The sequence below is a fragment of the Salvelinus fontinalis genome, chromosome 21 (assembly GCF_029448725.1).
Source record: "Salvelinus fontinalis isolate EN_2023a chromosome 21, ASM2944872v1, whole genome shotgun sequence".
In the NCBI taxonomy this organism is placed as follows: domain Eukaryota; kingdom Metazoa; phylum Chordata; class Actinopteri; order Salmoniformes; family Salmonidae; genus Salvelinus; species Salvelinus fontinalis.
The window spans coordinates 37,228,195-37,289,142 of NC_074685.1; the positions used below are offsets into that span (position 1 = coordinate 37,228,195).

At 43.4% G+C, this 60,948-nt stretch overlaps 4 protein-coding genes across 4 annotated transcripts in view; 3 read left to right on the forward strand and 1 right to left on the reverse strand.

The window, feature by feature from the left end:
• The window catches only part of LOC129818820 (integrin alpha-1-like), a 72,283-nt gene extending 67,673 nt beyond the window's left edge, over positions 1-4,610 (forward strand). The window contains exons 25-30 of the mRNA XM_055875079.1: positions 1,645-1,758; positions 1,973-2,077; positions 2,177-2,281; positions 2,385-2,480; positions 2,586-2,699; positions 2,901-4,610. Of these exons, the coding sequence (XP_055731054.1) occupies positions 1,645-1,758; positions 1,973-2,077; positions 2,177-2,281; positions 2,385-2,480; positions 2,586-2,699; positions 2,901-2,960 (594 nt within the window). The 3' untranslated portion in view covers positions 2,961-4,610. The remainder of the gene's footprint in view (positions 1-1,644; positions 1,759-1,972; positions 2,078-2,176; positions 2,282-2,384; positions 2,481-2,585; positions 2,700-2,900) is intronic.
• A 5,699-nt stretch (positions 4,611-10,309) lies between these two features.
• On the forward strand, positions 10,310-44,508 carry LOC129818822 (integrin alpha-2-like). The gene is made up of 29 exons (XM_055875081.1): positions 10,310-10,576; positions 17,256-17,379; positions 23,520-23,629; positions 24,524-24,615; positions 24,930-25,044; positions 25,864-25,991; positions 26,240-26,388; positions 27,213-27,363; positions 27,614-27,779; positions 27,927-28,000; positions 28,152-28,290; positions 28,551-28,696; positions 29,039-29,182; positions 29,901-30,104; positions 30,620-30,750; positions 31,436-31,599; positions 33,264-33,412; positions 34,967-35,077; positions 38,229-38,314; positions 39,577-39,718; positions 39,823-39,915; positions 40,024-40,100; positions 40,210-40,396; positions 40,553-40,663; positions 42,433-42,543; positions 42,654-42,767; positions 42,870-42,959; positions 43,170-43,286; positions 43,486-44,508. Exons 1-29 carry the CDS (start codon positions 10,528-10,530, stop codon positions 43,576-43,578), a joined length of 3,567 nt encoding a protein of 1,188 aa, XP_055731056.1. The 5' UTR covers positions 10,310-10,527; the 3' UTR covers positions 43,579-44,508.
• A 95-nt stretch (positions 44,509-44,603) lies between these two features.
• Positions 44,604-48,715, reverse strand: LOC129818823 (molybdopterin synthase catalytic subunit). Its single transcript, XM_055875082.1, has 5 exons — positions 48,626-48,715; positions 48,294-48,441; positions 46,245-46,398; positions 45,919-46,042; positions 44,604-45,046 (listed from the first exon to the last, which is right to left on the reverse strand). Exons 2-5 carry the CDS (start codon positions 48,412-48,414, stop codon positions 44,978-44,980), a joined length of 468 nt encoding a protein of 155 aa, XP_055731057.1. The 5' UTR covers positions 48,415-48,441; positions 48,626-48,715; the 3' UTR covers positions 44,604-44,977.
• Positions 48,716-51,400: 2,685 nt separating this feature from the next.
• Positions 51,401-59,026, forward strand: LOC129818824 (follistatin-A-like). The gene is made up of 6 exons (XM_055875083.1): positions 51,401-51,865; positions 52,787-52,978; positions 53,250-53,468; positions 54,325-54,549; positions 56,306-56,536; positions 57,394-59,026. The coding sequence occupies exons 1-6, from the start codon at positions 51,772-51,774 to the stop codon at positions 57,408-57,410; spliced, it is 978 nt and encodes a 325-aa protein (XP_055731058.1). The 5' UTR covers positions 51,401-51,771; the 3' UTR covers positions 57,411-59,026.
• The last annotated feature ends 1,922 nt before the right edge of the window (positions 59,027-60,948 follow it).

Consider the following 60,948-nt stretch of genomic DNA (forward strand, 5'->3'; position numbering starts at 1 on the left):
TGAGTCGGGTGAGAGACTAAGACCAGGTTAGTCGGAGCGCCCTGAGTCTGGTGAGAGACTAAGACCAGGTTAGTCGGAGCGCCCTGAGTCTGGTGAGAGACTAAGACCAGGTTAGTCGGAGCGCCCTGACTCTGGTGAGAGACTAAGACCAGGTTAGCCGGAGCGCCCTGAGTCTGGTGAGAGACTAAGACCAGGTTAGTCGGAGCGCCCTGAGTCTGGTGAGAGACTAAGACCAGGTTAGTCGAAGCGTCCTGAGTCTGGTGAGAGACTAAGACCAGGTTAGCCGGAGCGCCCTGAGTCTGGTGAGAGACTAAGACCAGGTTAGCCGGAGCGCCCTGAGTCTGGTGAGAGACTAAGACCAGGTCAGTCGGAGCGCCCTGAGTCGGGTGAGAGACTAAGACCAGGTCAGTCGGAGCGCCCTGAGTCTGGTGAGAGACTAAGACCAGGTTAGCCGGAGCGCCCTGAGTCTGGTGAGAGACTAAGAACAGGTTAGTCGGAGCGCCCTGAGTCTGGTGAGAGACTAAGACCAGGTTAGTCGGAGCACCCTGAGTCTGGTGAGAGACAAAGACCAGGTCAGCCGGAGCGCCCTGAGTCTGGTGAGAGACTAAGACCAGGTTAGTCGAAGCGTCCTGAGTCTGGTGAGAGACTAAGACCAGGTTAGCCGGAGCGCCCTGAGTCTGGTGAGAGACTAAGACCAGGTTAGCCGGAGCGCCCTGAGTCTGGTGAGAGACTAAGACCAGGTCAGTCGGAGCGCCCTGAGTCGGGTGAGAGACTAAGACCAGGTTAGTCGGAGCGCCCTGAGTCTGGTGAGAGACTAAGACCAGGTTAGCCGGAGCGCCCTGAGTCTGGTGAGAGACTAAGACCAGGTTAAATATGGCCAAGTGGTGTGCCCAAAAGTAAGACACGTATTCTGAGTTGCCTCAGCTTTTGAAGAAACTAAAATGTGACTTAAATTGTGACTGAAAGACCTGTGACTTTACTGATTCTCTCTGACTAGGGTTTAATATTTTTCCAGAGAATTTAGCAATTTTCTTTCCCGAGAAAATTGCATGAAATTACTGGGCATCCCGGTATTCCTGTTCAAACCGGAAGTGCTACTTAAAAGCATAGCCTATTATCCCAGTGGAAAAAATCGAACATGATTGTACCACTGTAAATGGAGAAATATACACGTGAATATAACATTTTCTTTTTGTACTTGTTGCAATTGAATCAACTCAAAGTTCTCTCGAAGTCACCACACTATTTTGTTGAGGAAGTTTAGTTATAGGCTATGGCCATCCTTTTTGGAGCGACGATCTGTATAGCCAGTAGGCCTACTTGCTGTTTGCATGGTGTGGTCGCATGCAGCACTTTGGATTCATGCCGACTTTGTGCAAGTAAATAGGCTACAACAGCACACACACTCACAACCACACACTTGAGTGTTGAGGACTGATCATGCAGATATCAGAGCAGAGAAGACAGATTTAGACTTTACGTATCATTTAACAGCTCCATTTCACGTCACGCTGCTCATAGAAATCATTCATTATAATTGACCAGTTTCTCAACATTATTTATCCCCTGAAACGAGAATGAGTTTGGGTGGGGAAATCTGGGTGAACCCGTCTCCCGCTATTAAACCGTATCTCTAACCTCCAGATTAATAGGGATGTGGATATGGCGACTCCTCCTCTGAAGCTAAGGGTGAAGTACCCGTACCTCTCACCCAGAGAGAACATCCTGCTTTACCTGACTCACGTCACCTCCTCACAGGTAAGGTCTCTCTCTCTCTCCCTGTGGTACATGTGCTGTAACATAGAGGTAGACTTTCTATCTGTACTCTGCACAGGGTCCTCTGCCGGTCAACAGATAATCACACTGTGAAGTCAACCAGACTGCAGAATTTTAGTGGTGTGGATCAACTCGATCCAATGTGATGGATTGACTGATGATTGATTTGTTGACGGATCTTGTCTGTCTCCCACAGGATGTGACATGCCATGCCGGCCATCTGATTAACCCTTTAAAGATCAACCACAACAATGTCCACACTCTCAACCTTAAAAAAGAGACCCTCAGTGACTTCCTGGTGGTGAGTCAACAATGTGTGTGTGTGTGTGTGTGTGTGTGTGTGGGTGTGGGTGTGTGTGGGTGTGCGTGTGTCTCACAGTGTGTATCCTCTTCTTTGCAGGGCTGTAAGGACCACCCATGTAAGTCATTTGACTGCTCCATCCCCCACGTCAACAACAGCCAGGTCACTGTTACCTTCAGGGTGTGGAAGCCCACCTTTATCAAAGTGAGTTTTAATGGAGCGATCGATTGATTGAATGAAACATTGAATGATTGTGTTTTTTGACTGATTCCGATTCACTCATCTGATTCAATTCTTTGCTGAGCAGGCAGAGTTCACCAGTCTTCATATGATAGTTCATGCCACCCTGGAGAACCAGAACCCCGATCTCTTCATGTTGAGTACCGCTAATAGCGCCAGAGATGTGAGAGCAGTGACCTATACGTTTTCATGTGATGTCATTTGATGTGTTTGCTTGTTGTCTTTTGCTGGTTTTCTGGGCCATGTGACACTCTCGTTTCTATCTCAGGTGAAGATCCAGGTGTCTAAAGAGGCTTTGGGAGGTATACCGCTGTGGATCATTATAGTCAGTATCCTAATAGGACTTCTCATTCTGGCCCTGGTCATCTTCGCCCTATGGAAGGTACGTGGGAGTTCACAACCTTCTGTCCGCTTGTGTCAATCGGGAAGAGATAACATAGCACCGGCTTGCATTATAGAGAGGTTCAACGTGTGTGGCCGTGTATGCGACACACTTTCAAATCCATTCAACTTACAAATCAAACTTCAGACTTGGATTGAATTGTATTGTATTCCATGTTTTCTTCTTTGCTCCGTTTACCAGGCTGGATTTTTCAAAAGAAAATCCATGGAGGACATGGAGAAGGAGGACATGAAGAATTAACCCTTCCACCACCCTGTAGGTCTGTCTGTGCCCCACTGTCTTTAGGTGTGTTATCAGGTCAGTCAGAGGAGACACCGTAGGAAATACCACAACAACTCATTCACCTGAATGCCATCAGGTCAGAGGAAAAGCCAGAGTTTATCTATGGTTCTGCACCAACCCATTCACCTGAAAGTGATGTGGCTCATCTATATGAACAACATGGTCTACCAGTCTTAATAACAACTTGGTTCGGTTCAGTGGAAAGAGAAGCCTTGGGAAACATTGAACTTGTACACTGTGGTCTTCCGTCTATCCAACTTGGGTACCAAGACCTGGACCTTAAGGACCTAAGCTAGAAGAGACTTCAGAAGACCTAGATGTATGGCATCCTGACTCAGAACTGATCATATGATGCCACAACCTCATCCGCTTTATACAACAGAACAAAACATTCTCAGGTTTACTTATAACATCCCAACACCACTAAAAACACCCCAGACTATGGCATTAAACCAAACTTGCCCAAGTACATGTGAACTCTGGTGGGTTTGCACAGACAATCTGCGATGGGTTCGAATCCTGTGTCCTAGTTGTTTGATACTTTTAACGAAACACTGTCAATCTATGGTATATCATAAAACGTGTTATTAATTCTATTTTGGCACATTCCTCATCTTCTAAGCAGAATGTTTGCTTTTGACACACTGACATTTTCAAAATGTTCTTGTCTTACAAGCTCAATCTGTAAGTTCGATTTTTTTTTTGTATGTTTAACAAAAATGTTCCTCCGAGTAATAAAGAGGTGTATGTGTGTGTACCCACCAAAAGAATATATTCTGTATAAAAGAAGAGGAGGAATAGATGCTATCGACATAAATACTTTTATTAATCTTGTCACGACATGGGGGTAGAGAATTTACAGATTGCACATTTACAGTATTAGGAAAACATTTGATTGTGGTGTTAATGTAAGTGAATGTAACGCTTGTACATAAAGTTGTTTGCAATAATTCCTAGAATTGAAGATAAAATGGACATAAATGCAGCATGTACTGTATCAACAAGGCACTGCACTCTTAGGAAAAAAGGGTTCCAAAAGGGTGCTTTGCAGAGGGATAGGGTTTTTACCAAGAACCATTTTTGATCAGAAGAACCCTTTTCGGAAGACAAGGGTTATTTGTAAGGCAAAGGTTTCTACCTAGAACCTTTAACATGCTAAGAACCGTTTTTGGAAGAAAGGCAAGAAGTGTTGTACATATAGCCATATATAGTATTTCCCAGCATGCAGGGAGATTTTCATTTTTTTTTTTACTGTAATATCCCTGTTTTTGCATGTACATTGATTGGCTAATACATTTTATACCACACAGAGATAAATAACATAGCGTTTTCTAAACTAATCCAATCTGTTGGATTTATTGCACCCGTTACTTGGATGGTTGTTCCAGTTTAGATGATGGCAGTCATTCTGAATGTAGGTTGGGGCTGATTAATAATTCCACTTGTTGGCTATCCTAACTCTGGCTGGATTCCAATAGGAATTACACATCCCTTTGCAAGCCAGCATAATGTGACTTGCAGGCCTGATGTGGCCTGTAAACCAGGAGATTCCTATCACCACTGTGTTCCGGTATAACTAAAGAAATAAAGGCCTTATGATATATGTAATATATTGTCATAAATAATTAAAGGTGAAGGCAAATAAGGCTGGTGGAACCATTCATAAAGGGTACTAGGAAGAACCCTCCAAAGATGAAAGGATTCTTGGTAGAACCATTCATAGATGTTCTAGGAAGAACCTTTAGATGATAAAAATGGTTATTGGTAGAACCATATACAGGGGGTTCTTGGCAAAGGGTTCTACCCAGCACCAAAAGGGGTTCCCCTATGGGGACAAACTGAAGAACCTGTATGGTTCTACTTAGCACCTTTTTATCTAAGACTGTATATGTCAATATTAGAGAGAAAATAACTAATTTGCTCCAACGTTTCTCAGGTGCTACGTACTGTATATAGTATAATGAGTATGTTCAGCCTTAATAATATGGAGTATATGGAGCTTTGACATCATCTGAATTAGATAAAACAAACAAACATAGTATTTTAAAATAAAAATATTGGTATTATATTTTGATCAAAATCAAAATGTCCAACAAATGTGTATTGGAACCAGATTAATTTAGCATCCATTCGCTAAGGTTTTAGTTTTTTGGCTCCTCTTGATTTCTTTTCTGTCTTTTCTATTCTGGGAGATTGATTCGTGAGGTAGACTACAGTCACATACAGTAATCCAGAAAGCCTCTCAGTGGAGTGTAACTTGATTCCCGATGTCTTAATTTGACAGTAGCACCGAAAACAAAAAAGACATTTGTCATGAAGATGGTCAAAATCTGGAAACTAGGCGATTGACGGTCACATACCGGGGATGATATGACAGTCTATGATGGACCGGTAGAGGTTTGAAATCACCCTCACCATGTGACACTCGTGAATGTGAGTTGCACCCCCCCCCCCCCCCCCCTTTGATATTTATGCACCTTGGCTTATTCTCCTGAATCTATCTGCATTTTGTTTCCATATTTTGTATACGTTGTATTGTATATAAGAGACACTCATCAGCTCACTCATCACTTTTGAAAGCACAAGTGATAAAGATCAAATGTCTGTCAAATGTGTAAGATCATGTTAACACAGCGATCCTCCATCCTGTCCCCTCCTGGAGAACTTATTTGTCACAGCTCGGCAGTGACGGAGTCAGCCGATGAAGGTGTTGAAGAGTTGATTACAGAATGAGTTGAATCAGTACCCGTACTCTTGAACCCAGAACCAAATTTGCGTGTGCTGACCAGCATCTCGATTGGACATTTAATAACATTCATGTTAACAGTCTGTCTCAAGAGATTGTCGTGTCAGGTGTGACGGCGCTAAGGTTGGATAACAACCCGCATTACTTTGAGTCTCCAGGAGCAGGTTTGAGGATCACTGATCTATCGTCTCAGTCCACTTTAACGGAGGGAGGGAGGGGGGGGGGGGGGGGCTGAGACTGCATCTGACTGATATGGTCCAGTCATACACACTGCTGTGAAATGTCCACTTAATGCACTGGTTTGTCATACTGTATGTACTCTCATTAGCACAGATTTGAAATCATTTAGAAAGCATTGCACATGTTGTCAAGGATCTTATGCACAAAAAAAATAAAGCCTTGTTTTTTTAATGTTGGACATCAATGACCTAAGTCATGCCATAAGACTGAATTAGTATAATTGCAGGCCATAGCAGGTGAGTTAGTTGTGTGCGTGCATACGTGCATACGTGCATACGCGCTGCATGTTCGTGTGTATGTTTGCGTGAGTTATTGTTGTGTGCTAAAAAAGTCTACGTTTTCTCTCTGAAGGGCAGGCAGCAAGCCAGCTATTTTGTTGCAGACAGGTTGCTCATGCGTTTGGGATTACTGTACACATCAGTTAATCCTTTCAGCTCGATCTTGTTCACAGTCAGTGGGCAGTCCGGGCAATGCAGGCATACTGACCCCATTACACACACAGGATGGGCTTCATGGTTTCAGATTGAAAGGAAAGGGGCAAGGCAGCTTCCATTATGATTATGCTTGTGTGTTCTAGGTGTTTGTGTCTTATAAAGAACAATAACTACGGATGGACGGACGGACGGACGGACGGACGGACGGACAGACAGACAGACAGACGAACACCCACAGTTTGTGTTTTCATCCTCCAGGAATATATGACAATATTATTGTGAAACCTGCCACTTTACTGTAAATGCGGAGAGCTGTGGTTCTGTTTAATTTATCTCAGTCTCGGGTCAGGTATATAACACCACATCTGTGGTGTGAGACAGAGAGGGAGAGAGAAAGAGAGAGATAGAATCCTGACTACTGCTCTGCCTCGGGGCTCCAGTAGTACTGTTTACTATGTCTCTCATCCTCTTTGGATGTGAAGTGGGAAGACCAACAGTTTGTTCAATGAATAATATCTTAAACACATTGTAAACAACACCCGTATTATCTCAGAAGGGTAGCTCCAAGGGTACAGTATCAGTCACTGTCCTAAGATCAAACGTATGGGTCAGAATGTTACTGTAGTGCGGCTGGTATTGTCTCATGGTATGTCAGTTGCTGTAGAGGATCTGTAACGAACACACCCTGATACTCAGGTCCAAACAGGTTTGGAGAAACATGTTCAAATTTACTACCTGACCGAATAGTTGGAGACTTTTTGAGAGCGTGAGGAAACGGTGTATCATCTTTCATGGAGGTAACTATGAAGGACGGGGGTCATGGGCGGGGTGGGCTTGAGCAACAAATAGTCCAAGAGTTCCCTGTCAAACTTCTGTACCGTATTATCTGGAAACACAGAGCCCGCGGACATAATGTAAATCCCCTAAATCAGACAACTGCAATCATGATGATGACTCATTGGTAAATGTCCATATCTGTTTTGAAATACAAAAAGAGGGTGTATCACTAAGCGCTTGAATTGTGGCATGTACTGCATTACTACGTTGTATTGTCATGTGCACAAGTACAGTGAAATGCCTTTCATGCAAGCTCTTTCCCAACAATGCAGTAATCAGTATCAGTAGTACTATAAAGTAGTACCTCCACCAGAAGAAGAACATGAGAAAGTAAGCAAGCTGCATACCTCGGATATACCGGGTCAGTTCCAGGGTCCATGTTTACAAGGGATACTGGAGTGGGAGGGGTAGATATGTATAGTGGTAAGGAGACTAGGCATCAGGACAAATGATCAACAGAGTAGCAACAGTGTACATGATTGTGTGTGTGTGTGTGGAGTCAGTATGAATGTGTGTGCATGTTATATGTATGAGCAAAAGAAGTGTGTGTGTGTGTGTGTGCGCGTGTGAGAAAATGAGTGTGCACCGCTTGCCGTCCGGAAGCAGAGAGAACAGTCTAGAACAGTCTTGAACAATTCTCCGGGCCATTCTAACACACTGCCTGATGTAGAGGTCATGGATGGGATGGTGCTCGGCCCCAGTGATATACTGGGCTGTCCACAACACCCTCTGTAGCACCATGCGATTGAGGGAGGTGCAGTTGCCATACCAAGCAGTGATGCAGCCTGTCAAGATGCTCTCAATGGTGCAGCTGTTGAACTTTTTGAGGATTTTAGGGCCCATGCCAAATCTTTCCAACCGTCTGAGAGGGAAGAGGTGCTGTCATGCCTGCTTCACAACTATTTGTGAGTGTGTGGACCATTTTAAGTCCTTAGTGATTTGGACAGAGGAACTTGAAGCTCGCGACCCGCTCCACTGCAGCCCCGTCGATGCAGATTTTGGTATTTTATTCGGATCTCCATTAGCTGTTGCAAAGCAGCAGCTACTCTTCCTGGGGTCCACATAACATGAAACATGACATAATACAGAACATTAGTAGACAAGGACAGAACTACATCAATAAAACATTCACATGTCAATACATACACACAAACTATCTAGGTCAAATACGGGAGCGGTGTTGTGCCTTGAGGTGTTGCTTTATCAGTTTTGTTTATACAAGGTTTGCTGTTTGTTTGAGCAATATGAGATGGAACGGAGTTCCATGCAATAATGGCTCTTTATAATACTGTATGCTTCCTTGAATTTGTTCTGGATTTGGGGACTGTGAAAAGAACCCTGGTGGCATGTCTGGTGGGATAAGAGCTGTGTGTAAGTTGATTATGCAAACAATGTGTTTTTCTTTTTTTCTTTTTTCTTTTTTTTTTCTTTTTTAATTTTTATCCCATTTTCTCCCCAATTTTTCGTGGTATCCAATCGCTAGTAATTACTATCTTGTCTCATCGCTACAACTCCCGTAAGGTCTCGGGAGAGACAAAGGTCGAAAGCCATGCGTCCTCCGAAACACAACCCAACCAAGCCGCACTGCTTCTTAACACAGCCCGCCTCCAAACCAGAAGCCAGCCGCACCAATGTGTCGGAGGAAACACCGTGTACCTGGCCCCCTTGGTTAGCGCGCACTACGCCCGGCCCGCCACAGGAGTCGCTGGAGCGCGATGAGACAAGGATATCCCTACCGGCCAAACCCTCCCTAACCCGGACGACGCTATGCCAATTGTGCGTCGCCCCACGGACCTCCCGGTCGCGGCCGGCTGCGACAGAGCTTGGGCGCGAACCCAGAGACTCTGGTGGCGCAGTTAGCACTGCGATGCAGTGCCCTAGACCACTGCGCCACCCGGGAGGCCAACAGTGGGTTTTTCAACACATTAATGTTCCTTATAAAAAGAAGAAGTGATGCGGTCAGTCTCTCCTCAACTCTTAGCCAAGAGAGACTGGCATGCATAATACTTATATCAGCCCTTTGATTACAACGAAGAGCAAAACATGCCGCTCTGTTCTGGGCCAGCTGCAGCTTTAGTACGTCTTTCCTTGCAGCACTGGACCGCACGATTGGACAATAATCAAGATAAGACAAAACTAGAGCCTGCAGGACCTGCTTTTTTGGAGACAGACCTCTCCCCATCTTTACAACTATTGAATCAATACGTTTCGGGCCATGACAATTTACAATTTAAGGTAACGCCAAGTAATTTAGTCTCGTCAACTTGTTCAACAGCCACACCGTTCATTACCAGATGCAGCTGAGGTCTAGAACTTTGGGAATGGATGGGGGCGTGCTTACCCCCCTGTTTCCTGTAGTCCACGATCAACTCCTTGGTCTTCCTGACATTGAGGGATAGGCTGTTGTCCTACGTCAGCCTACGTACAGTATACAGCAGGTAGTTATCTTGAATGGACGATCTTATAAGGAGTCTAAAGCAGATAAAGCACTTCCTGCCTGTATAGAATGGTTCCAGAGAACTTCACACACAGTTACCACACGTACCTCACCACATCCCACAGTGTGACTGTTGTAGGTGCAGTGTTATATTAGTCATCACGCGAGATGTGTCTTTGTTAGTAAACTTCATGGCGAGTAACTAAGAAAATAAAGACTCAACCACAGTCGACAAAATTAGAACGGGGTTTTGTGAAAGAAAATCCAATATTGCTTCATTTTATCCACTGTTTAGAAAATGTGAAAGAAATGTTGCTTAGGGCCCCCAAAAGGCTAGTGCCGGCCCTAATTCATTGGTGCCGTTTCACTCAGACAAGTTATATTAAAATGGGCTTGTTCATGTTGGTGTCGTTCTCTCCACATAAAAGCGTAGTCCTCATGCTACTCTTTGAAATGTCAGTACCCTCGTTGTCTCTGCCGTCCCGATCAGGGCGTTACTAGTTACCACAGCCACAAAGTCATAACTATGGCTAAACCCCGCCTATTTCCAAAATGTATCTTCTAAAAAAAAATCTGATGTTAAACCTAACCTTAACCACACTGCTAACCTTGTGCCTAACCACAACCTTATATTAAGACCAAAAAGCTTATTTCCCCCATACATTTTTATGATATCCCTTTTTACTTTGTGGCTGTGGTAACTAGTGACAACCGACCCGAGCGCCCCGTTCTGAACTTCAACAACGGTGAGAGGTCTGCTGAAGTTAAAACTGCACGGGGACCGAAGAGGCGCCCGCTTTCATCACCTAGTTTTTTCTCATTCTTGGAACGATGGAGTTCAATCCAAAGAGGACTGTTTTGACGTTGCTTTTGATCCAGTGTAAGTACTTTTGCACTTCTATGGACTTAGATTAAGATTAGAAAACGTTATTTTGCTATACGTGTCAAGTGCCAGAGATATTCCAGTGCAATACAGGCTACTGATGCAAGTGTATCAACGCTATGATTACGCCAGTTGGCTATCTATGGAAAGTATACAAATGTTTCTCATGGCTCCCCTGAGATACCTGGGCACAAGATAACGTTGCTTCAATCTCTCAGTGACATTCCTTTGAAAACGTGTCAGTACAGATGAGGCTGGAGGGGTACCAAAATATTTAAGATATTATGGATATCAGGAATTGAACACTTTATTTGGAGTGCGGTGTATTGTGATTTTAGGACTAGTTATCCGCTAGATTTAGAAAGAGAGTTTTTTCTGCAGTTGAACAGTCAAGAGTGTTGAGAAAGCAGCACTATTGCAGGTTAAACCAGGCTCTATTGCATTTCCATGTGTTCTCAGGTGAGAGCTGGTTTGGTAACCCGGAGAGATATTCTGTTGCCTGAAGCGATGAAAATTATTGTCAGCCAGGCATGCTCATACACTACATCATCAACATCTGCTCGTTGAACATCTCGTTCCAAAATCATGTGTTAATATGGAGTCGGTCCCCCCTTTTTGCCGCTATAACAGCCTCCACTCTTCTGGGAAGGCTTTCGACTAGATGTTGGAACATTGCTGCGGCGACTTGCTTTCCATTCAGCCACGAGCATTAATGAGGTCGGACACTGATGTTGGGCGGTGAGGCCTGGCGCGCAGTTGGCGTTCCAATTCATCCCAAAGGTGTTCCATGGGGTTGAGGTCAGGGCTCTGTGCAGACCAGTCAAGTTCTTCCACGCCGATCTCAACAAACCATTTCTGTATGGACCTCGCTTTGTGCCCGAGGCCACTGTCATGCTGAAACAGGAAAGTGCCTTCCCCAAACTGTTGCTACAGAACTAAGGGGCCTCACTGGAACTAAGGGACCAACCCATGAAAACCAGCCCCAGACCATTATTCATCCTCCACCAATTTTTACAGTTGATAATACGCATTTGGGCAGGTAGCGTTCTCCTGGCATCCACCAAACCCAGATTCTTTCGTCGGACTGCCAGATTATGAAGCGGGATTCATCACGCCAGAAAAACCGTTTCCACTGCTCCAGAGTCCAATGGCGGTGAGCTTTACACCACTCCAGCCGACACTTGGCATTGCGCATGGTGATCTTAGGCTTGTGTGTGGCTGCTCGGCCATGGAAACCCATTTCATGAAGCTCCCAACAAACAGTTATTGTGCTGCCGTTGCTTCCAGAGGCAGTTTGGAACTCGGTAATGAGTGTTGCATCCAATGACAGATGATTTTTACGCACTATGCCCTTTCAGCATTCTGCGGTCCCGTTCTGTGAGCTTGTGTGGCCTACCACTTTGCGCCTGAGCTGTTGTTGCTCCTAGACGTTTCCACTTCACAATAACAGCACCTACAGTTGACCGGGGCAGCTCTAGCAGGGCAGAAATTTGACAAACTGACTTGTTGGAAAGGTGGCATCCTATGACGGTGCCACGTTGAAAGTCACTTCAATAAGGCCATTCTACTGCCAATGTTTGTCTTTGGAGATTGCATGGCTGTGTGCTTGATTTTATATACCTGTCAAGAAGGGGTGTGGCTCAAATAGCTGAATCCACTTATTTGAAGGGATGTCCACATACTTTTGTATATTTAGTGTATCCTCATGATGAGGTTACAATGAGCTGTGCGAAGGAGGAGGACACACCGACTTCTCTGACGGAGGTGTGTAGAAGAGCTGCAACAACATTCTAAAAGCCACCTTCTTCATTCTTTCGACTCTTGCCTGAAGAGTTTCAAAGTATAGTTAGGCAACTATATATTAATGTATGGCATGGTTCCTCCCTGTTTTTCCCCAGAGAGATGCTGACTGCAGTTCTCACCGCCCAAAACAAGCCATGTTTGCTATCATGTCATACAGCTGTTTGAAATGTTAGAGATGGTGAAAAGACAGCATCGATTGGTTCAGGGACTACAGATTTTACTGACCACCTGACGTGACCAGGATGATCTCTAGTTTTAGCCTATCTTGATCAGAGGTTGACCGATTATGATTTTTCAATGCCGATACCGATTATTGGAGGACCCAAAAAAGCCAATACCGATTAATCGGACAATTTTTTATATATATTTGTAATAATGACAATTACAACAATACTGAATGAACAATGAACCCTTTTATTTTAACTTAATATAATACATAAATAAAATATATTTAGTCTCAAATAAATAATGGAACATGTTCAATTTGATTTAAATAATGCAAAAACACAGTGTTGGAGAAGAAAGTAAAAGTGCAATATGTGCCATGTAAAAAAGCTAACATTTCAGAACATGAGAACATGTGAAAGCTGGTGGTTCAATAATCCCAGTTCTTCAATATTCCCAGTTAAGAAGTTTTAGGTTGTAGTTATTATAGGAATTATGACGCGTCGACTATTTCTCTCTCTACCATTTGTATTTCATATACCTTTGACTATTGGATGTTCTTATAGGCACTTAGTATTGCCAGCCTAATCACGGGAGTTTATAAGGCTTGAAGTCATAAACAGCGCTGTGTATCAAGCATTGCTAAGAGCTGCTGGCAAAGTGCTGTTTGAATGAATGCTTACGAGCCTGCTGCTGCCTACCACCGCTCAGTCAGACTGCTCTATCAAATATCAAATCATAGACTTAATTATAATAAACACGCAGAAATACGAGCCTTTGGTCATTAATATGGTCAAATCCGGAAACTATAATTTAGAAAACAAAACGTTTATTCTTTCAGTGAAATACGGAACCATTCCTTATTTTGTTGATCGGGTGGCAACCCTAAGTCTAAATATTGCTGTTACATTGCACAACCTTCAATGTTATGTCATAATTATGTACAATTCTGACAAATTAATTACGGTCTTTGTTAGGAAGAAACACAGTTCGTAACGAGCCAGGCGGCCAAAACTGTTGCATATACCCTGACTCTGCTTGCACTGAACGCAAGAGAAGTGACACAATTTCCCTAGTTAATATTGCCTGCTAACATGCATTTATTTTAACTAAATATGCAGGTTTAAAAATATATACTTCTGTGTATTGATTTTAAGAAAGGCATTGATGTTTATGGTTAGGTACATTTGTGCAAAGAATGTGCTTTTTTCGCGAATGCGCTTTTGTTAAATCATCACCCGTTTGGCGAAGTTGAATTGGGCTGTGATTCGATGATAAATTAACAGGCACCGCCTTGATTATATGCAACGCAGGACAAGCTAGTTAACCTAGTAATATCATCAACCATGTATAGTTAACTAGTGATTATGTGAAGATTGATTGTTTTTTATAAGATAAGTTTAATGCTAGCTAGCAACTTACCTTGGCTCATTGCAGCCACAAGGTCCTTTTGACGCTGCACTCGCGTAAAAGATGGTGAGCCTGCCACGCAGTTTCCTCATGGGTTGTAATGTAATCGGCCATAATTGGCGTCCAAAAAGGCAGATTACCGATTGTTATGAAAACTTGAAATCGGCCATGCCGATTAATCGGTCGAACTCTAATCTTGATTATTGTCCAGTCATATGGTCAAGTGCTACAAAGAAAGACCAAGTTAAGATGCAGCTGGCCAAGAACAGAGCAGCACGTCTTGATCTTCAATGTAATCAGAGGGCTAATATTAATACTGTCCATGTCAGTCTCTGTTGGCGAGTTGAGAAAAGACTGACTACGTCACTTCTTGCTTTTATAAGAAACATTAATGTGTTCAAATTCCAAATGTTTTGCATAGTCAACTTACACAGAGCACTGACACACACACTTACCCCACCAGACATGCCACCAGGGGTCTTTTCACAGTCCCCAGGTTCAGAACAAATTCAAGGAAACGTACAGTATTATACAGAACCATGAGTGCATGGAACTCCCTTCCATCTTATATACTGTAGCGCAAGTGAACAGCAAACCTGGTTTCAAAAAACAAATAAAGCAACACCTCACGGCACAACGCCTCTCCCTCATGTGACCTACTTGTTGTGTGTATGTACTGACATGTATGTGGAACTGATAGATGCACACACACACTACATGTTCATCTGTTTCAATGTATGCAAATTGTAAAGTATTTTGTCTATAATGTCTTTCTCGTTATATGTCGAACCCCAGTAAGACTAGCTGTTGCCATTGGCGTCGGCTAATGGGGATCCTAATAAATCGAAACAAATCAAATAAACTCCCAATAGACATGGATTCACCAGAGCCCTCCGCTGCCCAGCCACTGTCCAATGAGATGCTCAGTCAGTCACAGAGCAGGGATCTAAAGTGGGTTATCCAGCTTGCTGCACACAATGCACCCAGCCGACTGGAACCACATTGGGACAGAATCAGCAAGGTTTACACAGGGCCAGTGGGGACTCTCTCTGTATCTCTCTCTCTCTCTTTCTTTCTCACACACACTCTCTCTCTCTCTCTCTCTTTCTTTCTCACACACTCTCTCTCTCTTTCTTTCTCACACATTCTCTCTCTCTCTCTCTCTTTCTTTCTCACACTCTCTCTCTCTCTCTCTCTCTCTCTCTCTCTCTCTTTCTTTCTCACACACACTCTCTCTCTCTCTTTCTTTCTCACACTCTCTCTCTCTCTCTCTCTCTTTCTTTCTCCCACACTCTCTCTCTATCTTTCTTTCTCACTCTCTCTCTCTCACTCTCTCTCTCTCTCTCTCTCTCTCTCTCTCTCTCTCTCTCTCTCTCTCTCTCTCTCTCTGCCTGTTAGTCGGTCGGTCTGTGTATACGTGCACAGTACCAGTCAAAAGTTTGGACACACCTACTCATTCCAGAGTTCTTTCTTTACTTCTACAATGTTCTACATTGTAGAATAACAGTGAAGACATCAAAACGATGAAATAACACAGATGGAAATCATGTAGTAACCAAAAAAGATCCATCAGTGTGACCACAACTGGCGCGTGTGATTAATGAGATGATCTTCACCTCCTCACATCCTGTTCTAAGATATCTGCCCGCCACTTGCTAACAGGTAGATTAAACTCAAGGGTTGCATCCAAAATGTCATCCTATTTCCTATGTGGTGCACTACTTTTGACCAGGGCCCATAGGGAATACCCATAGGGAATAGCCTGGTCTAAAGTACTGCACTACACAGGGAATATGGTGTCATTTGGAGCCTTTGGCCCTCTCACAGCCCTGTTTTAGTGTTTGGATGTGATGTGACTCATTACTGAACCATGATAACACTTAAGTAACTATACTATCATATCTTAGCTGTCTAGTAGTATGGAGCAAAATGCTGCAATTACGGAACTGAAGGGTAAAGTTCACCTGGCCTGTGTTAGGTTAGGCCTTGTATGGTATGTGAACTTAACCTGATTGTGGTTTCACCACCCTACTAAGCAAATTCTCTTTGTTTTTCTGCAGCATAAAATGCCCAGACCCCTCGGTTGGAATAAAGTTTATAAAAGCGCTTCATGGTGGCTCACACAGCATATGTAAAAAGTAGCATTCAATCACATTCTTTGTCACTGTCTCCAAGTAAGAAAAATGTATTCTTGGGAAATGCTCAATTCTAACCCATTCATTCTTTCCGTGCTCGTCAATTGCTAACATTTAGGTGTTAGTCATTTAGCAGACGCTCTTATCCAGAGCAACAACTGTCATGGTGAGTAAAACCTTTCCTCAATAAAGCAGCGATCAGCCAAGTCAGTGCTGGTAAGACAAGTGTAGTGCAAGAAAGGCAAGGGTGTTAGTTAAAAAAATATGTTTCTATTCTTACTCAGTGTCTCTCTGTTCAGTGTAGGCTCTGTTATAGACCTCATGGATGGTGACGTGACTGTTGTTTGGTCGTCCTGAAAGGCCTTGCTAGTGGTTTGATATCAGTCACACTCATCTCAATAGGCCCCTCGCTACTGTGTGTCGTCTATAAGCAGCCACTGCACTGACATGTCTGAAACCTTAGACCAGTAATCTGTACATATTGTCATGCTTCGACTTGTCCAGATTGGTGATCACACACAGCCAGATCCCTGTCTCGAGTTGAATCCATCTTCAGTGCCTTTGGGGAAATGTAAGGCCGTTGAAATTCTTACCTTGCTCTTACAATAGAACAATGAGGGTACTTTGGGCTGCTGTATGTATGAATTGTGATTAAATACTAGCAAGGTCGTCTAAACACAGAGTTGAGTATTATTATCATTGTCGTTATATTTTGACCTTCAGCTCACATGGTGGAAAAAGACTTTCTTTATGTTTCACTGTGAATGCCTTAGGTGTCATGCCTTGATGGATGTGTTTGAATGTCTCTGACATCTTTACTATCGCAAGACCCGACACTGCATAGTACTGCATTGTTGTTGGTGTTAGGAATTTGTTGTTATTCCTGGTACAACCGTAGTATCCTGGGAACAAGGATAACACACACACACACACACACTTACATGCCCACACACACACATAAAAGATAAGCACTTCATAGCCCCATATCACAGACGAAGAAGGTGTGGTGTTTTTTTGTCATTCAATTCATCTCCCCGTCTTACACAACCCTGAACCTCGCTGCCGCAGCATATTTGTGGTGGAGGAGAGTGTTATTTACGATAGCAGTGTGATCTCTTCCTCTCTCTCTTTCTCTCTCCCTCTCTCCCTCTCTCCCTCTGCAGGTTGGAGAATCCCCCGATCCCTATCCTTTAATGTGGGGACGGCAGGAGCCAAGGTATTCTCTGGACCTGCCCTAGAGGAGTTTGGATACACTGTGAAACAGTTCCGAAATCACCAAGGGAAATGGTGAGACTAGACTACTGAGTCATGCACAGGCCGCCGTACAGAAGCAGTACAGAGTGGTAGAAAGGGTCACGTTCTGACATGGTCAGAGCAGCATCTCAGCACAGTCACAGACGCACACGTGTACTACGCTGGGCTTATGTGCAGTTACGACAGTAGTACTGTGTCCAATCACTCTCACACACAGTATAGAGGCCAGGAGAGCTAACACAGGCCCTAGCTTCGTTTGGGTCTGAGAGATCCAGAACTGTGGTGTAGCTGCTGGATTTGGAACCCATGCTGTGAGCATCCGTTTTCTCAAGCTAATGCTGTTCCTGTTCTTACAGTAGGTCACATGACCCTCAGCAGGGTTGGCAACGGAGCAAGATCCAGGCACTTCAAACAGTATACTGGCACATACATACACGCACGCACACACACACACACACACACACATGCCCACACACTCACATTATAGAGTAATACTGCTGATCACCACAGAGCAGACATCACAGACAGGGTTCTTGGGTTCACGTCTCGCTCGCACACACACACTTCCTGTAGTCCGTAGTGCCGTCTGTCTGCATCCGGGAGATCTCAGAGGAGACATGTTCCTTTTGAATACATCTCTCCAGGGACCTAACTGCCTTCCTTTCATTCCCGTCATAAACAAACATGGAGACTGAGCCTGGGTTAACCTATGGCATGTTATCTATGTGTGGATGGAAACATTGGTAATAAAGGAAAGGGCCCTGAAGATGCTGTTATGTCTCCACAAGACTAGATAAACATTTAACTTGAGGTTTGAGGGAGGGAAATGATTGAGAAACACAAATAAGTAGATGTCCACCACTTAGGATGATGGTGGGTTGTATAATTGTGTCAATGACTTAAGTGGACTTCAATTGAATGTGGTTTTGACTAACCTCGTCCCCGGACTGACTCAACAGGAAGAGAGCTGGCTGGTGGACGAGACTAGGTTTTGACAAAATGACAGTGGAAAGAGGTTTACGGTTTCGTCATTTGTAATCTTGACAGTTACCCCATTTGAAATTAGAGGCATAAAGGCCTCTTAACCCCAGAGAAAAGAGGTGCCTTGTTGCATTGAAAGCCAGAGTGTATGACATCACAGAGATGGCCAGGTGAAAGTTCACTCACTTTGTCTAATTGGCTGCCTCCTGTCTCGGAATGTGGGCTTTGGCTCTAACACAAAGTCAATGGGAGAGTTTTGGGAGTTTTGGGATATTCAGAGAAACCACACCGAAACATGAATGCCAACCATTGGCAAGCGTGTACCAAGTTCATAATGTTTCTTTAGTTGTCATCCATCACCATGGGAAAAGGCGTCGAAGTCACAAATTAAAAGAGACTAATGGTTGTTGACTTTCATAAACCAGACAATGGGTACAACAACAAAACACTCTAAACCAAATACACCGCTTACCACTATTACGGCAAAATGAGGCCGTTTAAAACCACTGGAATAGTGGTAAACTTGCCTGGTAGCGGAGCCAAGTGTATCTTGTCCCGACACGCAGTGAGGGCTTTGGCTCTAACACAAAGTCAGTGGGGGCGTTTGGGGATATTCAGAGAAACCACACCGAAACACGAATGCCAACCATCGGCAAACATGTACCAAGTTCATAATGGAACTGAAATGTTTCTTCAGCTGTAACCAGTGGAATACAAGTTTATATCTGTGGTTTAGAAACGAGCATGGCGAGGAAGTGCTGTTATGTGACGAGCATATTCTCCTGCATACTACTGATAGCAGAGGTCATGCTTTGGGCTTCTATTCTGTCTTTATTAGGTTTAATATCACACCAACACACTGTGTCCTGGCCAAAAAGATATACAGTCATGACTGAAATTATAGGCACCCTTTTGATAAATATGAGCAAAAAAAGACTGGCTTTCATAAACCAGACAATGGGTACAACAACAAAAAACTCTAAACCAAATACACCGCTTACCACTATTACGGCAAAATGAGGCCGTTTAAAACCACTGGAACAGTGGTAAACTTGCCTGGTCGCTGACCCAAGTGTATCTTGTCCCGACGCGCAGTGAGAAAGATGGTTTCTTTCACTGCATGGGAGGCAAAGACAAGATCAAGGGCCACATCTCCAAATCTTCAATTAGAAGCCACCTTCAGGCCAATAGGCTATTTGGAAGGGTTGCCATAAAATACGCCTTTATTGAAAGCAACCCACAAATGTAAATGTTTGGAGTTTGCTACACGTCATTGGCACTTGGATTTGCACCGGGTGCTATGGTCAGATAAGACGAAAATAGAGCTCTTCATATATGCACACCAGTGGTGGGTTTGGCCTCGAATGAAGGATGCATAAGCAGAAAATAACCCCATACCTACTGTAAAATATGGTGGTGGATCTTTGATGTTATGGGCCTATTTTGCTTCCACTGGTCCTGGGGCCCTTGTTAAGGTCAACGACATCATGAAATATACAGAGTACAAGGACATTCATCGGGTTGCCTCTGCCAGGAGGCTGAAACTTGGCTGCAAGTGGTTCTTCCAACACACATTGAAATCTTCAAAGAAATGGTTAATTGGCCACAGAAATCAGCATTTTGTAATTGCCATCTCTGTCTCCGGACTCGGACCCCATTGAAAACCTGTGGTTTGAATTGAAGAGGGCAGTTCATAAGCGTAGACCGAAGGATATCAAGGATCTGGAAAGATTCTGTATGGAGGAATCAAACATTACGGAAAAAGGCTAAGTGGAATTATCCTCGCAAGGGGAGACTCCACAAAGTATTGAAAACAGGGTCGCCGATCATTTTTAGATCATTTTTTTATTACTTGTTTAATAAAATATTTACAATTTAAATGTTTTTGGAGCATGCAGTATTTAAGCAATAAGGCACTAGAAACCAGGATAATTGTGTGTTATCTCCCGACTAAAACCTGTTATTATCACACGATAATGCCTGGGTTCGAGGGCCTTATTGCTTTTATAAAATGGTTGCCAACATATTTAAAAAAAATAAAAAAAATAAATAAAGATTAATGACATTAAAAACATTATTAAAATGTTATTTTAATGAGTAAATTTGTTTTATTTCACCCTTCCACCAGATAATATAGTCCCGGCGGAAAATCCAGTTGTTAGTTCTGAGGTTCTGAAGTTGGTAACCAAACAGGCTGGTCGTTAGTTCTATTCTCATGTTTTGACCCAGTCGGTCATTCTGTTCATTCCACGTTACTATGCTAAACAAATCATTGGCAGGTAGCTAGCTATAATAGAGGATCGATGATTACAAGCTATTGCCCATAGCTTATACCATCTACTGCATCTTGCCTGTGCCGGCCATAGCTCATCCATATATTTATATGTACATTTTCTTATTCATTCCTTTACACTTGTGTGTATAAGGTAGTTGTTGTGAAATTGTTAGATTACTTGTTAGATATTACTGCACGGTTGGAACTAGAAGCACAAGCATTTCGCTACACTCGCATTAACATCTGCTAACCATGCGTATGTGATCAATACAATTTGATTCGATTTGATTTGAGGCATTACACATGGAATGCGGAGATTGTGGTGCTGTAACTATCAACCAATCAGCATCCATTATCCAAACGACCCGTTTTATAAAGCTCAGTAATTATGTCATTTATTTTACACTGTCTTTTTTGCTCTCCTTTATCAAGGGTACCGATAATTTCAGTCATGACTGAAGATTCAAAGCCAGCAGAATATTAAATTGTTTACAGATCAACTGCTGAGTGGTCTCTCTGTTCACGCTGTAGTCGGCAGCAGCTAGCCTAGTGGTTAGAGCGTTGGGCCAGTAACCGAAAGGTTGCTAGATCGAATCCCCGAGCTGACAAGATACAAATCTGTCATTCTGCCCCTGAACAAGGCAGTTAACCCACTCTTCCTAGGCCGTCATTGTAAATAAGAATTTGTTCTCAACTGACTTGCCTAATTAAATAAAGGTTACAGAAAATAGAAGTAGTCTAGCAAGGTGGGGCTTTCCTCAGTGATGTGGGCTTGGCTTTTCTATGGTGTTAGGTCATCAAGAAAGGATAATGAGTGTGACTGGTCTGATGTCACGCTGTGTAATATAGTGGCCGTGTGTGTCCTGACTGATTGACTCACATGGCAGTAACACCATGGATCCCGAGGCCCCTGAGCCACCAACAGCACTGGCTCTGATCATTATGTCTCTCTCATGCAACAGGCAGAGTCTGAAAACATCCTTTCACTGTACTTTGCCCTTCAGGGTTAACATTTCAGTGATACCCATCTCGGATCCGGGAACGTCCTCATCAAAAAAGCTGACTAGCATAGCCTAGACTAACGGGACAGGGATATCATATAATATCATTTTCATGAAATCACAAGTCCAATACAGCAAATGGAAGATAAACATCTTGTGAATCCAGCCATCATTTCCGATTTTTTAAATGTTTTACAGCGAAAACACAATATGTATTTCTAGTACAAAAAAAAAGTATGGATGTATGTACTTGTAAGTCGCTCTGGATAAGAGCGTCTGCTAAATGACTTAAATGTAAATGTATTAGCTAACCACAATAGCCAAAGACTCAACCGCATATTTTCACCATGTTTCTACCGCATAGGAAGCTATCACAAAACCAACCAAATAGAGATATAATTAGTCACTAACCAAGAAACAACTTCCTCAGATGACAGTCTTATAACATGTTATACAATAAATTTATGTTTTGTTCGAAAATGTGCGTATTTGAGGTATAAATCATAGTTTTACATTGCAGCTACCATCAAAAATATCACCAAAGCAGCCAGAATAATTACAGAGAGCAACGTGAAATACCTAAATACTCATCATAAAACATTTATGAAAAATACATGGTGTACAGCAAATGAAAGATAAACATCTTGTGAATCCAGCCAATATTTCAGATTTTTTAAGTGTTTTACAGCGAAAACACAATATAGCATTATATTAGCTTACCACAATAGCCAAACACACAACCGCATTTATTCACCGCATAGATAGCATTCGCAAAAACCAGCAAAAGATCTAAAATGAATCACTAACCTTGAAAAACTTCATCAGATGACAGTCTGATAACATCAGGTTATACAATACACTTATGTTTTGTTCGAAAATGTGCATATTTAGAGCTGCAAACCGTGGTTATACATTGTGAAAATGTAGCAACATTTCCCCAGAATGTCAAGAGCTATTTTGGACACTCACCTAATCTGACCATAGAACTTATCATAAACTTTACTAAAAAATACATGTTGTATAGCAAATGAAAGATACACTAGTTCTTAATGCAACCACCGTGTTAGATTTTTAAAAATAACTTTACCTTAACAAACAGCTTGCGTTATTGCGAGACAGCGCCCGCCAAAACGGCGGAGAATAGAAATAACATTTTCCACAGAAATACAAAATAACATCATAAATTGTTCTTACTTTTGCTGAGCTTCCATCAGAATCTTGTACAAGGAGTCCTATTTCCAGAATAAATCGTTGTTTGGTTTTAGAATGTCCTTTTCTCCTGTCGAATTCGCGCCACAATGCTAGCCAATGTTGATGACGTTCCCAGTTTCTCTCGACGCAAAGGACGGAAAACTCCAAAAGTCCCAATAAACGTTGAATAATCTGATAAAACTCGGTTGAAAAAACATACTTTACGATGTTATTATCACATGTATCAAATAAAATCAGAGCCGGAGATATTAGCCGTGTATACCGAACGCTTATCAGAAGACAATATGGAGGTGCTTCGCGCGCCTAGGTAGAGAAAGGAAATTCCTGACTTGCCACTCCAAAAGCTCTTCTTCGACCTCAGATCAAGCTAGACACCCCATTCCACCTTCCCCTGCCTGTTGACATCTAGTGGAAGGCGTATGAAGTGCATGCACCTTCCACACCTGTAGATAATGGAAAAACTCTGTAACTGTCATTGTCTTGTTGTGAATGTGTGTACTGTATCCAAATATGGGTACATGTACAGTCTATGGTGTACAAGGACAGTAACATCAGTGTATTCCCGAACAATGGTATATAAGCTACCAATGATTGTGTGTAATTTAGACATACATGCCATTGTAATTATTATGTAATCCGTATACACGTCTGTCTGTCTGTCTGCCTGCTTGTCTGTGTGCATGCATGGGTGTGTGTTCCCCCAGGTTGCTGGTTGGTTCTCCCTGGAGTGGATACAACCAGGACAGGAAAGGAGACATCTACAAGTGTGAGATCAGAGGGGCCAGTTCAGGCTGCCAGAGACTCAACCTGCAGAGTAAGACATACTTCATACTCTTCATATTGTAGATACTTTATACTCAACCTGGAGAGTAAGACATACTTCATACATACTTCATACTCAACCTAACGAGTAAGACATACTTCATACTCTTCATATTGTATATACTTTATACTCAACCTAAAGAGTAAGACATACTTCATACATACTTCATACTCAACCTAACGAGTAAGACATACGTTGTACTCTTCATACATACTTCATACTCAACCTACAGAGTAAGACATACTTCATACATACTTCATACTTAACCTAAAGAGTAAGACATACTTCATACATACTTCATACTCAACCTACAGAGTAAGACATACTTCATACTCAACCTACAGAGTAAGACATACTTTGTACTCTTCATACATACTTCATACTCAACCTGCAGAATAAGACATTTATACGTTTCATATGACATTCAAACAGCTCCAGCTATTCATTAGCCTGGTCCCAGATCTGTTTGTGCTCCTGCCAACTCCATTGCTCTTATTGTCAAACCAAACATGGAATTGGCATTACATTCCATAAAGAGTTGGCAAGGGAGCAGAAACAGGCTAGCACCCGGGCTTGCTATTCCTTCTCCCCTTCTGTATTTCTATAAACTCCTGCCCTTTTTTAGCAGTCGTTGTATCGCCTAGCGTTAGCTTGTGATTCACCACAATATTCCATTTAAATCCCATTTGAATCCGGTCAAATCTGTCTGAAAGTCAGAGTGATGGCCACGGTGGTTAGACAATTAATTGTGTTCTTCGGGGGGGTTGCAAGATCTCATTGTGTGTTTTCATGAATGTTAAGCACTGTAATTGCACCATGAGAATGTATTCGTTACTGAATACAAGGACCCCTGTAACAACATATTTTATCTCTCCTATATTTCAGACTCAGTCAGCATATCAACAGTGAAGAACATCAATGTCAACATGAGTCTGGGGCTAACCCTCACCCACACAGCTACAGAAGATAAATTCATGGTAAACAGTTTTTATACACCACTACATCTGTATAGAAGGTCTAGCTATTCTAACCCTAATCCTCACCCGCACAGCTACACAAGATACATTCATGGTTAACAGGTTTGGAATCATTACATCTGAGTCTTTACAGCCACACAAGAACGATTCTTCATGATCAACAGCTTTAACATCACTGCAGCTGGAGAGTTCATATAAGATCGTATCAGTCAATCAATCCCAAATGTTTAGGGACTTGGGATTGATAGCCTAAAAGGAATGTTGTTTTGGATGTTTTACCTTATATCTTGTGTGTTGTCTTCTTCTCCTGGTAGACATGTGGACCTCTGTGGGCTCAGAAGTGTGGCAGTCAGTATTATTACCCAGGGATCTGTACAGAGGTTAACCCTCTCTTCAAGCCCCTGTCTTCATTCTCGCCTGCCCTTCAAAGTAAGAGTCCTTCGTCATTTGAAATATCCTTAGCATACGAGTCATGTATTGTTTTCCCCATTGATTCAAAGTATAAATTAAAGCTAGAATCCTTATTTGAAACAATAACAAAGCCCCCTCCCCGCCCCTGTTTTGCTAAAAAGCTATGGGATGGGGCTAGAGAAAGGTAACCACTCTCAAATTCCTAGAAAGAGCTATGGATGACCTCCCGGGTGGGGCAGTGGTCTAGGGCACTGCATCGCAGTGCTAGCTATGCCACCAGAGTCTCTGTGTTCGCGCCCAGGCTGGGCTGGGTTCGCGCTCAGGCTCTGTTGCACCCGGCCGCAACCGGGAGGTCCGTGGGGCGACGCACAATTGGCATAGCGTCATCCGGGTTAGGGAGGGTTTGCCCGGTAGGGATATCCTTGTCTCAGTATGTAAAATGTAATAAAATGTATGCACTCTACTGTAAGTCGCTCTGGATAAGAGCGTCTACTAAAATGTAAATGTATGTACATTTGCAACCACATTTTGAGGCTATATATTGTTTATTTGCATTTATGTTGTGTACAAAAGTACACATTGCCGTAAAACAAGCTTATATTTTGTGTTCTGATTAGGGTACAAAAGTTGAACTAAGCTCATGAGGCATTTCTAAGTCATATTCCTCAAGAACCAATGGGTACACGGCTGTATAAAAATGGATGTAGCAACTAAGGATTCTAGCTTTAAGTCCTACTATATATAATATTTAACGCCCCTTTGTGATTGGAGTTATGAATGATTACCATGGAAAATGCACGTGTTGACATTAACTCAATTCTTATCTTGTCTTTCCAGCTTGTGGGGGTCCAATGGATATTGCTATTATTGTGGATGGATCCAACAGTATATATCCCTGGCCACCAGTTGTGGCTTTCCTCAAGAAACTGTTGGAGAATTTAGATATTGGACCGGATAATACTCAGGTAAGTGTGCTCACAGTTATCAATGTATATCATCTGCCATTTGTCAAGGTTATTGACAATGCGTCTTTTAAAGGCAATGTTCCCGCATCCGCAGAGATCTCATTCATGGTTAACACTGCATATATCAGCTCAGTCGGAGATCGCCTTTAAAAGCTGCATTGTGGACAACCCGCAGTCGGATTGAATCTTGGCCCAAGTAAATGATCTATCCCTATCTGTTTTTGTTGACCCTATGTTAATGTTTTCAGGCAAGTATTATACAGTACGGGGTTGAGCCAGTCGTTGAATTCCATCTGAACGCCTACAAAACCAAAGACTCGATCATTGCGGCTGCAGCGAACATTCTCCAGAGGGAAGGCCTGGAGACAAACACCTTCCGCGCTATTGAATTTGCTAGGTGTGTCTCAGTCGACAACACTTTCTATTCTTGCAGTGTCAACATAGTCAAAATGCTGCACCCCAAATGGCACCCTATTCCCTACATAGGGCACTACTTTTGGCCAGAAATAGTACACTATGTGGGTGCCATTAGGGAGGCAAGCCTATTTCCTCCTGTTCTCTGCTAGTCAATGGGTCCTTAGGATCACTCTTTTGTTGCTGCAAATTTTCCTGTACAGCAGGAAATGCAAACTTGTAGTCTATTCAAGGTTTAAAAAGGCTTCTAAAGTTTGTAATTTCCACTTTAAAATGTCAGACTTTCCACTTTAAAATGTCAGATCAAGCCGTACAATTTTTAAAAATTATAAGCCACATAATAATTCACATTTTCTGTTGCTGCAGGATTATTTGCTGTAGAAAAGTGGCTCAAATTAAGATCCTACATCGATGCAGACAATTACATTGATGAAAGCAACAATCATTCCACAAAATTAAAGCTGATCCACCCACAAATTATTTTTTTTATATAATGTAATGTTTTTTTAAATACAAAAATATCCTACATCTGTAAGTGATCGTGACCCTCATGTAATTTAAATATATATATATCCTGACTCTGTTGACTCAACATATTTATAAAAAAGAACAAAAGGATTAGAATCTCTCTGTGCATACTGAAAACCCCCCAAATGGGGTCAGAATTGAGCGCTTGAATGGAATAGAATGGAATACAACACAATGAAATGTGTTCAGAACAAACGTTTTAGAAGCTTTTTCTTTACATTGGTATTGAATTGGGTTGGAATATGTTGAGATGTGACACTTTTTGACCGTGTGTCTCAGACAGAACGCGTTCCTGCCCGGGAACGGGGCTCGACCCGGAGCCAGCAAAGTGATGGTGGTGGTGACGGACGGAGAGTCTCACGACAAGAACCTCCGAGACGACGTCATCAGGAAGTGTGAGAGTGAGAAGATCACCCGCTTTGGTATTGCTGTGAGTAAATATCCCACTTATTTGGTTGAACCTTGGTTTATCCAGGTTAGTCTCGTTGACATAAAATCTCTTTCGTAAAAGACACCTGGATATACAGTACGTGCCGTGTTGAGTGTGAGGTATTAACATTTACTGTTTGAGACCTTTGATACCTCTATAAAATGGCATTATTATTATTATGGTATATCAATCTTCCCTTTTATTCTAATATAAATGATTTTAAAATGTGTTCTTCATTATGTTTTTCTAGGTCCTTGGGTATTACATAAGGAATGACATTGACACTAAGAACCTGATTGCTGAGATCAAGTCCATCGCCAGTAACCCGACAGATAGGTATTTCTTCAACGTATCAGCTGAGGAGGCTCTGCTCGAGATCGCTGGATCTCTGGGAGACCGCATCTTCAACATTGAGGGTAAAGTTGTGTTTTAAGTCATGTTGAATTTGTATCATGGCCCATTCTAACAATAATGAGCTACCATTTACAAAACTAGAAATAGTAACACAACCACTTTATTGCACTTAACCTAACCTGTTCATTGTGTTTTTGGGGGGGGGTTAGGTACTGGGAAAGGTGGTGACTTTCAGATGGAGATGTCCCAAGTGGGATTCAGTGCCCACCAAACCAAGAAGCAGGTATGGGATACAAACCCCAACTGTTACTTTAAATCACTTAGCCTATTTGGTACCATTTTATTTCACGGGTGTCTACGTAACACATTCATAAGCAGTACCTGAACATTTCTTAGTGTGTTTCTAACGGGTACTTTTCTCGCTCTCATTACAGAACATGATGATGCTGGGTGCAGTGGGTGCCTACGGCTGGAGTGGTACTGTGGTTCACTACACTACCCAGAAATCGGACATCTTCCCCAAGACAACCTTTGAGAAAATCCTAGAGGACAGAAACCACAGCTCACTATTAGGTAAGTGAGCTTGCAGTCATCTACGAGTCAATATTGTCTCCTTTATCTTCATTTTATGTTGTGCTATTGTATTATTAGGTCATTAACACCAAGCCATTCTAAGGCCTCTTGCTTTTCCAACAATTTCTAACTTCCTTTGAATGTGTATTGAAGCTCAAACAATAGATATCTTGATTTACAGTGTGACTGGCAGTAAGACTACTAGCATTAAATATTGTTACACGTTTGTCCATAATATCGTGTTCGGCTGTTCTGCTCAGGCTACTCTGTGACAACGCTGAATGATGGGAGCATAGAGTACTATGTGGCTGGCGCTCCTCGGTCCAACCACACTGGACAGGTCATAGTGTACATCATCAACGGCAAGGGACAACCCACCGTCATCGACTCCCAGAGAGGAGAGCAGGTAAGGCTCTCTGATTAAAATGGAAGAGAAGAGCGGTTGACAATGGGGACAGTTCTGTAAGTCGCTTTGGATGAAAGTGTTTGCTAAATGAACCATATTGAAAAGAAGAGCATGTCAATTGGTGTGTTGTTAGATGTTATGGCTTTCTACTATCTCTATCTATCATACAGTATATCTATCTATCTATCTATCGCTCTCTCTCTCTCCAAAGATCTATCATATCTGACTTATCCGATTTGTTCCCATCTGCTTTGTGAACGTCGTTATCCTTTGTTTCTGCTCATTGATTCAAGATATATGTTCTTCTTATTAGTTTTGCTGTAAACGCTTTCGATTCTGTAGATAGGCTCCTACTACGGCAGCGTACTCTGTCCCCTGGATGTGGATAAAGATGGTGTGTCTGATCTACTACTGGTTGGAGCTCCCATGTTCATGAACGAACAGCAGAAGGAGATTGGGAAAGTCCATCTCCTCTCCTTCACTAAGGTAAGCCACACATCTTATTTTTTTTCACCTTTATTTAACCAGCTAGGCCAGTTAAGAACAAGTTCTGATTTACAACTGCGACCTGGCCAAGGTAAAGCAAAGCAGTGCGACACAAACAACAACACAGCGTTACACGTGGAATAAACAAACGTACAGTCAATAACACAAAATAAAAAGTCTATATACAGTGTGTGCAAATGGAGTGAGGAGGTAAGGCAAGAAATAGGCCATAGTAGCGAAGTAACTACAATTTAGCAAATTAACACTGGAGTGATAGATGAGATGATGATGTGCAAATAGAAATACTGGTGTGCAAAAAAAGTAATAAAGTAAATAAAAACAATATGGGGATGAGGTAGGTAGATTGGATGGGCTATTTACAGATGGGCTGTGTGCAGCTGCAGCGATCGGTTAGCTGCTCAGATAGCTGATGTTTAAAGTTAGTGAGGGAGATATAAGTCTCCAACTTCAGCAATTTTTGCAATTCGTTCCCGTCATTGGCTGACTTGGTGTACTGTACACCAAGTCAGCCAGACAGATCTTCCCAAAACTGTTTATATTTTTTGAGTGCAGACCCACTACTGTACATTTCATCTAATGTTTTAATTTTGGTGTACACACGGCATTCTCTGAGCACAGTGCTTTCAAGACCTTTTGGAAGTCACGTCTTCCTAAAGTACACTAATATTCATTGTTTGTTTTCCATTGGTGCTTCTAGGGCATCCTAAGTGTCCAGGGGTTCCTGCAGGGTCCATCCCCAGTGGAGAACGCTCGTTTTGGGATGTCTATCTCGGCGGTGCCTGACCTAAACATGGATGGCTACAGTGATGTGGTGGTGGGAGCCCCACTGGAAGACAACAATAAAGGTGTAATCTATGTCTTCAACGGGGACAAGAAGAGACTCAGGACACAGTATTCCCAGGTAGCTGCAGGTTGCAGATTGTGCTCAGTGCTATCACTCAACGCAACCTTATCCTAACTCTTGGTCACTCGCTAGCACAGGGGTGGGAAAACTATGGGCCGCGAGCCCATTCAATCCGGCCAACGGGAGGTTTTAGTAAAAAAATACAAAAATAACTTTTATGAGGGGGGGGGGGGGTATTTTGGGTTGGAAAGAAACTCCAGGCCACACTTGAACATCTAAAACTAAATAGAAATTATGTAAAAATTATAATAGATCTATATATTTTTAATAACTGACATTTTTCTGGCCTGCAAAAAAAAAGTGCGGCCGTTGAGTTTCTAAATCTGGACGTGGCCTTCGAGCCAAGAAGTTTCCCCACTCCTGCGCTACCGCCATGTCACAACTGAACCTGTTGTTGTGTCTACATATAATCATCTGACGCTTTGGGATTCAGTAGAAGTGTTTGTCAATCTGATGGAATGCAGCCAACGTGAGATCAAGTGTGAGATCGTGTTTTATCCTGTTCATTTCAGAAGATCCTGGGCTCCAAGCTGGACACTGCGTTGCGGTACTTCGGGAGGTCCATGGACGCCAGCGCCGACTTAAACGATGACACCATACCAGATGTCTCAGTGGGGGCTTATGGAATGGTGGTCCAGCTCTGGTGAGACTCGCTCAGTCGTTTCTTTCTCTTTTAAAAAAAATACTTTCTTTTTCTTAACCCTGCTCTTTCGGAGGTCAACTAAATAATTTGGTTGCCCTCAATTCACACGCGTCTCACAAGTTATCTACTCGAGCTACCGTGTTGACTTTAGACTTGAAATCAGCACGTTGGCAGCTGTTCTTTGCAGTTGAACAACTTATTTTGGTTTACAATAACTCCAAACCGAAGGAATGAAATTACAGTAGGCTCTGAGAGAAACATCGTGTACTTACTGTATCTACTCACGTTTTAGTTGACTGAGTGAGATGTGCTGTCTCATGGAAAGCCTTCTCTTACATAACTGTGGGAAAGCATTTAGTCTTGTCACCTCCTCCCACTCCATCTAGAGAGCAAAATAGCTGGGAGGATTTGGTTTAAAGAGGTTGGATTATGCTGACCATTCCCATCTGGATCTGACACTGCTGCTAACCACTTCTACGTAGTTGCTGATGTCACTTATACAATCAACACATCAATCAATCAATCAGTCAACCAATGAGTCAGTCAGCTAATCAATACATGAAACATTCTGAAGTTGACTCGTGACTCATGAAGTTGCCTTGTGATCGAAGCATCTCTCAGTAGATGTAGTCATTCAAACGTAAAAGAGCCAGTTAGCTTGATATATGATTATGACCTCTCCCAGGTCTCGGGGTCTGGCCGTGGTGACAGCGAGGGCAACCTTCAACCCTGACACGGTCAGCATCCTGACTAAGACGTGCAGGGTGAGTGGGAGGCTGGTGTCCTGCTTCAACACCTCAGTCTGTTTCAGCGCCACCTTCAGGCCCAAGATACCTGTAGGACCTGTGGGTAAGCCCTGCTTTCCTCTCTCTCTCTCTCTCTCTCTCTCTCTCTCTCTCTCTCTCTCTCTCTCTCTCTCTCTCTCTCTCTCTCTCTCTCTCTCTCTCTCTCTCTCTCTCTCTCTCCCTCTCTCTCTCGCTCTCTCTCTCTCTCTCTCTCTCTCTCTCTCTCTCTCTCTCTCTCTCTCTCTCTCTCTCTCTCTCTCTCTCTCTCAATTCAATTAAATTAAATTTGCTTTATTGGCATGACGTAACAATGTACATATTGCCAAAGCTTATTTACAATATAAAAATGAGAATCAAAATGGTCAACGGGACAACAGTAACAACAATAACTAAGTGTCAAAATAACCAACACATTCAACAATAACAATAAGCATACAGTAGAGGACATGTGGAGGTTGATTGGTCTGTCAGACACTGTCCCTCAACTTATGGCAGGCAGCAATGTAGTGCGCTGCCAACCCACAGCTCTCTGCGTCCTCCCCCAACAGGACGGGTAGCCTATCCTCATCAGAGAGGTCTTTGAAACCTTGAATAAGAGTTTCAAATTTGGGGAAATGACACTCTAATTGTTTTATATTTTTTACATTTTGTCAGGAAATGCAGCTCCGTCTCAGGTTCTGCTATTGTGCAGTGGTTGCACAGCCTTTCCTCTACAGGGAGCCAGGTTTTCCTGTGTCTACCCTTCTCAATGGCAAGGCTGTGCTCACTGAGCCTGTACTTTGTCAAGGTTTTTCTAAGGTTTTGATCAGTAACCATAGTCAAATAGTTAGCCACGGTGTACTGTCGATTTAGGGCCAGATAGCACTGCATTTTGCTGTGTGCTTGTGCTTGTGTTTCCCAATAAGCAAAGTAGTTTTGTTTTGACTGTGTTGTAATTTGGTTTATTCTGATTGATTGGATGTTCTGGTCCTGAGGCTTCAGTGTGTTAGTAGAACAGGTTTGTGAACTCAGCCCCAGGATCAGCTGGATGAGGGGACTCTTTTCTTTGCTCAGCTCTTGGTATTGCAGGGCTTGGTAGTGATATGAGAGGGGGTCACTGTATTTTAGATGTTTCCAAAATTTAATTGCTCTTTTTTGAGTTTTTATTATTAGTGGATATTTGCCTAATTCTGCCCTGCATGCATTGTATGTAGTTTTCCTCTGGACATGTAGGAGAATCTTACAGAACTCTGCATGCAGGGTTTCAATGGGATGTTTGTCCCATTTGATGAAATCTTGTTTTGCAAGTGGACCCCACACCTCGCTGCCATAAAGTGCAATTGGTTCAATGACATATTCAATTAGTTTTAGCCAAATTTTAATAGGTATTTCAATTTGAATTTGCTTTTTAATTGCGTAGAATGCCCTGCGTGCTTTCTCTCTCAGTTCATTCACTGCCTCATTAAGGTGTCCAGTTGAGCTTATTTTTAAACCTAAGTAATTGTAGTGTGTGCAGTACTCTATATATTTTGTACCAATTGAGAACTTTGGTCTAATTCCCTGAGATCTGGATCTTCTCTGGAAAATCTCTCTCTCTCTCTCTCTCTCTCTCTCTCTCTCTCTCCCACTTGACAGTGTCACTGTCAAATCAGTGGACGCGCTCAGTATATCAAGGGCTTTTCACATCCTAGCAATGGTTAGTATCTCCCTCTAATAGTGTCTTGTTGCCTGTGTTACTTCTCACCTCAGCTGTCAGGTTCAACCTGACCCTGGATGCTGAGCTCCAGTCGTCTCGTGCCACCTCCAGAGGTCAGTTCAGGAACTCTGAGAGAGTCATGCAGAAAGACATCAGGGTTTCCACCGGGGAGGTCTGTGAGACACTAGAGGTCTTTGTTCAGGTAAAGATAGATAATATGAAAAGGTTTGATGATGATTTGCTGAATGAAGTGTGTCTCTTTTTTCTCCTTTATCAGGTCTTATTGAATGACTGTGTTAATTTATAATGGAGGAAACTTCCTTTTAACAAACTCTTAAAAATCAATCAATTTATCTTATTTCAGGAACATTTCCAAGACTAATGTTTACTTGTATGTACAGTACCAGTCAAAAGTTTGGACACACCTACTCAGTTTTTCTTTAGTTTTAAGATTTTCTATATTGTATAATAATAGGGAATACATCAACATTATTAAATAACATATGGACTCATGTAGTAATCAAAAAAGTGTTCAACAAATCAAAATATATTCTAGATTTTAGATTCTTCGAAGTAGCCACCCGTTGCCTTGATGACAGCTTTGCACACTCTTGGCATTCTCTTAACCAGCTTCACCTGGAATGCTTTTCCAACAGTCTTGAAGGAGTTCCCACATATGCTGAGCACTTGTTGGCTGCTTTTCCTTCACTCTGCGCTCCAACTCATCCCAAACCATCTCAATTGGGTTGAGGTCGGGTGATTGTGGAGGCCAGGTCATCTGATGCAGCACTCCATCACTCTACTGCTTGGTCAAATAGCCCTTACACAGCCTGGAGGTGTGTTGGGTCATTGTCCTGTTGAAAAACAAATGATAGTCCCACTAAGCACCAACCAGATGGAATGGTGTATCGCTGCCGAATGCTGTGGTAGCCATGCTGGTTAAATGTGCCTTGAATTCTAAATAAATCACAGACAGTTTCACCAGCAAAGCACCCCCACACCATCACACCTCCTTCTCCATGCTTCACGGTGGGGAACCACACATGCGGAGATCATCATTCACCTCCTCTGCGTCTCACAAAGACACAACGGTTGGAACCAAAAATCTCAATTTTGGACTCATCACACCAAAGGACAGATTTCCACCGCTCTAATGCTCATGTTTCTTGGCCCAAGCAAGTCTCTTCTTATTATTAGTGTCCTTTAGTAGTGGATTCTTTGCAGCAATTCCACCACGAAGCCTTGATTCTCATAGTCTCTTCTGAACAGTTGATGTTGAGATGTGTCTGTTACTTGAACTCTGTGAAGCATTTATTTGGGCTGCAATTTCTGAGACTGGTAACTCTAATGAACTTATCTTCTGCAGCAGTAACTCTGGGTCTTCCTTTCCTGTGGCGGTCCTCATGAGAGCCAGTTTCATCATATCGCTTGATGGTTTTTGCGACTGCACAAAAGTTCCGGATTGACTGATCTTCATGATGTCTGCACTATTATCCTACAATGTATAAAATAGTAAAAATAAAGAGAAATCCTGGAATGAGTAGGTGTGTCCAAACATGTGGCTGGCACTGTATGTATGATGATGGGAAAAAAACAATGTCCACTACTTTGCTGTATTATCTTGTGGTTTTCTTTTGGATACTTATGCAATTCCAATAAGTTAATTGAGTTCTGATCCTTCTGATGAGAATGAGCTTTGTAGTCAAATTAATGAAACTAATACAAAAAATCCTATCTTTTGCTTACTGTCTGACAGGAGGCCCCTGACTTTGTGAGCTCAATCGGTCTGCGTGTGGACATCACTCTGCAGGACCCAGACTCCAGTCCTGTTCTGGATGTTCTCAGTCCCACCGCCTGGGAGTTCTTTGTGAGTGACCACTCAATTACAATATCAATAATATGGGATGTACATTTAAATATATGTTGATGTTGTAATTGCTTGCAGAAAATCTTGTAGTTTTAGATTATTATTTGATATCATATGTCATGATTAGGCCTCGTCATTATCAACGTTGAACCAGGATATAGACATGAGGTTAGGGTTAGGGTTGAGGTTGAGGCTAGGATATAGACATGAGGTTAGGGTTGTGGTTGAGGCTAGGATATAGACATGAGGTTAGGGTTGTGGTTGTGGTTGAGGCTAGGATATAGACATGAAGCTAGGGTTGTGGTTGTGGTTGAGGCTAGGATATAGACATGAATCTAGGGTTGTGGTTGTGGTTGAGGCTAGGATATAGACATTAAGCTAGGGTTGTGGTTGTGGTTGAGGCTAGGATATAGACATTAAGTTAGGGTTGTGGTTGAGGCTAGGATATAGACATGAAGCTAGGGTTGTGGTTGTGGTTGAGGCTAGGATATAGACATGAGGTTAGGGTTGTGGTTGTGGTTGAGGCTAGGATATAGACATGAAGCTAGGGTTGTGGTTGTGGTTGAGGCTAGGATATAGACATGAAGCTAGGGTTGTGGTTGTGGTTGAGGCTAGGATATAGACATGAAGCTAGGGTTGTGGTTGTGGTTGAGGCTAGGATATAGACATTAAGCTAGGGTTGTGGTTGTGGTTGAGGCTAGGATATAGACATTAAGTTAGGGTTGTGGTTGAGGCTAGGATATAGACATGAATCTAGGGTTGTGGTTGTGGTTGAGGCTAGGATATAGACATGAAGCTAGGGTTGTGGTTGTGGTTGAGGCTAGGATTTAGACATGAATCTAGGGTTAGGGTTGTGGTTGAGGCTAGGATATAGACATGAAGCTAGGGTTAGGGTTGTGGTTGAGGCTAGGATATAGACATTAAGTTAGGGTTGTGGTTGAGGCTAGGATATAGACATGAATCTAGGGTTAGGGTTGTGGTTGAGGCTAGGATATAGACATGAATCTAGGGTTAGGGTTGTGGTTGAGACTAGGATATAGACATGAATCTAGGGTTAGGGTTGTGGTTGTGGTTGAGGCTAGGATATAGACATGAATCTAGGGTTGAGGCTAGGATATAGACATGAGGTTAGGGTTGAGGCTAGGATATAGACATGAGGTTAGGGTTGTGGTTGAGGCTAGAATATAGACATGAGGTTAGGGTTGAGGCTAGGATATAGGCATGAGGTTAGGGTTGAGGCTAGGATATAGACATGAGGTTAGGGTTGTGGTTGAGGCTAGAATATAGACATGAGGTTAGGGTTGAGGCTAGGATATAGACATGAGGTTAGGGTTGAGGCTAGGATATAGACATGAGGTTAGGGTTGTGGTTGAGGCTAGAATATAGACATGAGGTTAGGGTTGAGGCTAGGATATAGGCATGAAGCTCGGGTTAGGGTAAATTCTTGTGTTCTTTTATTATATATTGTATTACCTCGTCTTTGTTTATCAACTATTGTGCTCTTGTTATTTTATTACTATTTGTATTACTTTTATTAATCTACTTTGTATATTGGTAGTTTTGCTACTTTACATTTGTTCTGCACTGTTTAGGAAAAGCTGCAAGTAAACATTTAATTGTACTGTTACACTCGCTGTATTCTGTGTGTCTGACAAATAATCGTTGATTTTATTTGGCATGTAAGTAGGGTTAGGGTTGTGGAGAAGGCTATGGTTAGGGTTGCACCAGTATGTGGACATGAATCTAGGGTTAGAGTTACGGTTGTGGTTGTGGTTAGGGCTAGGGTTAGGGTTGTACTGGACGTGGACATGAAGCTGGGATTAGGTTTTGGGTTGTGGTTGAGTGTTAGGGTTGACGTGGGATGTGGACATGAAGCCAGAGTTAGTGTTACAGCTGTGGTTGAGGCTAGGGTTGGGGTTGAACTGGAATGTTGAACAGGGATAAGGCTCCTCCACCTCTGAATTCCCAATACAACAGAATGTTGGGACTAAACACCTCCGTCTGCAATTGGATCCTGGACTTCCTGACAGGCCGCCCCCAGGTGGTAAGGGTAGGTAGCAACACATCCACCACGGCAACACAGGGGCCCCTCAGGGGTGCGTGCTCAGTCCCTTCCTGTACTCCTTGTTCACTCATCATTAAGTTTGCCAATGACACAACAGTGGTAGGCCTGATCACCAACAACGACGAGACAGCCCATAGGGAGGAAGTCAGAGACCTGGCCGTGTTGTGCCAGGACAACAACCTCTACCTCAATGTGATCAAGACAAAGGAGATAATTGTGGACTACAGGAAAAGGAGGACCGAGCACGCCCCCATTCTCATCAGCGGGGCTGTAGTGTAGCAGGTTGAGAGCTTCAAGTTTCTTGGCGTCCACATCACAGGAGACTGAAAGGATTTGGCATGGGTCCTCAGATCCTCAAAATGTTCTACAGCTGCACTATCGAGAGTATCCTGACGGGTTGCATCACTGCCTGGTATGGCAACTGCTCGGCCTCCGACCGCAAGGCACTACAGAGGGTAGTGCATGCGGCCCAGTACATCACCGGGGCCAAGCTTCCTGCCATCCAGGACCTCTACACCAGGCGGTGTCAAAAGAAAGCCCTAAAAATTGTCAAAGACTCCAGCCACCCTAGTCATAGACTGTTCTCTCTGCTACCGCACCTCAAGCGGTACCAAGTCTAGGTCCAAGAGGCTTCTAAACAGCTTCTACCCCCAAACCATAAGACTCCTGAACATCTATTCAAATGGCTACCCAGACTATTTGCATTACCCCCCCCCCCCCCCCCCCCCCCCCCCACCCCCTCTTCTACACTGCTGCTATTCTCTGTTATTATCTATGCGTAGTCACTTCAATAACTGTACCTACATGTGCATATTACCTCAATTACCCTGGACTAACCGGTGCCCCCGCACATTGACTCTGTACTGGTACCCCCTGTATATAGCCTCGCTATTGTTATTTTACTGCTGCTCTGTAATTATTTGTTTCTTTTAGTTCTTACTTTTTTGGGGGTGTTTTCTTAAAACTGCATTGTTGGTTAATGGCTTGTAAGAAAGCATTTCACTGTAAGGTCTACACCTGTTGTATTCGGCGCATGTAACAAATAAAATGTGATTTGATTTGATGTCATGTGAACTCTTACAACAGATCCCATTCTCCAAAGACTGTGGCTCTGACGAGGTGTGTTTGAGTGACCTGCTCTTGAAGTTGAAGAAAGGAGAGATGATTCCCAGGTGAAATCAGACACTCTCTCAACCTAGCCTAGTAAAACCAGACTGAACACCGGGCTCAATGTTGAGCACAACGTTCAGTCTGGTTAAACCAGGCTACTCTCAACCTACACTCTTCCTCCAAGAGCTCAGGAATAACAGACATGTCTCGTATTATTAGACAAGTATTCCCATATGTTTTTCTATGGGAGCAGACAAATAAGTCCTGTTCTGTTCTGTTGGTCTGGTTTAGTGGGAATACACTTCCTCTATTAAGCCTTGCTGGTTAAAGAAAATACATAAAAACGTGTTACATAAGTTGAATGACACAGACCGGGATTCAAACAAACACCAATGTGCCGACATGGCACTGTACTTGACTTTCAGAAGCAATTTCCTTGACTTTCACAGAGATAGCATTTGCGGTAAACACTACAGATGCGGCTCAAACATAAATAACCTTTAACAGTCAAATGCAGTGTGATTTGTTTGAATCGAAGCCGTTATATGACAGACAGACAGACAGACAGACAGACAGACAGACAGACAGACAGACAGACAGACAGACAGGCAGGCAGGCAGGCAGGCAGGCAGACAGACAGACAGACAGACAGACAGACAGACAGACAGACAGACAGACAGACAGACAGACAGGCAGACAGACAGGCAGACAGACAGAAAGGGTCGTTATGACACACAGTGGATAGACAGACAGAAAAGGTCATTATGACACACAGTGGATAGACAGACAGAAAAGGTCGTTATGACAGACAGACAGACAGACAGACAGACAGACAGACAGACAGACAGACAGGCAGGCAGGCAGGCAGGCAGACAGACAGACAGAAAAGGTCGTTATGACACACAGTGGATAGACAGACAGACAGACAGACAGACAGACAGACAGACAGACAGACAGACAGAAAATGTCGTTATGACACACAGTGGATAGACAGACAGAAAAGGTCATTATGACACACAGTGGATAGACAGACAGACAAGGCCGTTATGACACACAGTAGACATACAGACACGAACGCACAGACAGCACCTCTTAAAGTGGGTGGCAAGGTCGTAAACCTTGGCCAGTCAGAGGGACATATGTTATTTTCACTGTTCCAGTTCATGGTGACACCATATATGACCTCACGAGATCTGTTCCTGGATTCCCCATCAAATTGTGTTGTCTTCATTCTACAGCATTTAATTTCCCCCATGTAGAACTATACATTCATTCTTACCTCCCACTGTATTGTTCTGAGTAAAACGAGTGTTGTGTTTTGCAGCTCGTCTAAGATGTTGGTCAGCTTTAAGGACAAGAGGCTCTCCTTCACTGTGTCTGTGACCAACAAGAAGGAGAATGCGTACAACACCCGAGTCACGGCCACATACTCCAAAAACCTCTTCTACGCCTCCATCAATCCTCCAGTAGGCATCAGCATCTTTGCTTTTTACACATACACATGCAACTAGAGGAGGACTATTTTGATCTTTATCCGTAAGCATTTACCTGACATTATGTCTCATTTCAGAGTGATGGAACAGAGGTGAAGTGCACCTCCACCAAAGAGTCTCTAACCCTCTCATGTCAGGTGGGATACCCAGCTTTAAGGCAGAACCAAGAGGTAAGACCTGACAACAAACAACTAGACAGCCGTCGTGTGTGTAGGTCTATGTCTCCGTCAGCCGGGGTTGCCGTTCCTAAACAATACACTGTTCCCTGTTCCCTGCAGGTGACATTTGGAATCAACTTTGACTTCAACCTGAATCAACTGCAGACCGAAGCCGATGTGAGCTTTGAAGCTCTAAGGTAGCGCTTGTTTGCTTGTTTGTGTACCGACCATAGTTGATCATATAGTGTTCTCTGTTAGGACTATGGGTCTTCTTCTGTTGCACGGGCTTACTTCTCCTCTCTACAGTGACAGCACAGAGGCGAACCCGTCAGACAACCAAGCCTCTATCTCCATCCCTGTCCACTATGACTCAGAGATCTCCCTCTCCAGGGAAGCAAATCTCAATTTCTATGTGGTTGACATGGACAATGAGGCGAACACCGCAGTTAATACCTTCAATGACATCGGTCCTGAGTTCAAATTCTCTCTGAAGGTGAGAAATCATGCGCACACAGCTACACGGTCATTTGAGTACTTTACAGTGTACACTGGTATGCCAGTCTGTGGTAAAATACTTCCTTTCCCCTTGTGGTAGAAATGGTAAGAGAAGTATGATGCGTCAATTATAAGTGTTTTCTTTTCTGTTTAGGTCTCTACAGGGAACTTCCCAGTCAGTCTGGCCTACCTCACAGTCTCACTGCCCAGTGCCACAGCAAGAGGGAACCCATTGCTGTATGTGACCGGAGTCAAAACGGAACCTGTGGGTATAAATAACCAGTCAACCTGTCTTGTCTCCAAATAACTAGCTCTGGCAGAGTTTGTGCCCTCGCATTCTGTGTCAATAGTCTTTGCTGCCAGATCCCGTGCCAGTGTTGTTTTGGAATACAGCTGGGCTGTGTTCAGGAGAGAGAAAACAGAGCGAAACAGGTTAAGCGCAACGCCGGGGGCTCTATTCAATCCGTAGTGCTGAAGATCCGCTTTAGAGCGCGATTGACAATTAAAGGCAATGTTCCCGCGGTCGGACACTGCATTCCCGTTATGTTCCCGTGGTCGGACACTGCATTCCCGTTCCCGCGGTCGGCCACTGCATTCCCGTTCCCGCGGTCGGGCACTGCATTCCCAGTGAACGGTGGATATTTCAACTCAATCGGAAACAATTTACAATTTACAATTGTGTCACGAACCGGCTCATTTAACATTACATTACATTTAAGTCATTTAGCAGACGCTCTTATCCAGAGCGACTTACAAATTGGTGCATTCACCTTATGACATCCAGTGGAACAGCCACTTTACAATAGTGCATCTAAATCTTTTAAGGGGGGGGGGGGGGGGCAGAAGGATTGCTTTATCCTAGGTATTCCTTGAAGAGGTGGGGTTTCAGGTGTCTCCGGAAGGTGGTGATTGACTCCGCTGTCCTGGCGTCGTGAGGGAGTTTGTTCCACCATTGGGGTGCCAGAGCAGCGAACAGTTTTGACTGGGCTGAGCGGGAACTGTACTTCCTCAGTGGTAGGGAGGCGAGCAGGCCAGAGGTGGATGAACGCAGTGCCCTTGTTTGGGTGTAGGGCCTGATCAGAGCCTGAAGGTACTGAGGTGCCGTTCCCCTCACAGCTCCGTAGGCAAGCACCATGGTCTTGTAGCCCAGCTCGTAGCCCGTAACAAAAAGGGAGACAACTTGGAGATCAAGGAATAACAAAAATATATTTAATCACTAAAGGAAACTATAAACAAGTAACAATGAGGGCCTCCCGGGTGACGCAGTGGTCTAGGGCACTGCATCGCAGTGCTAACTGCACCACCAGAGTCTCTGGGTTCACGCCCAGGCTCTGTCGCAGCCGTCCGGGACCGGGAGGTCCGTGGGGCGACACACAATTGGGCTAGCGTTGTCCGGGTTAGGGAGGGTTTGGCCGGTAGGGATTTCCTTGTCTCATCGCGCTCCAGCGACTCCTGTGGCTGGCTGGGCGCAGTGCGCGCTAACCAAGGGGGCCAGGTGCACGGTGTTTCCTCCGACACATTGGTGCGGCTGGCTTCCTGGTTGGAGGCGCGCTGTGTTAAAGAAGCAGTGCGGCTTGGTTGGGTTGTGCTTCGGAGGACGCATGGCTTTCGACCTTCGTCTCTCCCGAGCCCGTACGGGAGTTGTAGCGATGAGACAAGATAGTAATTACTAGCGATTGGATACCACGAAAAATTGGGGAGAAAAGGGGATAATTTTTATTTTATTTTTTAAGTAACAATGGTGTGTGTAGTCAGTAGTGTAAGTGGTTGCGTAATGAGGGGTGTTGAATGGTGCCAAAGCAAACAAACAAACAAAACAGCCACGACCAAAATCTAACAGTGTGTCTACGTGGAGAGCGTCCCATTTCGCTGACGACCCTCCGCACCCCGACATCCTATTAAGGAAAACAAGAGCAACGAGAAAGAATTTGGCAGACAGAGTGGGAGGGTGGTCGCAAGTGAAACGGATTGAATCCAGCCCGAGGACATACCACCTGACCAATACGAATACCAAATGTTGTTGCTGTTCTGCAGGCTGGCGAAGTGAGCTGTGACGTAACCAGCCTCGTCAACCCTCTGAAGATCAGTGAGAAGCCGTACACAGCATCCTTCTCCAAGGAGAACCTTATGGGCACAGAGGATCTGGTGCGTGCGTTGTGTGTTTTTTTTGACAGACCCAGACAAAGATAAGAGTCACAGTTTATATCTAATGATCTCCTCTGAATACATGTCCTATTGTTTCCTGATATTTCCAGAACTGTAAGACAGCCAAGTGCCAGCTTATGAAATGTGTCCTGAAAGACATGGGGATAAAGAGCGATTTCTTTGTGAACGTGACCACGCGGATATGGAACGGTACCTTTGCTGCTGTACGTATAGATAGCACATTCATTTACACTTTGCTTCTCCTCCTCTGGCACGGCGTCTTCTCATTACCTCATTAATCCTCCTCTTGTGTTGTCTCTGAGCAGTCATCCTTCCAGTCCACCGTGCTGACTGTGAACACAGAGATAGAGACCTCCGAGCCTGAACTGCTGGTCGTCTCTCACAGGCACCTGACGGTACTGGACTAACACATCAAAAGACATTTGAATAAAGCCTAACCTAATATCTTTGAAACCCAGAGGGAAGCTGTTGTTTTGTACAAGTTAACATCTACACTGCCCTCTCCTGGATCTAGGGTGAACAGCATTTTAACAGCTACAAGACTTGTATTGCCTGACCGTTCGTAAGCGTGATACATCCCGTCTCCTGTCCTGTCCTGTCTGCAGGTTGGCGTCACCATCAGTAAACCAGGGGTGAAAGGAGAGGTGCCTGTAGGCGTTATTGCGGGCAGTGTGATTGGAGGCCTGCTTCTATTGGCTCTGGTCATTGGCTTGCTTTGGAAGGTACCGTATGCGTCAGTCTTTTGTCGACTTTACTGCTGTGAAACTCTCTTAACAGCAGATGCTCTGAGCTTATCCTACCACGACCAAGAAGTACCACCACGTCATCTCTTACGTCTGTGTGCCTCGCTCTCTCCCTCTCGGTCTCTCTTCCTCTCTCTGTCTCTCTCTCTCTCTCTTTCGCTCTCTTCCTCTCCCCCAGTTTGGCTTCTTCCGGAGAAAGTACAAGCAGCTGATGCAGAACACTGAGGAGGATGAGGCAGAGACCGAGGGACTGGAGAACACAGCGGCGTGAGAACCAGGCACGGGAAAGAACACATCTCGGGAACTATAATGAGAACACATAATGACCGACGGACCACAACCACACACAAACAACAACTGAACAAACACGATTTGTACATACATACTGAACCCAAGGGCTTGTTAGTGGAAAGCGCTGTCTGGTTGGGTTTAAAATGGTTTGGGTTGTGAAGTGAACGGAGTGTTTTGAGCGAGCAGAAAGACATTGACCCTCTGACCATCAAACACATCCAAACAAAGACCCCATTTATGTCGGCCATCTTGGATCCTTTATAGGAAAGTAAATCATCTACGGTGCATTTTTACTTGCTGAATTCATACTTGGGTACTGGTTTATTTTTGTTCAAATCATTGTTGCTTTTAAGTCATAGGCTTAGGCCTATTGTTGGATAAGAAGCTTGTGTATAGTCATTTGGCATATCTATGGATGTTACTGTGCAATTTACTGTGCAATTGGTTGGAAAGCACAGTAGTATATTATAAAAAGACTATTAAATGGATATGGACAATAGCCTACGCATAAGAGATTATAGACAAATCGCCATGGTTATCATATGTTGGCATTTGGCATTCTCAGTGTTTTACTTTGCAATGGGAGGGGTTTGACATTATATTGATGCTGTGGCATCCTTTTTAATTTGTGAAAGAGAAACGTACTCAATATCAACATTTGAACAGACTCCACAACCCTTCTTTCCTACTTACACTGATGCACTTCCTGCCTCTGAGTATCTCAGTCACTGTTTCACAGAGACAACACTGTATAGTTACCGCACCCCAGCCACACAACTGTGAAGACACTGTCTTTAGAATATACACTGTATTCAGAACAGATTAATATAAAAATGTTGCGATATCAGAGCAAAAGGCAGTTATTGAATGTGTAGAAAATGAGAATATTTATTGTGTGATTTAAAACACGAAATATGTATCATTCTGATACATTGTCATCAATTTGAAAAAGTGTTTTACTTATTCCCTACATAGCAAAAGTATAAATACAATATTAGAAGCGTGTACTGGTTCATTTGTTTATTGGTAAAGTTACTGTATCGTGATTGAGAGAATAGAGAAGCTCAGTGTAAGATACGGCACAGTAGCAAAGACTAAACTCTCTGAGAGAATGTTTACGAGAAGAAATGTTGCACTGATATTTTTACAGATATATTTTCAATGGGTACACATGCCACTTCTTTCATTAACATTTTATAGCATTCAAAAGTTTGAAAGGGTTGTATATATACTGATGGTACATTTTATTTCATTAAAACTTTATGTACATCAAGGTGTGACTGACTTAATTTTTGTATTAGGGACAGCTTTAAAAAAAACGGATACAGTGTGTATGACCTAATATTTGGCATAAAAAAGCTCCTAGATGAGGTTAGAGGTCAACTCTGGCATGTCCACTGGCACTCTTTGTTCTCTTTCCAACAGGACTCGTCAGCTTCATACACCTCCTACCAAAGACAGAAAACATCCCCAGGCATTAGCTTCCTGTGGAACTAATTGCACTAATTCAAACTGTCTCCAGACAGGCTCTGCAGCCATGTGACTGAGTCACTTGACAACGATCAGTTAAGTTGTGGAAGTTCACACAACTCTTAAAGTTAAACTTCGAGATTTTGGCAGTGAAGTATAGTAATTACATTGTTACTGCACAGGTATATGAGCAACTTATTTGAAAGTGTTTACTAAATGTATGTATGGGTACGATGTAGTACAGAATGGTCACAAGACATAGGGTAATAATTGAAGGGATACTTCAGAATGTTGGCAATGAAGCACTTTATCTACCTTCCCCAGAGTCAGATGAACTCATGGATACCATTTGTATGTCTCTGCATCCAGTATGAAGGAAGTGAGAGGTAGTTTTGCGAGCAAATGCTAACCCGTGTTAGCGCAATGACTGGAAGCCTATGGTATCTACTCGTAGGCTAACAGTTACCATAGACTTCCAGTCATTGAGCTAACACTAGTTAGCAACTGCGCTAACGCTAGTCAACAACTTCCGTCAAACGGCACACAGAGACAGAAGAAATGGTATCCACGAGTTCATCTGACTCTGGGGAAGGATAGATAAAGTGCTTCATTGCCAGCATCCTGAAGTATCCCTTCAATTATTACCCTATGTCTTGTGACCATTCTGTACTACATCGTACCCATACATAAATTTAGTAAACACTTTCAAAACAAGTTGAATTGATACCTGTGCAGTAACAATAGCGACTACAGAAACGACATTGTGTTAACGTGGCATTTCAGTAATAGCAATAGGAAACCTTCTTCGCTTATCCGTCTCTAACCACATGATCAGGTCCTGCTTGCTTACCTTCTTCCATATGGGCACGGTGGCTTTCAGGGTATCTATACAGTACTGCACTGCCTCCAGAGAGTCCCCTCGGTGAGGAGACGAGATGCCGATGATCACACTGGCCTCCGTCACAGGCACCACCCTGGAAAATAAAAGAAGACATGTCTTATAGCATAGTTATCCTATAGTTAGTTTTACAGTTCCCCCACCCATAGTCCGACATACAGTAGTAACTAGTAGTAACTAAGGCAGGCAGGCAGGCAGGCAGGCAGGCAGGCAGGCAGGCAGGCAGGCAGGCAGGTAGTTTACCAGGAATGAGACAGTAAGAGATTTGTGAAGCTCACCCCAGTCGATGATGAACACAGATGTGCCTGACAGTCGGCCATCTTGCCCTGATGTCAGTGTATATCTTCCTGAGTTCTGATTCGGCCATGGGGATGTAGGCTTCATACTCCAGCTGCACCACTTTCATCCCTTCGAAACGGTTCCTCGTCGTCCCTGAAATAACGAATCACAATCATCACTGGCATTATGGCCTCAGCTTGGACTGAACATACTATGTGCCACAACTCTGTGTTAGCCTGCTGAACTAAAATCTAGGCATTCATCGAACCACCTCCATTAGACATGCCTCAAATCAAATCAAATGTTATTGGTCACGTGCACATGGTTAGCAGATGTTAATGTGAGTGTAGCGAAACGCTTGTGCTTCTAGTTCCGACCGCGCAGTAATATCTAACAAGTAATCTAACAACTTCACAACAACTACCTTACACACACAAGTGTAAAGGAACAAATAAGAATATGTACATGTAAATATATGGATGAGCGATGGCTGTGCGGCATACGCAATATGCAGTAGATGGTAGAGTACATTATATCCATATGAGATGAGTAGTGTAGGGTATGTAAACATTATATAAAGTGCAATTTTTTAAAGGGACTAGTGAAACATTTATTACATCCAATTTTTTATTATTAAAGTGGCCAGATATTTGAGTCAGTATGTTGGCAGCAGCCACTCAATGTTAGTGATGGCTGTTCAACAGTCTGATGGCCTTGAGATAGAAGCTGTTTTTCAGTCTCTCGGTCCCAGCTTTGATGCACCTGTACTGACCTCGCCTTCTGGATGATAGCGGGGTGAACAGGCAGTGGCTCGGGTGGTTGTTGTCCTTGATGATCTTTTTGGCCTTCCTGTGACATCGGGTTCTGTAGGTGTTCTGGAGGGCAGGTAGTTTGCCCCCGGTGATGCGTTGTGCAGACCTCACTACCCTCTGGAGAGCCTTACGGTTGTGGGCGGAGCAGTTGCCGTACCAGGTGGTGATACAGCCTGACAGGATGCTCTCGATTGTGCATCTGTAAAAGTTTGTGAGTGTTTTCGGTGACAAGACAAATTTCTTCAGCCTCCTGAGGTTGAAGAGGCGCTGTTGCTCCTTCTTCACCACGCTGTCTGTGTGGGTGGACCATTTCAGTTTGGTCTAGGGTCTAGGGTGTCAGGTAGGGTTGAGGTGATATGGTCCTTGACTAGTCTCTCAAAGCACTTCATGATGACGGAAGTGAGTGCTACGGGGCGGTAGTCATTTAGCTCAGTTACCTTAGCTTTCTTTGGAACAGGAACAATGGTGGCCCTCTTGAAGCATGTGGGAACAGCAGACTGGGATCGGGATTGGTTGAATATGTCCGTAAACACACCAGCCATCTGGTCTGCGCATGCTCTGAGGCCGTTTGGGCCGGCAGCCTTGCGAGGGTTAACACGTTTAAATGTTTTACTCACGTCGGCTGCAGTGAAGGAGATCCCGCAGGTTTTGGTAGTGGGCCGTGTCAGTGGCACTGTATTGTCCTCAAACGAGCAAAGAAGTTGTTTAGTGTGTCTGGGAGCAAGACGTCGGTGTCCGCGACGGGGCTGGTTTTCTTTTTGTAATCCGTGATTGACTGTAGACCCTGCCACATAGGTCTCGTGTCTGAGCAGCTGAATTGCGCCTCTACTTTGTCTCTATACTGACGCTTAGCGTGTTTGATTGCCTTGCGGAGGGAATAGCTACACTGTTTGTATTCGGTCATGTTTCCGGTCGCCTTGCCCTGATTAAAAGCAGTGGTTCGCACTTTCAGTTTTGCGCGAATGCTGCCATCAATCCACGGTTTCTGGTTGGGGAAGGTTTTAATAGTCACCGTGGGTACAACATCCCCAATGCACTTGCTAATAAACTCCCGCACCGAATCAGCGTATACATCAATGTTGTTGTCTGAGGCTATCCGGATCTCACAGGTTACTCACTCAATGCTACTTAATCATCCTTTCATTCAACAGAAATATCCATGACACCGTACATTGGTCAGTAAAACAGTAGACATAAAACAGTAGTTGAGCTGAGCTGTGTGTAGTCCCTACCCACCTATGAAGATGGAGATGGCTCCACAGGAAGGGCAGGTGACAGAGTCTGACACTGTGTCCACCGAGAGTTTGTCATGTGTCAGTGTAACGAGATCCCTGGGATGCCCTTCCGCCTCAGCCATCTGGGTTAGGAGTGAGGGATGAGGAATCTAAAAGAAGCAGACATTTGACATTAAATTGAAATTGGTGGAGATTGTGAGAAAAAGTAGTCTAATTTACCGCAGGGGACAATAATCTGAACCTAAAGGCAAAGTAATTCAAAAGGTCAATACTGCATATGCAATATGAACGTGTCTTCCATGATTAAGAGAGTTAATGTTAATGAATTTTTACCTAAATTATGTTTAATTTATCCTCCACTCAATGGCGGAATGACAGCAACCTCATCCCCGTCCCTAAGGCTCACACGCACGTCCCCAAGTGCCAGGTACTCCTGTCGCACAGCCAAAACAACTGAATCGCGCACAGCAGATAGTCTTTGGAATAAAGAAAAGACATTACATTAATAAAGTAATGAGTTAAATGAGATATCTTCTAATTGAACTTGCAGGGTCTCGTATTTACCGGGGGTGTCTGCTGACGAGGACTTGCCACAGCTCGACGGTCGTCAGTTCTGAGGCGACCCTGATCGTCTCCGATTTGAGTCCCGTCAGCTCGGCACTTTTGGCGAAATAGAACACTGACACCTATTGAACACGTAAAAACACACACATTGCTATAGGCCTACCTTTGACAGATATGAAGACACTGACAGTTCAGATTAATATTGAAATAATCCTGCTTCCCACTTGTTTTATTTTTGGCAAATACAAACTCTTGAACCGCCAACAGGGCTTACCTCGGTAGTCATGAATTAAGTTGTATCCGCAACATTGATAAATTAATGTTTAATTAATGTTGCTACTGCAGGACTCCAGACCCGTAGACTACCAAGGGAGAATCTCAATTGCAACCTCCTGGCGTCCTCTCTCCTCGCCTCCTTCTCAAACCCCATTGGATGAGATAGCCATAGATCCCGCCCCTCTGACCTTCTTCTCCAATAGGTTTTGAGAAGGAAGCAGGAGCGAGGCCGCGAGGTAATACAATTGAGATTGTTACCATGCATATTTACGTTACACTCACTCCTCCTTGCAGTCAGCTGACTAGAAGGCAGGAAATAGGAGGAGTGTACGTTCACCCCCAAAACTAACAGACAGGCCACCAGATGTCCCCATAACACATTACAAATGTAGGCTAGACCCAAATAAACCGAAATGATGCCATAAAGAAAATCTAAAACCACATTTTTCCCCCTATCATTCACAGCTGTTATGCCATACTCTCTACTTCTATGTCTCTCTGGTATTGCTATTTGAGGTTTAACCTATGCAAACTAGTACTAATGTGTATCGGTTTCAAAAGGTTATAAATGTCAAATTAACCATTTAATGGGGCAATCTGCAGTTGCCATATCCATTTTTGGACTTAGAAATGAATGACATGTACCAATTGATTCTTGAAGAATATAACGTATAAATGCCTCGTGAGCTTAGTTCAACTGTCGTACCCCATCAGAACCCACAATATAAGCTTGTTTACTCAAATATTTGTATACCACGTAAATGTAAACAAACACTGTATAGCCTCAAATGATGATTAATACAATGTTGATATCGATGTTGATATCATGGATGGAAAAAGTCATTGCGTCCATAGCAGCTGTCTCTTAATTTGAGAGTGGATACATTTCTCCGGCCCCATAGAAATATAAAGGTCATTTCCGACTGAGAAGAGATTCTCCAGCGTTTACCTTGAATGCAACGTGAGATGCTACCTGTTGACGCGTTGAGACATATGGGGAAGATCCGTATTCAAGCAACACTAAGGCTGTCAGCAGGCAGCTAAACTTTGGGTAACGAATTACGTTTATCTTTAAAAGCCTCTTTGGAGACGGGATTGGACAGCCTATATTTATATATTTGACCCCAGCGAGTGAGGGCCAAACAACTGTCCAATCTATTGTTGGAATGGTGGTATTCTAACAGCTATTATTATCATCGGTTAGTCGCTATCTATCCACACTGCAATGGAGCACTTAAAAAGATTAACGCATCAAAACTGGAACTGAGGCCACAGCCTATGCATGGGGGTACTAGCCCACAGGAAAATAATTCTGCACATTCCAGTAACTCTACTTGCATTCGTATTTCTCGCTTGACAAGAAATCACTCTTGTAATATTTTATTTTTTTGCATCAAATTAATTTCAATGACAATTTAAAACTGAGCTGGTAGTATGACATTTTACTCAACACATTTTTTTTGGAGCAAACAACAGCAAATGAGCTGTGAAACATATACATCACATGGTGTTCAAGTATCTGTACAGGTCATGACACAGGTAGTCTACAATTTATGACATCTGAACAAAAAGGTGTGAGTCCCACCATAAAGCCTGCACGTTTTGGACTTCTAACCTCTTTTAAACCTTGTGTGTTTGAGCTACAGACTTCCGGGTTGTACCATTGGATTGGTATATTTCTTCTACATCTGTCGATGCCAACCATTAGTCTGTATGATTAACGGGAGATACCATCCATTAGTCTGTGTGATTAACAGGGGCTGAGCTAGAGCGGTGTTTGAGTCCCGAAGGCGCCGGTGGCTTGGTCTTTTTACACAAATGTATGTGGAGTCCGAATGGTTTGAGCTGCAAACCATTCAATTCCATTCATGAAAAGATGATGCTCTCTCACTACCACATGTTTCGCTCTATGACGCTACACGAGAGTGATTAAGGGGTTCTTCTACATAGAAGGTCACAGAAAATCTCAGGACATAATGTCTATAATACTGTAATAAGCTCACATAGTTGCTGTCACAAACTCAAACTCCACACAGTACACACATATTCATTCATACATTTGTATCAGGTATTTGCTTTGGCATACCTTATTTTTGTATTGACATTTGTACAACTCATGAATGCAACTACTTATATCAAATTGTTTTGTGTTCTACTTGTAGCCATGGTTGTCCTGAAAAGAAAAAGGTAAAACACTTCATTGCGAGGCTAAATCTAAGGGCTGGACATGCAGATAAATGAAAGTCAGATAAATTAAAAGCCGATATTTTCTGGGATTTCGGGACTGATATTAATCCCCTCTCTGGTCAACATTGCGCCAATATCTATACGCACCTCCACCGTCACTACTCCTGCCCCCAAAGCAGTCTTTAATGCATGCTCAATATTGAGTTGGTCTTCAGTAGGCTACCTGATGAAGGGGAAGCTATTATAAAATATATCTTTCTCTCCACCCCCCACCAATTTGAAGACCGCCCACTTCAGATATTCTGCTTGGGGAGACCCCCTTAAAGATTTAAAAAGAGAGACGGAGTCGGACAATTTGACAGTCACTCACTGAGGGTTGGCATTACGTGCGCACAGACACAACTTTCTCCGCTGCGCGTCTAGTCGCTCACGCCAGTCCGCCTTCTGTCCTCATGTTTAGGATGCTACAAACACCGCAGCTCCGCCAAGGCGTGATTGCGCTTTTCATGTGGTTCACTCACTTTATGGAGGACCACAAAGTCCAGGGTGAGTATGCTGTGATTAATTATGTGATATGGCATAACTTTTTAAGGTCAAGTTGTAGGCGACATTTGTCCTTGGTGCATCAGTCCATGGGAACCTTCATTCAACCTAGTGTCTTATTTCATACAAAATGGAAAGGCGACTGCATGGGTGCGTAACTTTGAGTTATATCTTTGTTTCTGACTTTCTGCACTGAATTCAGTTGTAGTTATGTACTTTCATGTTTTTTCCACTTCCAAATTACCACATTTTCTAAGAAAACGCGGTACCAAGCTCAGTAAATGCATCTTTCAAATACGTCATAAGAACATATGGGTGATTTTGTAATAAACGATTGGTGATTGTGTCTAAAACAAAAGATGTTGGCTCTAATGGAGTTCATGGCAAAATGCTATGCATCATAAAATCACGCGTGGGTAGTCTGAAGAAGGAATCTATTGCACATGGAAATTGGTCAACATGACTCCCTATACCTTTACAAGTGGGTCAATGTCCCACGAGCTGAGCTGAGACAGATGGACTGGTGAGTCCCAAGGAGGAGTTACGCGCGGCTCCTCTCGTGCGTCCTTTGGTGAAATCCCGCTGCGTTGGGATTTATTGGTCTTTACGCAATCAGACACATTTGGCACAGCCTGTGTTGTAGAACTTTGCTCTAAACACACGCACGCACGCACGCACGCACGCACACACACACACACACACACACACACACACACACACACACACACACACACACACACACACACACACACACACACACACACACACACATCCATGTATACTTTTTCATTTAGAGCAAAGTTCTAGGGTGCTATAAGGGGAAATGTGGTGTTGTTTAAGCTGTAGCCTGCTCAAATAAGGCTCTACTTTACCGTTATACCTGTGATATGAGACGTTTATTGGACATGGGCTGTCTCTCTCCAGCCGGTAACTGCTGGTTGCAGCAGGGTAAGAACGGCCGGTGCCAGGTACTCTACATGTCCGGGATGACCCGGGAGGACTGTTGCCGGAGTGGTCGTCTGGGCACGGCATGGACCGAGGAAGACGTGCCCAACAGTACACTGTTCCGGTGGATGATCTTCAATGGAGGCGCGCCTAATTGCATACCTTGTAAAGGTGAGTGAAAGTGTGTGGTGATGATGAATGTCCTCATTGCAAGCGGTGCAACATTATTCTGAAACCTGGTGGAACTTCTTGCAAAAAACTCCAACATGCTATAAAGTGTGTGGCATGTAATGTTAAGTAATGACTCCCACATAGTATCCTGTAGTAATGGGTTTTGATAAAGGCATTTGTCCTTATATCAGACGGACCCATTATGTATGATGACCGGTTCCTCCATCCGTCCATCCATCCATCCACCCAACCATCCATCCATCCATTTCAGAAACATGCGACAGCGTCGACTGTGGTCCTGGGAAGAGATGCAAGATGAACAAGAGGAACAAGCCTAGGTGTGTGTGTGCTCCGGACTGCTCCAACGTCACAGGGCAGGGGTCCGTCTGTGGGTCCGATGGAAAGTCCTACAGGGACGAGTGCACCATGCTCAGGGCCCGATGCCGAAACCATCCCAACCTGGAGGTCCAGTATCACGGGCGCTGCCGCAGTAAGTCCCTCTCAGGATTAGGGTAGGAAAATTCTGGAAACTTTGCCAAAATTCTTACGTTTTCCAGATACAGTATCCCAGTTGTAGGATCCCTCCCTGCTTATTCCCTCTTGCTTCTGGGAATTTTTGGAAACGTTTCAGGAATTTTGCAACCCAGCCAGTTCATTTATACAGGGTCAAATGAGGACATGCTCTCACTTTCAGTGAGGAACTTTCAGCCAGACTTAGCTTCCATTTCCAGTCTTTCACTTATGTGTATTATTTCGGAAGCAATTGTCTGACTTGTGAGACTATACCAGGCTTAGGTTAAAAGACTGTTTTCCCATGTATGGCACAAGGGGCTTACTGTACTTACTGTTTATGACCTGGAGGCAGTAGACTAGGCATTACTTGGCTCACTGCCTAAATTGGGCCAGGACTCACTCACTGGTAGACGGTGCACACACCGTGTGTAAGGATGAGCATCAACTATTGTAGACTAGTGTACCAACCTGATTCACAGCACATGTTCTGGTGCATGGGCATAGAAACAGCTGGTTTAGACAACTTTAGAGTTATGCAGGTCCAAAAAAAGACCAGAAGTGTGAGGCGGAGTCTGTCATCTGACTTCACACATAGGCTAAGTCAAACTTGGGCAGTAAGGAAAGCTTATATATGACTGCTCTATAGCAGCAAGGTAAAAACAAACATCACATGGGAGTGAATACTCACCTGGCGTGATCTGAGATTGATGAAGGGAAATGATCTAATTGTGTGAAATTGAATGGTTCACATGTCTTGAACAGTGTCACATATGTCAGTCATGCCTCTAAATGTCTCTGTCTCTGTGTGTGTGTGTGCGTGTTTCCATCCACAGAGACATGTCATGGAGTCCGCTGTCCCGGTAGCGCGTCGTGTGTCGTGGACCAGACGAATAACGCCTACTGTGTGACATGTAACCACCAGTGTCCAGAAGTGACGTCACCAGACCAGTACCTGTGTGGGAACGATGGTGTTGTTTACGCCAGCTCCTGCCACCTGAGGAGAGCCACATGCATCTTGGGAAGGTCCATTGGTGTGGCCTACGAAGGGAAATGCGTTGGTAAGTACTAGAGCGTCAATATGTGGAGTTGTACGTGAAGTTGATACATCCGTTGTAGAATGGACTTTGGACACACCTGCTCATTCAAGGGTTTTTCTTTATTTTTTATTATTTTCTACATTGTAGAATAATAGTGAGAACATCAGAACTATGAAATAACACATATGGAATCATGTAGTAACCAAAAAAGTATTTAACAAATCAAAATATATTTTATATTTGAGATTCTTCAAAGTAGCCACCTTTGCCTTGATGACAGCTATGCACACTCTAGGCATTCTCTCAACCAGCTTCATGAGGTAGTCACCTGGAATGCATTTCAATTAACAGGTATACCTTGTTAAAAGTTAATTAGTGGAATTTCTTTCCTTCTTAATGTGTTTGAGCCAATCAGCCAACAGTCAATCATTACTTTAAGACAAGATGGTTAGTCAATCTGGAAAATGTCAAGAACTTTGAATGTTTCTTTAAGTGCAGTCACAAAAAACGCTATGATGAAACTGGCTCTCATGAGGACCGCCACAGGAAAGGAAGACCAAGAGTTACCTCTGCTGCAGCCCAAATAAATGCTTCACAGAGTTCAAGTAACAGTTACATTTCAACATCAACTGTTCAGAGGAGACTGTGTGAATCAGTTCTTCATGGTCGAATTGCTGTAAAGAAACTACTACCAAAGGATTCCAGTAATAAGAAGAGACTTGCTTGAGCCAAGAAACATGAGCAATGGACATTAGACCGGTGTAAATCTGTCCTTTGGTCTGATGAGTCCAAATTTGAGATTTTTGGTTCCAACCGTCATGTCTTTGTGAAACGTAGAGTAGGTGAACGGATGATCTCCGCATGTGTGGTTCCCACCGTGAAGCATGGAGGAGGAAGTGTGATTGTGTAGCTGCTTTGCTGGTGACACTGTCTGTGATTTATTTAGAATTCAAGGTACACTTAACCAGCATGGCTACCACAGCATTCTGCAACGATACACCATCCCATCTGGTTTGCGCTTAGTGGGACTATCATTTGTTTTTCAACAGGACAATGACCCAACACACCTCCAGGCTGTGTAAGGGCTATTTGACCAAGCAGGAGAGTGATGGAGCGCTGCATCAGATGACCTGGCCTCCACAATCACCCAACCTCAACCCAATTGAGATGGTTTGGGATGAGTTGGAGCGCAGAGTGAAGGAAAAGCAGCCAACAAGTGTATGTGGAAACTCCTTCAAGACTGTTGGAGAAGCATTCCAGGTGAAGCTGGTTGAGAGAAGGCCAAGAGTGTGCAAAGCTGTCATCAAGGCAAAGGGTGGCTATTTGAAGAATCTAAAATATATCTTGTTTTGTTTGACACTTTTTTGGCTACTACATAATTCCATATGTGTTATTTCATAGTTTTGATGTCTTCACTATTATTCTACAATGTAGAAAATAGTAAAACAAATTCAAATTAAATAAATACTTGAATGAGTAGGTGTGTCCAAACTTTTGACTGGTACTGTAGATCGATGAAGATTTTAGTGCTTTGATGTGCCAAGCTTTCGGTCACAAAGACCGTTGTCAGATTATACTGGAGTAGTAGGTCTACTAAGCATCAGAAAATGTGTCTGTTCTGTCCGTTCTAATTCACACAGGCAGGGCACTAAGTCTATAGGCGCCATCAACAGAATCATACTGTCTGTTTGAGTCAGAAATGGATCTGCACTGACCTGGGCCTGTGAGGGAGTGTAACAATAGTGTCTGATGCTCTCTGTGTGGGTCTCCTCTCCAGACGCCATGTCATGTGAGGACATTGTGTGTCGGGGAGCAAAGAGTTGTCTGTGGGATGAAGCGAGTGGCCGCGGACGCTGCTCCGTGTGTGACGAAGCGTGTCCAGAGAGTCGGCAAGCCGAGAGTGTGTGCGCCAGTGACAACAACACCTACCCCAGTGAGTGTTCCATGAGGCAGGCCGCCTGTGCTCAGCAGCGCCTCCTGGAGGTCAAACACTCAGGATCGTGCAACTGTAAGTATACGGTTGCATTTGAAATGGCACCCTACTCTCTATATCGTGCACTACTTTCGACCAGAGCGACGCATCCATTGAGAATTTAGGAGAAAGTGTCTCCAACTCCAATACATGCATTTCCCCAGTCAGTTTAAACAAATGTTTACCCAAGGTCATCATCGAGGGGAAAATCCTAAGTAACATCAATGCATTACTAAGTTAACATTTTACTTAAGTGGAAGTTAGGATAAAAATAACTCCAACCCATCCCTCATTCTATTTTCACAATGTGATGTTATGTCAAAGTTGTCTTAGTGTGCCGATTGTGGCAAAGTCACTTGCACAAAAAATAACTTGCTTGTACACGTATGATAATGTAGTCTTAATCTCTCTCTGTGGAAGAAATCAGCCTAAGATACAATGTAAAGGCAGACCTTATGACCGACCACCTCATAAAGTGACTGTTATTCTATTGTTCCCGGGATGTTTGATTAATTCAAAACATGGATGAATGTCTCTCAGTGTATCCTTCCTATAATTACCACAATGCCTTGCATTTCTCCTGTAAACAGTAAACAGTAATGTTGCTGTGATTAAATTATTTCAGCATGTGGATTATGAGGACTGGGTTTTGGATGGGTTACTTTTTGGATGGGGTTTTGACTACATCTGCCTGTGGATGTTTGTTTTGAAGATAAATATTTTTAAAGGGCAAATACCACACTAACAGGGTGGTCCTTTACAGAAATGGGATAAGTCCCAGTCCCGTCTTGTGCATCAGCTGAAAGCAGAGTTTCAGAGCAGATTTGTAAGTTGTATTATATTGTACTATAAGGATGAGTATATGAGCTCTGTTCTGTTCTCTCTATTTTCAGGTTTAAACCAGGTTTAAACCACTGAGCCAACTAACCCCCATACACCACCACGACCACCACTGCCCTGCCCAGCCCAGCCAACACCCCAGCGTGTCAGCCTCCCAGGACACAGCTTCTATGATAACCAGAATCACCTTGCTTCATGTCCCACACGGGAGAAGAAGACCGCCAGTGAATCAAGTCAAGGAAAAGGAGCTAAAAGTTTTGCAGTGAGATTCTGTGCTGTTGTTACGTCCACTGATGCAACAGCAGGCCAACCATTCGTTCCTCCATCTGTTCATCATCAGACACGGAACTTTGAGGAAGAGGAGGACGAGGAAGGAGGAGGAAAAAGAGCAGGAATACTAGGAATTTCCTCAATCAATACGTCCTCCAACACAGACCGGATGACAAACATTCACAATAGAGGAACGGTGTTTCAGGTCAGCCACAGAATACTGTTCATACTGTACATAAAGTGTATGATTATTTATTATGCTGAGCCCAGTTTCCCAAATGCATCTTAAGGCTAAGAGCCTGTGGCTCTAACCATGACCGTAGCCTTAAAATGCTTTTGGGAAACCGGACCTAGGAAGAGAAGAGGAACTAAGCAATCGTATATTTCAAAACGTCTGCGTGTTGTTTACTTGTATGTATTTATATATTGTGTTGATTATTATTTATACATTTACAGTGTCAGTCTGTCTTACTGTATACCCTTTGTCTCTTGCATTTTATCCAAAGAGAAAGTGTATTATTTATTTAAGGTGCAATGCTACCCACATTGATGTTCTTCTCATGTAAACCCCTGTCACGCAATTCTCTATCTGAGCTGTACACATCTGCTTGTCGTGGGAAAAGATTAGGATTTTATTTTATTGAGAACTTTTTGCTCACTGATGTACATACCCTTGTGAGAGAAAGGCCCTGGTTTTGTTTACAACTCAAAGCTGACCAAAATGGCTTTGTCTAGTTTTTGTTGAACAAAAGTTACCCGTCCTAGTCCCAGTACAGTGCATATACCAATACTTTTAGTCAATTGTCTCTTTCCCTTCAGATATGTAATAGCCTTTGTGCATTATGGGGAAGAGGATGGAGAATACTGTGACTGAAACAATGTATATGTCTTATGTTTTATACAACATCTGAGTAGGAATCATTTCATTTTTCATTTTTGAGTCGACAATATTTTTGTTTTTCATATTTCATAATGTGCCATTGATACTCTTGTGCACTTTGATTTGCCAATGTTTTTCAGTGCGGTCAATTATTGAATTGATATCACTCCCTCTGAGCCAAGTAAATGCAATTTACCACACAATGTTCATCACATACAATATATCACACTTGAGCATGTTGTATTTCCTCTCACTTTGGGGGATATTCATATGACTTAACTGCTGCGGTAAATTTACTACCTGTTTGTCCAAGACAGAAATCTGTTTTCAGAAGATAGCAGCTGCTAAATTTACAGTGGGGATAAATATCGATGAATAAACCTTGGTCTATTTTGTTATATTATGTTGACTAGAGATTCAGTCATAAATATATAGTTTTGTATTTTTTATGTGAATGTTAAATGTACATAATAGCTATGATGATGATATTTGTACAGGGCAAGAGAGTAAAGAATAAAATCATTTTTTCCCTCAAACTTGTTGTGCTTTGTCTACCATTTACACACACACACGACACAAAACGAATACCTACTTCTCCTCTCCTGTGGAGTCAATCCAGTCCAGTGTTCTACATCATCATCAGATTTGCATTAATACAATCACAGCCAGACAGTCAGTCAGTCATTTCCTCTCCTCAGTGCTCCACTACCTGAGTGTTATATGTTACTTGTGCTGAAGGACCACATAGATAGATACTGTATTTATCTCCATGTGCAGGACAGAACTGTGTCACTCAGTCGCAGCCATATTTAAACCGGTAGATAAAACTTGTGGCTGATCGACTGAAGCTTGTTTGGCATCGTTTCCCCAGCCGTGTGAAAATCTGACTTAGCTTCTGTGCTAAGTTGTTGTGTTTGGTCTCAGTCTCTCTCTCTCTCCCCCTGTGTGTGTTCTCTCTCTACCTCTGTGTGTGTGTGTGTGTGTGTGTGTGTGTGTGTGTGTGTGTGTGTGTGTGTGTGTGTGTGTGTGTGTGTGTGTGTGTGTGTGTGTGTGTGTGTGTGTGTGTGTGTGTGTGTGTGTGTGTGTGTGTGTGTGTGTGTGTGTGTGTGAGTGCGTGCGTGCGTGCGTGCGAGAGATCGGGGGCATCAGGGTCCAGCAGACATGAACCAGCCCAGCAGCTCTCCTCCTCTCCATCCCTCTCCCTGCTCTGCCTTGGATCTGAACCCGAGACTCTCATCTAATCACATTTCAGCAGCAGTAAATGCGATCCTAATCGTACTGTGCGTGCCGTGACTGGTCCTTGTCTGTCTTTTTTGGAAAATGCTGCTTGGGCTTGGGAGTCCACACTGCTAATATAACAACATTATGGAAATGCTGATGCGACAGTCTGAGCCGAGGCTGAGCTGAGTGGGAGAATTTCCCATGGTGGCATCAGAGGTGAGGTTACTCTCTCTCTCCTCTCCTGTCCTGACCTTGGCACAGCATGAAAGGCAAAACCTGGAAGGTTGCACTGAGAACCAGTGACTCATCCCTTAAGTTACTTTCATAGATTATAAAGTCCTAGAAATGATCAGACACATATTTATATAGGGACTTGTATTTGGATTGCACATACGGTAGACAATGAAAAAGGATTGCAGAATGTCATGGCTGTTTTTAATAGGAGAAGAGGACATTTTGAGGGAGAGAGGGAGGGAGGGCGCGAGATAGAGAGGGGAGAAAGAGAGAGGGGGAGAAAGAGAGGCAGACAGAGAGACAGATAGCCAGAGAGACAGACAGGCATAGAGAGAGAGAGAGAGAGAGAGAAGAGAGGGAACCAATGACTCAAAAAAGGAGGTGTGGCTGAAGTTTCATACGAAAAGTGTTAGACGGTAACAGTGCTTGACGGGGTGCTCAAAGTGCTGCCCACACACAATGCAGTCTGCCAGAAACGGGGGACCTTTTTGGACTAGTCTAGTTAGACGGACCGGATGAGTGTGTTATATGAATCCTTTCCTCTTTCCTGTTCACAGACAGACCCCTGTAGCCCTGACAGACTAGACCCGACCCCACTAGCCCTGACAGACAGACCCAACCGGACACGCTATAGACCCCTGCTGAGCTCCTCTTAGGAGTTCAATAGAAACGTGTGAAAATGTGTAGCTTTCTGTGGAAAAGGACTGTATCAGTCAGTCACAGCAGGTCCCCGCAGGGCAGGGGGCTGGCTGGGAGCTGGGAGCACATCACAGCACAGAGTGTACGCTACCACTTATACACTCTGAGAAAGGAATGAAGTAACACTGGGGATCTATTGAAATTGAAACAGTACTGTCCCACTGGGCACACACTGGTTGAATCAACGCAATTTGTCGACGTATTGTGAAATGGAATCAATGAGGAAAATACACTGGATTTGAAAAAAGTAATCAACTAGTACCGTTTTCATCTCATTTCAACCAGCGTTGTAAACATTGAAATT

What these genes read in the sequence shown, in the direction of transcription:
- LOC129818822 (XM_055875081.1), top strand. Translation starts at nt 10,528, where the DNA reads ATGGAGTTCAATCCAAAGAGGACTGTTTTGACGTTGCTTTTGATCCAG. An exon ending in GTGAGCTTTGAAGCTCTAAG is followed by an intron (nt 40,101 to 40,209) that starts GTAGCGCTTGTT and finishes TCCTCTCTACAG; the next exon opens with TGACAGCACAGAGGCGAACC. An exon ending in TTATGGGCACAGAGGATCTG is followed by an intron (nt 42,544 to 42,653) that starts GTGCGTGCGTTG and finishes TGATATTTCCAG; the next exon opens with AACTGTAAGACAGCCAAGTG.
- LOC129818823 (XM_055875082.1), bottom strand. Translation starts at nt 48,414, where the DNA reads ATGGCTGAGGCGGAAGGGCATCCCAGGGATCTCGTTACACTGACACAT. An exon ending in AGCCATCTCCATCTTCATAG is followed by an intron (nt 46,399 to 48,293) that starts GTGGGTAGGGAC and finishes TCGTTATTTCAG; the next exon opens with GGACGACGAGGAACCGTTTC. An exon ending in CCGTGCCCATATGGAAGAAG is followed by an intron (nt 45,047 to 45,918) that starts GTAAGCAAGCAG and finishes TGTCTTTGGTAG; the next exon opens with GAGGTGTATGAAGCTGACGA.
- LOC129818824 (XM_055875083.1), top strand. Translation starts at nt 51,772, where the DNA reads ATGTTTAGGATGCTACAAACACCGCAGCTCCGCCAAGGCGTGATTGCG. An exon ending in GGAGGACCACAAAGTCCAGG is followed by an intron (nt 51,866 to 52,786) that starts GTGAGTATGCTG and finishes GTCTCTCTCCAG; the next exon opens with CCGGTAACTGCTGGTTGCAG. An exon ending in GTATCACGGGCGCTGCCGCA is followed by an intron (nt 53,469 to 54,324) that starts GTAAGTCCCTCT and finishes TTCCATCCACAG; the next exon opens with AGACATGTCATGGAGTCCGC.